Source organism: Physella acuta, unplaced genomic scaffold (assembly GCF_028476545.2).
Source record: "Physella acuta isolate Inbredline_101_S28 unplaced genomic scaffold, ASM2847654v3 ptg002101l, whole genome shotgun sequence".
Taxonomy (NCBI): domain Eukaryota; kingdom Metazoa; phylum Mollusca; class Gastropoda; family Physidae; genus Physella; species Physella acuta.
In genome coordinates, this window is record NW_026733602.1 from 22,107 (window position 1) to 94,195 (window position 72,089).

The window sequence follows — 72,089 nt, forward strand, 5'->3', positions numbered from 1 at the left end:
TACCCCCCTTGGTGTGTTTTATACAGTAACCAGACATGAACACCCATTACTTTGTTACCCCCCTTGGTGTGTTTTATACATCGTCACCAGACAGGAACATTGTAATGTAATATTTTAAATCTTGTGACAAATACATAACATGGTATCCAACAACGGGTTTTATGTAAAGCTCGGCTGTTGTTGATAGGTGTGGGGTAGTCGCGAAGTGTGCAACAACCATTTTTTTTACCTGTATTCGTCTTGATTAATCTGATTTACCATGCTGGTTTTGTTGCTGTTAACTGTGTTGGTACGTCCATCTTTACAAGGTAATTATTTATTTAAATTCTTATCAGACTTGACTTTTCATACAAACTTCGATGCTTTTTGATGATTTTTAGCATACCTCATGCAAAACTTCGACCCTTTTTGCTATTTGTTAGCATAACTCATTCAAAACTTCGACCCTTTTTGCTATTAAGTAAATTTGTTAGCGTAACTCATACAAAACTTCGATTCTTTTTGCTGATTTGTAACATAACTCATACACAACTGCGATGCATCTTGCTGATTTTTCAGCAGTTTTTATAAAGATGTGATGTTCGGTGATTAGGGTATTTTTGCACTACATAAAATAACAATATTAACTGTTGGCTACCAAAACAGACGGTGTGGTCGAGATTTAGAGCGCTCGATTACAAATACAACGCATTGAGTTCGATTCATGGATTCGAAACAAGGACTAAGGTCTAAGGGAGAATGCACAGTGCGTCTGGGTATCAAGGCAAAATAGAGTTATGAATGTATCAATTTATACATGCAGATATTGTAAAACATAATTTCAACTCTAAAAAATCTTTTTATTTTATTTTTATTAAAAAAAAAGCCTGGGAAAGTCTTATAAAAAACATTTATAGAAAATATATGTTCTTGTTTTGCCAGTGATAGCAGAGGAAGATTGCAAACCTGGTGAATTATTTCACTTTTACGACAACCAGTGTTATTATTTATATAAAGATTTTGTATACTGGAACTATGTAAAGGTAGCGAATCAAAACTTATGTGTTTTTTGTGTGTTTGTTTTTCTTTTCTTTTTAACTAGATATAAATAGGGAAGAATATGAAATAACTGTAATAGAAGCAGAACCAGCAATTAGGCGTCGTCCATAAATGACGTCACACTCGTAAGGGGGATGGAGGGTCCGTAATTTTGTGACGGTGTGTGATGAGGGGGATTCAGATGGTGTGAAGTCATACTTTTGCATTATAAAAAAAAACAATGTTAGAAAACGAATTTTAGCCGTTATTTCGCGTTTTAGAAATCTGTTTTAATAAATTGAAATAGGAATTGATTAAAATACTCTATGTTGACGGAGTTCAGACGAGATTTCGGAAAAAAATATACGTTTTAAGAAAAATTCAACAGCAACTTTGAGGGGGGGGGGGGGTTGTAGGCTGAGGTGTGACATACATTTTTTTTGGGGGGGGGGGGGGCTCTGGCTTTTAGTGATGATGTGTGACGGAGTTGAGGGGGGGGGGGGTAAATATCGTCAAAAAAGTGTGACGTCATTTATAGATGGCCTCTTTAGGCACCCTTATATAACAATTGTTATCGATTCAAAACACTTGCTGCCCTGTCCTTTCGCCGTAGTTACTAGGGTGCATTATCCTATCTTCTATCAGAATATGGAACAATTGATTGATTTTTACTTACAAAATCAATATATTACAGTTGTTGTTTATTTTCAAAAATATAGGTATTTGTTTATTTAACTGTATACTTGTATGTGTACATCACTGGTGTATTTAACTGGATATATAATTATATGTATATATAGGCCTATATATATATATATATATATATATATATATATATATATATAATCATACACACATGTATATGTGTGTATATTTATATTCGTATTATATATATATATATATATATATATATATATATATATATATATATATATAATCATACACACATGTATATGTGTGTGTGCATATAATATATATATATATATATATATAAATATATATATATATATATATATATATATATATATATATATATATATATATATATATATATATATATATATATATATATATATATATGTATGTATATAATACGAATATAAATATACATACATATTTCAGACTTTATGTAGCAATTTCAGCTTTGTCCCTGCTAGGGTGAGAACAGCTGAGGAAATCGCCCACTTCACAGAGGAATGCTGTAAGTTCGAGATTATCTTTGACTTTTTTCTTTTTCATAAATCACCGAGGGTTATTCTACACAAATAATTAACCACATTCATAAATAACTTTTTCCACTGAGCCCTTCATATACACCCTTCCATTCGGGCTCAATTGGATACCTGCGAAATGTATCACCTTTTTAGTCATTGAAATTTGATTTAAATAAACCGGGAGTGATTTGCCCTAAACTTTCTCGAATATTCTTATATAAAATAACAGGGGATGGGAACTCGGGTTATAGACATGATTTTTAATCCATTTTAAATACTTAAAGTTTTAAAAATAGAATAAAATCTCGTAGACAAATTAATTGCACACCAAGTGAACGCCAAATAAAAAAGCGCATAATAGTGCGCAATATTATTAGTACTTCTAAAATTTACATTAGTTTTTTGAGAAATCGAAAGTAGCGTAAATTACTACTTTCAGTCAACGGAAATTACTCAAAATTTAACAGAAGGTAGAGAATTAGATCTTTTACTTACATGTGAAATTTCATGTATCTATCTGAAATAGTACTCAAGTTATAGGCTTTTGAAAATTTCAAAGTAGGAAAAGTACCACTTCCGGCTATCGAAAATCGCTCAAAAGTTGATACGGATCTACGATTTTGATAAAATACTTATATATGAAATTTCATCAACCTAGCTGTAACGGTACTCAAGTAATCGTGTTTACACACACACACACACACACAGACATACGGACAAGATTGCAAAATTATGTTTTTCCGTATCAGTGAGGTATAAAACGTCGAGATTTGTAAAAATCTCGATTTTTTTTTTGCACGATTACAATACTTTCTCTATACTTCGTATATACGAGAAAGTAAAAACTACTGGATTTATTAGCAAAAGGGGAAATAAGTATATGTACTAGCCGACGGGCGTCAACTGTTGGCCACGCATGATTAGTTTCATGCTAGAGAATAACAAAGATCAAATAATGTTGTCCTTATTAGATCCCAAGATAATGGTTGAGTATATAAATATAAATAAATAATCAAATATTTTAATTAAATGTATAGTCGACTTCCTCATACAATAGACATACTAATTATTTTATAAATCAAGTATCGACGAATTATTACTTAATTTTAATACAATGCAAATGACCCCCTGCCTTAGATATTATAACATTAATAACTCTGTGAGAAGCAATCAAAGGCTTTGGAAGCTTTAGATAAGCTTAAGGCTGGGATGAAGTTTAATGAAGTTGCAGCACAGTACAGTGAAAGATAAAGCTAGACAAGGGGGAGACTTGGGTTGGATGACTAGAGGCAGCATGGTAGGACCTCTTCAAGATGCAGCATTTGCCCTTCCCAACAGTACCACAGACAAACCACACTATACAGATCCTCCAGTGAAAACAAAGTTTGGTTATCCATACTAATAGTTTCGCTGTCTCTCTATCTGACAAGAACGCTCTGTCTGACAAGAACGCTCTAGAGAAAACACAAGCAAATTAAAAACCTGCATAGTAATTCGAAAAACGAAGTATGACGCGGTCACATTTAGCACAGAGTAGAAAATAACCTCAAGCCGGAGAGTGCACACAGTAATATGACGTCATTGATTCTCGAGTAAACATTGAATACAAAGGCAATTTTGTCTAATCTAAGTGGTTTGCGTGAAGAGTTTCTTTCATACAATTCTTCGGGTAGGGGCGAAGCCCCACCCCCGCGTAAGAACGTCTGAGCCCCCACCCCCCCCTCCCCAACTCAAAAGAAATTTCTTCATCGATACTCTATATGTGTGGGGGGGGGGGTGGGGGGTGGGGGTGGTTTTAGTTTAGAGAAAAGAGACAGCACTATCAGCCTAGCGCCCGTTATATCCTTCCTCAACGGGCCATTTTTCTCGTCATATTATAATGGTCGAAGGAAAAAAATAGCAGAAATTGTTAAAATGTTGGTATTTTAAAAGTTGTAATTGTACATAATTATTTTCTCCAAATAATAAAATGTTAAAATAAAAAAAAATAACATTAATAAATACTTGTTTATAGATATTGCTAGTGTTTTTTCAGTCAGGTTACAAATTATGTTTATAGAAAATCAGTTATTATAAGTTGTTAGAAAAAGACATTTGAGTATTTGTGAGTTACAGTAATATTCACTGAAAGTGATGGATGATTAAAATTCTCTTAAAAAGTCAAAAAAAAAAATTTAAGTTCAAAATTTCTAAAAAGTAAACATTAAAACAGATTAGATTTTATATGTCTGAGGCAAAAATTGTAAAGTAAAAAAAGTTCCACTTCCGGTTATCAAAAATCGCTCAAAAATTGATACCGATCTACGATTTTGATATTATACTTATATATGAAATTTCATTAACCTAGCTGTAACGGTACTCAAGTTATCGTGTTTACAGACACACACAGACACACAGACACACAGACACACATACACACACACAGACATACGGACAAGATTGCAAAACTGTTTTTCCGACTCAGGGAGCCTAAAAACGGCGAATATTTTTTGTGCACGATCACAAGTCTTTCTCTATACTTCGTTTATACGAGAAAGTAAAAAAGAAATTAACAGATGGCTTTTAAGTACACGGGATGTTAGAGAGTCAAATAAATTTCCAGTCTTTAATAAAAAGCAATGGACTATAAAACGTGTAACATGAGCGCCCAAAGCATAAAGTAACAATTGGATTTTTTATACCTAAAATCGGGGAAAATGAAAAGGTATTCTACTGTATGGATACAATGGTGACGGTGTTAGTGATCAATTTGTGTAAAACAATATGTATGTGTGTGGGGGGTGGGGGGGGGGGGGGGGGTGAAGGAAGGGGGGGGGGGGTTAACTATGACAACTAGTAAAAAAAAAATTGATACGTTGACTGAGAACATGGGTGTAGTTAAATAACACGTCATTTCACACACACAAACACACACACATGACACAAAACACACACATATATAATATATACATATATGTCAGTGTCTGCATGTATGTATCTACGTACATCAATCTTTTTAGTTAACATGTTACAACTTATAGATGAATTCGGATACACAGTTTCTTTCAGGCATCGTTCCCCGTACGAAATAGAATTTATATACAAAACATTTACTTTTAGGGGTCATCCATAAATGACGTCATGCTTTTTTTTTACTATTTTACCCCCCCCCCTTTCCCTCCATCACACATCGTCACAAAAAGCCAGACCCCCCCCTTCCTAAAATGACGTCACACCTCAGCCTACAACCCCCCTCAAAATTGCAGTTAATTTTTTTTTAAACACCGATATGTTTTAAAAAATCTTGTCTGAACTCTGTCAAAATAGTGTATTCTAATCAATTCCTATTACAATTTATTAAAACAGTTTTCTAAAACGCGAAATAAGGTCTAAAATTCGTTTTCTAACCTTGCTTTTTTTATAATGCAAAAGTGTGACGTCGCACCATCTGAACCCCCCCCCCCCCTCCTCCTCATCACACAAAAAATTACGGACCCCCCCCCTCCCATCTACGAGTGTGACGTCATTTATGGACGACCCTTTACCAGTAACTTTAAGGATTTTTATAAACAAATTTATTCAAAAGCCGGGGAGATTTCTATTGGGGCCACGGACGAGGACGATGAAGGCGTATTCAAATGGATCGACACACTTCAGCCTATCAGTAGTGACATCGTTTCTTTGATCGCCAACATCGAGGAAAACAGCGCTTCCAAGAACTGTTTGATGGGTAGACAAGAATCCGTGATCATCATCAGCTGCTCAAGCTATGATACAATGTGCGGCTTATGCACTGAGAGAAGTATTCAAACTTGTATTTTTGTTTTATTTAAGATAATGTGTTCTTTTGTCATTCTTTAGTTTTGATGCGGCAAAAATTGATGTCGGATAAAACAGAATTAACGACTGTCGTTCTATTTGTGTTTTGCTCTGAGGTGCTACCAACAGCGTATACTTCATGTTAGACTTTTTTCTCGGGGGGGGGGGGGGGGGGGGGGGGACACTTGAAATTTTCGGGGGGGGGGGGGGCTGACTAAAATTTCCGGGGGGGGGATAAAAAGTATATATTTTCTATATAAATCATATTTCGTTCTGGGAGACTCCGTCCCCCCCCCCCCACCCCCATAGGACGCCTAACACCAGTGTTTCTTGAAGAGATGCCTGGATGAAACTCTGCCTGAAAGAAACTGTCTTTCACATTAATTCGCGTAAAACAGTCAGTCTTTCTCCCTTAGCTAAGACAGTCGCATTCATACAAACAGTCAAATATCATCACAGGATATTACCTCCCTCTAGGTTTTATTAATATAAGTAGGCCTATAGATTTACTCAGATTGCTACAGCGTCATTTTTAGCGCAAATTCCATACTTGACAATTGCGATTATTAACTCGTCAAGGATGGATGTGTGTCCGATGTGTGTCCGCAGCTTTAAGTCGTATCTCCTCCTCAACAAAGCAATATCGAGGACTAGTTCAAAAAGCAAATATGTTAAGCAAGTTCCGAGGATGATTGTGGGCCAAAAGAAATCCCGGAATTCCTTCCTGAATTTCCCGGAAAAGCCAAAAAACCTCGAAAAAATTCAGTTTTTGGCCCATATCTTGGCAGACCACTTAGCGACTTGAAACATTTACCAATCGATTCCTGTCATAATTTAGAACAACATGGCCGAAGAACGTTTTCAAAAATATCCTTTCGTTCGGTCACAAAAAATTAATTAAGGAAATTGCGCTTAAATTGTCACTAGACTTTTTATTAACTTGTTTTCTTATTTGAGGATTTATGTTTTACAAAGATTTTTATCAATAAAATACCTAAAGTTGCTTACATTTCCCTCCACTGTCATTAGACGACACATTGACGACAACAACGGCAGCATCAGATACTTCAAGTATCGTGAAAACTGAGACTACGCCTCCTGTGCCAACTACGACAAACGCAGCATCGATGAACGGTCAAAGTCTCATTTTTATAGTGGCTTACGTCTTTTGTTTTCAAATACAGGTTTAACAATAACATGTTTTTAATAAGATACTAAGTAAGTTTAGATCAGGGGTTCCCAACCTTTTTTTACTCTAGAGCACATTCTAAAGTATCGGTAGGGTGGTGGGCAACACCTATTTTAAATCGACAAACTCCTTCCAGAGGCGTAGCGACCCTTCCCGTCACCCGGGGACAAAACTTTCGATTTGCACCCCCCCTCTCAAACTTTCGATTTGCACCGCTCCCCTCAAATTGTCGATTTGCACACCCCCCTCAAACTTTCGATTTGCACCCCCCCCCCTCAAATTTTCGATTTGCACCCCCTCCCCCTCAAACTTTCGATTTCCATCCCCTTCAACCATTCAATAATGTTAATGAAAAAAATTCTGTCTCTGTCGAATAGTGAGAGGCGGGCACATACGAATCGTTCGGCGGGCGCCATGGCGCCCGCGGGCACGGTGTTGGGAACCCCTGGTTTAGATAATAGTTTGGTCCTGTGTGTTTAACAGAACACAGAAATAGGACATGTTATAACTCACAACCTACCATTCATATGATCGTGTACAATACGGCATGTTATAACTATAACTCTCCACCCCCACCCCCTTTCCATACAAAAATGTGATACTTCTTTTTTTTTAAATTAAATAAACTATACAATTAATACTGTAAAGTCTTTTTTGTGTAAGTGAATTTATGTCAAGTTGGCCAGACACCGTGTTATGTAACTACCCTTTAATAGATCTTATAGTTGGATTTTTAAAGTAATATTTTCAATTGGAACTGTAATTCTTAAAAGGCGACGTTCATTAGTTTTTCTTGTAAATTATATTATCTTTAAACCATATTGCAATTGTTGAATAAAACGATAAATTCATATTCAAAGACTGGGCAACTTCGTAAACCCTAACTTTCTTGTTGCAGTGTTTCTTTCAGACCTTTATTTCTACGGGGGGGGGGGGGGGGGGAGGGGGGGTGGCGGACACTGGTAAAAGTATATATATTCATATTAAAAATACTTTTTATTTGGTGGGGGGGGGGGGGGGTGGGGGGCAAGTAGCCGTGCTTTGGGGGTAAGGGGCGAAAGGGGGGGGGGCTGAAAGAAACACTGTATATAATACATCACAACTTAATAGCCAGCTCCAACTATTGGGGGTCATCCATAAATGACGTCACACTTTTTTACGATTTTTACCCCCCCCCCCCCTCCCCCTCCGTCACACTTAGTCACAAAAAGTCAGATTCCCCCCCCCCCCCCTTTAAAATGACTTCACACCTCAGCCTACAACCCGCCGCAAAATAGTTGAATTTTTCTTAAAACATCGATATTTTTCCAAAATCTTGTCTGAATGATGTCAATAAAGAGTGTTATAATGAAAACTATTTACGAAATAACAGCTAAAACTCGTTTTTAACACTGTTTTTTTTTTTATAATGCAAAAGTGTGACGTCATACCATTTAAACCCCCCCCCCTCCACTTCCTCCTCATTACACACCCTCACAAAATTACGAACCCTCCCCCCTACGAGTGTGACATTACTATAGCGTGTGTATTATCTCTACTGATCAAATGTAAAATGTTACTTATTTAATTTTCTTCATGTAACTATGTAACTTCTGTAATTTTAAAAACAAATTCATAATAAGTTTCACTTTAAGACAATAAAAATATTTTTATTTTTCAAAACTCAAAATATGTTTCTTTTTACTTTTAAATATTTGGGAAAAAAACATTATTCTTATACGCCTACTTCAAAAAAAAAAAAATTTAAGTATTTTTTTTTAAATAAAATAAAACCCCACATAACTGCATTGACCTGCAAAAATTATAAGAAATCAATAATTACTTAATAATTACGCTAAAATCGATATCCAATACAGGTTCAACTTTTGAATAGGCCCACTTGGGTAACAATTGGCACCTGGTGAGGTGGCTTATTTTACAGGCTAGGTGGTCGTTGTGTATGGTGGTTGTTATTGTTCACGTCTGATAGCGCTGTTTGGGGCAACACACACCGACACAATGGGCATACATGCCGACTGAATGGGCATACATGCCGACTGAATGGGCATACATGCCGACTGAATGGGCATATACCGACACAATGGGCATATGCCGATAGAATGGGCATATGCCGATAGAATGGGCATACATGCCGACACAATGGCCATACATGCTGACTGAATGGGCATATACCGACGCAATGGGCATATGCCGATAGAATGGGCATATGCCGATAGAATGGGCATACATGCCGACACAATGGGCATACATTTTTCGGGGAGCTTCCCCCCCCCTCCCCCCAACCGAAGAGATACCTGGAAGCTCAAGATTTGTTTTGCTTTTGTTAATTATAATATTCGTTTTAAAATATGTCACTAGTACGAACTTAAAATTTTATTTCTAGCTTACCGTACAGATTTGATGAATCGTGTTCTTAGTTACTTTGTATAACTAGCTTTTCAATACTGGATCTAAATCTGACTTTAGTTTTTATTTGGGATTTTGAAAGTGGCTCTTTTTTTTTTTTTGAGAGCTTAACTAGAGTAGGCCTATGTAGTCTTAATCATTGTTTAGATTGTTAATGTTTACTTATGAAGCGAAGATCTTTGTGCAAAACTTTGTGATCTGCTGATGTGTAGGCCTACTGGTGGAGAGACTTAAAGGTAAACAAAAAATGTAATGTTTCCTATTCGAATTTGGCTGTCCATGGGGTTTGTGAAGTAGAGTTCACGTGTATCTGTAACTAGGCATATGAAGGGATAGTGGGGTTAGCACTATACCCAACCGCCTTTACTTTCCTTAACGTGAGTCAGGTACCCATCAGGGAACTTAGGGACGGTCTACTTACTTGATTCGAACTCGCGACTTTCAGGTTAGAAGTCTAGTTAGAGAGTTAAAGTGGAAGGGGGGGGAGGGCATAGAACTTTAGGGTTAGTGTAGGGTAGGGGTGGTAGTGTGGTCTCCCGCTGTTACACACGTTGATCTAAAACGTGTAATCTACACTGTTTACACGTGTGTCGTCAAGTCCTTACACAGGCGTGTCACACACCACTCCATAGTGTTTGTGTGTAGGGTAGGGGTGGGAGGTTGGTCTCCCGCTGTCACACACGTTGATCTAAAACGTGTAATCTACACTGTTTACACGTGTGTCGTCAAGTCCTTACACAGGCGTGTCACACACCACTCCATAGTGTTTGTATGTAGGGTAGGGGTGGGAGGTTGGTCTCCCGCTGTTACACACGTTGATCTAAAACGTGTAATCTACACTGTTTACACGTGTGTCGTCAAGTCCTTACACAGGCGTGTCACACACCACTCCATAGTGTTTGTGTGTAGGGTAGGGGTGGGAGTGTGGTCTCCCGCTGTTACACACGTTGATCTAAAACGTGTAATCTGCACTGTTTACGCGTGTGGCGTCAAGTCCTTACACAGGCGTGTCACACACCACTCCATAGTGTCAACAAAAGGTGTTTGTCTTCTCGCCATAGAGGCCACACCACTTCACACGACACATCAATTCTTTGGCTTATGCTAATGACCATGGGGTCGTCCATAAATGACGTCCCACTTGTAGGGGGGAGGGGGGTCCGTAATTTTCGGACGGTGTGTGATGAGGGGGGGGGGGGGGGTCAGATTGTGCGACGTCACACTTTTGCATAAAAAAAAAGCAATGTTAGTAAACATTTTAGGCGTTATTTCGCGTTTTAGAAAATTGTTTTAACAAATTGTAATAGGAGTTGATTAAAATGCTCTATTTGGACAGAGTTCAGATTTCATTTTGGAAAAATATTAATGTTTAAAAAAAATTTAACTGCAATTTTGAGGGGGGTTGTAGGCTAGGTGTGACGTCAGTCATTTTAAGGGGAGGGTCTGGCTTTTTGTGGCGATGCGTGACCGAGGGGATGGGGGGATGTAAAAATCGTCAAAAAAGCGTGACCTCATTTATGGATGACCCCTATGTATAATTTCAGTCTTAGATTTTGGGGGGGGGGGGGGGGGGGGCGGGCGGGTGTTGTGCGAAATGTTCTGTTTAAAATTTAAGTATCATTTGCGGCAATGATTATATTCAAGTAAAGGTGTTTTTTTTCCAATTAGTAAATGTAAAAATCAGTTATACATATGATTCTACAATTACGCTAACATCTCTCTTGTACAATAGCTTTAATAATTATGCAAACACAAAACGATGTAGTAAACAGAGTAGTTTTAATATAATATTGTTCAAGTTTTATTTTAACATATTTTTCTTTCAAATCTGAACAATGATGTTGCCGTTTTTCACATTGTTAAAATTTCATCACAAATCTTATACTTTAAAGCTTTATACACCAAATATTGACATTACATTCTAATTATAGTAGCCACCATGATCAACAGCACACCGACACCCAACACATGTGTAGTCTGCTGTTTGCCCGCGTGCGAATAGAGCATCTCTTGGATAGGCGGGTTGCATATGTCGTTGATTACCTCCCCGTGCGACTTGGTGCATTGGCTATGCACCAAACTGCAGTGCAACTTCCGCTTTAGTCCGATGATCTGTGGGTTACATTTTTCGTGTTTTTTCGCTGCCCAGGCTTTGAGGTCGCACTCCATGTGATGTACGAGAACTCTGTAACATCAAAGTTACGTTTAGTGGTTTGTTGCAGTGGGGGTATTACTATAGGGGGGGAGTGTGGACGTTTTCCTAAAAGACACTTGCCCCAAGGCCCCATTCTGAAACTAACACTAGCGACAAATGCCCGAATGGAAACTTGTCCGAATGTCGTTTGCCCGAAGGCCGTCTTCCCGAAAGAACAGTTGTCCCAATGCGACAAACACCCGAATAGACACCTGCGAAACTGAGACAAAGCCCAAATGAACATTTGCCTGAACGGACACTTGCCCAAATGAACATTTGCCTGAACGGACACTTGCCCAATTGAACACTTGCTCATTCACAAAAGTGTTCATTCGGGAAAACGGCTATTGGGCAAACAACATTTGTGAATATTTTGTAAGAATTTGTAATAATAAGCTTTAAGCACACTGAAAATATGAAAAGTAAAACTTTCTGTAATCTCTTTCATCTGAAATATTACATGTGCATATTACCAACTTACAAACTAGCTGACCTATTTACATACGAAACTGTATTTTCATATGCTAATTATTGACAGCTTTAAGGAAATACAACAGTTAAAAGGATTTTCATGTTTAATGACCTAATGTTTACATGATCTACTTGTTTAAAGACCTACAATTTAAAAGACCTAGATATGAAATAACATACAAGTTCAAAGACCTACAGGTGAATTACCTACAACTTAAAAGACCTGCAGGAGAAATGGCCTATAACATAAATGACCGACGGGTGAAATGACCTATAACTTTAACGACCTACACATGAAATGACCTACAACTTAAAAGAGCTACGAATAAAATGACCTACAATTTAAAAGACCTACAGGTGAAATGACCTACAAGTCAAAAGACCTACAGATGAAATGACCTACACGTTAAAAGACCTACAGATGAAATGACCTACACGTTAAAAGACCTACAGGTGAAATGACCTACCCACAAACCTCCTCGAAGTACTTCTCACTTGTCCACTTGAGCTCCCTGGCCTTCTGGGAGGTCCGGATGACGCCGCGATGTTTGACCGAATGACAGATGCCCACCTCGTCTGTGTGGGACTCGAAACACTCCAAGCCTTTCAGGTACACTGAAAATAACGGACAGTCAATGGTCACTTGTTTTGTGAAATCTTTAATGTTAATTTTCAAGTTAAAATTAACGGTCGAAAGATTTTGGAAGATGTCTGTTGTTCTTTTGTTTTCCGCAATGCTAATTACCCTAATACCGTTTGTTCGAAAGACAATAGAATTATATGTGGCGCCTGCATAGCAGGAGACCACAGTCCAGTTCATCGACGAAGTTGGACTTTTTTATTCCACAAACATAAATTCAATTGAGAACGAATTAGAAAAAGAAGAAGAAAGCCTATACTAAAAACCGATCAATCGCAAAAAAAAAAAAAAAAAAAATTTAAAAACATTATTGTGGAGGTATCTCATAATCGGTTCCTTTAAGAGTTTACTTTCTAGACATTTCTTAAATCATCTTTTGTTTCTTGTTTTTAGCCAGGTGCTTGAGTCACACATCCCTGGAAGATGACCCCAAGACAGGCTTATAGGGTAGGCTCGAAGAATTTAAGACCGCAGTGATATCCTGGGCCATAGAAGACGTGGAGGCAGAGACAGGGCTATCAAGGGGGACTGCCACAAAAATTGCAGGAGACCGACAAAAGTGGAGGGAGCTTTCTGTGGCGGCCTCATGTGTCTTGGGCGCGTCGATTTCCGACTGTTTATTTAACCTTCCCCAGCCCCACAAGACACTAACCCCAGACCCCATATCAGAGCTTTCTAGTGGTGTTGATAGGTAAACGTATTTCGTCCATAGCCGTTCATTTCTAGGGAATTAATAGCGTTTTACATCAACGACGTAAACAGGGATAGTTCATGGCGAGGGTTTAGGGGTCGAAAATATTTCCCGATATACATATATACGTATATATATATATATATATATTTATTTATTTATTTATTTATTTATTTATTTATTTATTTATTTATTTATTTATTTATTTATTTATTTATTTATTTATTTATTTATTTATTTATTTATTTATTTATTTATTTATTTATTTATTTATTTATTTATTTATTTATTTATTTATTTATTTATTTATTTATTTATTTATTTATTTATTTATTTATTTATTTATTTATTTATTTATTTATTTATTTATTTATTTATTTATTTATTTATTTATTTATTTATTTATTTATTTATTTATTTATTTATTTATTTACTTATTTATTTATTTATTTATTTATTTATATATATATCGCGACGATTGCTGTTGGTTTAATGTGGTTTTAAACCAACATGAGAACGTTACTGCCAATGGCTGTAGCTTAATATTACACTACTTTCGTTTTGGAAATTCATTGGGGAGTACTCTCCTGATACCCACCTCCCTAGGCCGCTGTTTTACATATGTATTTTAAATACATCATATTTTTATATCATGTTAGCTTAGCACATCGTATTTATTAAAAAAAGACTCTTTATTGCTTCAGTACCTTCTTTATCCTGGCACAAAACGTCAAATCCTTTCTCCATTGTATCCAGGTCCAGTCCTATCGCGGTCAATACAAGTTTGGACTGGGGGCAAGCGTCGCGTTTCTGTTTCATACACTGGACAAGCTGATCCTTGTTTCTGATATATATATATATATATATATATATATATATATATATATATATATATATATATATATATATATATATATATATGTGTGTGTGTGTGTGTGTGTCTGTGTGTGTCTGTGTCTGTGTATGTTTTGGTGGGTGGGAGTGGGTGTGTGTATTTGTTTTGGTGTTGAAGTGGGTGAATGTGTGTGGCGTGTATCATTTGTATGTGTGTGTGTGTGTTCTGCGGGTTCGTTGGTGTTTTTTATCGCTTCAATTTTCAGAATTTCGTAGCTTCCATTTAACTTTACTACACGTTGAACATTCTCAAACTTTCCCTTAAAACTTGTGTGTGGGCTTAAAATCTATTTGTACCCCAAAACCCCACAAAATATATGAATAAAAAACGATACGATTTCTTGTTTCCATTACAATACATTCTGAAAATCAGAGGTTCCTTGAATAACATGACTTTTCAATAGTCTACCAGCATACTTTGACCAAACAACACACTAACCTATAATAGCACAACCCCTATTCCCTCCATCTCTCTGAGAAACCTACCCCCCCCCACACTCACCTCTAATAGCCCAACCTATCCCCTCCATCTTCCTGAGAACCACCCCCCCCCCCTTTAGGAAAACTCACTTGCAAAACGTATCCACCTCCCAGCTGTCGCTGCCTATGACAGGTCCACTGGACTTGGTGGGTAAAAATATGGCCGGGTCTAGATCGTATTTCCTGTAGCACTCCCTCATATCATCTAGCAGGCTAATCCTACACGCTGTGGACGTATTACAATCTCAATGGAATAAATGTTTTTATAAAAAAAAAGCTTTTCTTTTGTATATACCTGGATTTAAATTCAACTGAAATGTGACAATCGGCTTAAGAAAGCTTAGGAATAGAATATAATTTTTATTCAAACTAAACAATTTTTTTCTATTAAAGTGCGTGTAATGTTTACAAAGGAGATATTTATGTGCCCAGAAATTTGAAACGACTTGAAAGGAATTGGCATGAATGTACCAAACGAAAACAGTTATTCATTATCTCAATGAGCTACTATACTCCGGTAAATAAAAAAGGCTATCAATTGTAATCGTCAAGAGAGTTCGAGTTAGACGGCTAGGGTTATACGATTACTATAGTGTTTGTGTTACAGTTTCTGCTTTGGTTTCTGTTAGAGTTACTGTTAAAGTGTTTTTTTTTTGTTTTTTTTTTTTATTGTTTTTTTTTTTTTTGTTTTTTTTTTTTTTTTGCTAATTTTGTTACATTATTGTTACAGTTATGATTATATGATTTGGGCTAGTTAAGATTCAGTTTACGACAAGAAAATGAAAGTAAATCTATTAGTCTCTAGTCCTTTCTCTGCTTTTAGTTTCAACAGTAATAAACCCTATTAGGATAATATGAATAATTACAATAAACATTTATTTCTCACTCGTTGTTTTAATCCTGAGTTAAACGTACCTAGACAGCCTTATCTGTTTAATCCGCGTTAACCCCCAACCTCTTATGTCACAGAATGTCACAGAAAAAAAAAACATAAATGAACTGTCAAAATAATGCACATCACCATCTTCCACCTCCAATGTCATTGGGATAACAAATATTTCAACAAATTTAATTTTCTTTTAAATACAACAAAGTATTTTCTTCTTCACATTTTAAACTACCGCTCGCTCAAGCCAACGTAGTCTGACACCCAACCCATCGTAACAACCATTCAGCACTAGACCTAGTTAAAAGAACCTACGTTCAGCACTAGACCAAGTTAAAAGAACCTACGTTCAGCACTAGACCAAGTTAAAAGAACCTACGTTCAGCACTAGACCAAGTTAAAAGAACCTACGTTCAGCACTAGACCTAAATAAAAGAACCTACGTTCAGCACTAGACCTAGAAGAACCTACGTCCAGCACTAGACCTAGTTAAAAGAACCTACGTTCAGCAATAGACCTAGTTAAAACAACCTACGAACAGCACTAGACCTAGTTAAAAGAACCTACGTTCAGCACTAGACCTAATTAAAACAACCTACGTTCAGCACTAGACCTACTACGTTCAGCACTAGACCTAAATAAAAGAACCTACGTTCAGCACTAGACCTATTTAAAAGAACCTACGTTCAGCACTAGACCTAGTTAAAACAACCTACGTCAGCACTAGACCTAGTTAAAAGAACCTACGTTCAGCACTAAACCTAGTTAAAAGAACCTACGTCAGCACTAGACCTAGTTAAAAGAACCTACGTTCAGCACTAGACCCAGTTAAAAGAACCTACGTTCAGCACTACACCTAGTTAAAAGAACCTACGTTCAGCACTAGACCAAGTTAAAAAACCCACGTTCAGCACTAGACCTAGTTAAAAGTATCTACGTTCAGCACTAGACCTAGTTAAAAGAACCTACGTTCAGCACTAGACCTAGTTAAAAGAACCTACGTTCAGCACTAGACCTAGTTAAAAGAACCTACGTTCAGCACTAGACCTAGAAGAACCTACGTTCAGCACTAGACCTAGAAGAACCTACGTTCAGCACTAGACCTAGTTACAAGAACCTACTATCAGCACTAGACCTACTATGTTCAGCACTAGACCTAGAAGAACCTACGTCCAGCACTAAACTAGTTAAAAGAACCTACGTCCAGCACTAAACTAGTTAAAAGAACCTACGTTCAGCACTAGACCTAAAAGTACCTACGTTCAGCACTAGACCTAGTTAAAAGAACCTACGTTCAGCACTAGACCTAGTTACAAGAACCTACTATCAGCACTGGACCTACTACGTTCAGCACTAGACCTAGAAGAACCTACGTCCAGCCATAAACTAGTTAAAAGAACCTACGTCCAGCACTAAACTAGTTAAAAGAACCTACGTTCAGCACTAGACCTAGTTACAAGAACCTACTATCAGCACTAGACCTACTACGTTCAGCACTATACCTACAAGAACCTACGTTCATCACTAGACCTACTACGTTCAGCACTAGACCTACTACGTTCAGCACTAGACCTACTACGTTCAGCACTAGACCTACAAGAACCTACGTTCATCACTAGACCTACTACGTTCAGCACTAGACCTACAAGAACCTACGTTCAGCACTAGACCTACAAGAACCTACGTTCATCACTAGACCTACTACGTTCAGCACTAGACCTACTACGTTCAGCACTAGACCTACTACGTTCAGCACTAGACCTAGTTACAAGAACCTACGTTCAGCACTAGACCTACAACGTTCAGCACTAGACCTACAAGAACCTACGTTCATCACTAGACCTACTACGTTCAGCACTAGACCTAGTTACAAAAACCTACGTTCAGCACTAGACCTAGTTACAAGAACCTACGTTCAGCACTAGACCTACAACGTTCAGCACTAGACCTACAAGAACCTACGTTCATCACTAGACCTACTACGTTCAGCACTAGACCTAGTTACAAAAACCTACGTTCAGCACTAGACCTAGTTACAAGAACCTACGTTCAGCACTAGACCTACAACGTTCAGCACTAGACCTACAAGAACCTACGTTCATCACTAGACCTACTACGTTCAGCACTAGACCTAGAAGAACCTACGTTGAGCACAGAAGATGTCGTACTGCCCCAGGATGGCTTCCATCTGTTCTTTGATCAGGTACCGCTGGTCGTTGATCATCAGGTCCTGACTGGCCACAGCCTCGGGGTGAGCACTGTTCGCGCACGCCTTTGTGTTGATCAGACTCTTGGCGGCCTTGAACGTGCACTGCATGATGTCCGGGCGTGCGCTGATTTGAAACGGTTTAGAACAAAAAAAATTACTAGACATTTTACGTTTTTTATTAGTTTTTGTTTAGTATGATTGATTCGAAGCAGAGTTTTCGCCGTTGTGGGCAGGGGGCAGGGGGCACTTGACATTTTCGGAGGATGACTTACAATCCCCAAAGGGCAGACACTTGTTAAGGGGAATTTTGGGGCATTAAAACTAGTGTTTTGAACGTACACAAATTTTGAAAATTCATAATAAATTATTTTGAGGATATGCACTTAAAATTTTTAGCTGAGTGCCCCAAAACATGGAAGAAGATTATGAATTCATTATTTATTGGGCTTAAAATATAATATTTTATGAATGGGGGAAAACCTACGAAGGGGTTAATTTTTCAAGATAGCCGCCGTTGTCATAGTTACCAAGATTTTTCCACGAATTTTTTTTTTTTTTTTTTGGAAATGCATATGCGGATGTATCTTAATAAATATGTAAAGAAATAACTGTTTTCTAACGAGTATTAAAAAAGTTTTTTTTACCGGAGCCTTCCCCCTAAAAGCACATATTTTTGAGAATCAAGCTTTAGTTAACTGAAACTAATCTCGGTCCATGTAGCTATAAGTAAAGCGTGGTCGAGTGGTAGAGCTTCCGGCTGCTAACCCAAAAGTCTCGAGTTCGGTTTCCGGGCTGGAGTCTAAAGGACTCTGATGGGTACCTGGCCCAGATTAGAGAAACGACGATAGCTGGGCATTATGATGGCCACACTGTCCCCCTGTATGACGAGGTTATTAAAAGAGTAAAACTCTACTTTATCTGTCACATGTGTTTTGGCCAAAAATCGTAAAAGATAATGATGATGTAATTATGATGTCACCTTGATTAAAAATAACTTCCAATCGAATTTTTCTAAAAGATTCTGTCATAATCGGATATGCCCCCCCCCCCCACCCGTGGCAGATTCAGTCTCCATGGAAACCCAGCTTAACAGTTATAATGAAAAGCTACTAGTTTTCAAACCTTAACCTCTGAAATCCCCCCCCCCCCACCAAACCCACACACACACACACCCGCACCCATAGGTGTCATACCGTCACCATAGTAACCCAATTTGACAAATAATGTAAACAAAAATTATACTCACTTGCAAACCTTTTCCTTAAACTCGGACATGTTGACCCCCTCAATGATGGCCGGCTTCGTGACGTTGGCCTCACTGCTCAGGCTGGAGACGGCCATTAACAGGAAGTGGTTAAAGTCCACGTCATGCTTGGTCACGCACGAGTAGGCGCGCTCCAGAAGCTTCTGCTGACAGTCCATCCGGGCCGGGGCGGAGTCGTTGGTCGAGGGTTGGTCCGTGGTGAGCTCGGGGTCAACGGTGGGGAGGGTGGTCGAGTTGGTAGATGGTTGGACATCCTGGCTGGAGGGGTTGGATGTTGTGGTTGTGTCCTGGCCGAGTACAGCCCAACCAAGAGAGACAACCGTCAGATATAAGCAGACTGTGAGAGCAATACAAATGTTAGATAACCGTCAGATATAAGCAGACTGTGAGAGCAATACAAATGTTAGATAACCGTCAGATATAAGCAGACTGTGAGAGCAATACAAATGTTAGATAACCGTCAGATATAAGCAGACTGTGAACAAATCTTATATAACCGTCAGATATAAGCAGACTGTGAACAAATGTTAGATAACCGTCAGATATAAGCAGACTGTGAGAATAATACAAATGTTAGATAACCGTCAGATATAAGACTGTGAGAATAATACAAATGTTAGATAACCGTCAGATATAAGCAGACTGTGAGAATAATACAAATGTTAGATAACCCTCAGATATAAGCAGACTGTGAGAGCAATACAAATGTTAGATAACCGTCAGATATAAGCAGACTGTGAGAGCAATACAAATGTTAGATAACCGTCAGATATAAGCAGACTGTGAACAAATCTTATATAACCGTCAGATATAAGCAGACTGTGAACAAATGTTAGATAACCGTCAGATATAAGCAGACTGTGAGAATAATACAAATGTTAGATAACCGTCAGATATAAGACTGTGAGAATAATACAAATGTTAGATAACCGTCAGATATAAGCAGACTGTGAGAATAATACAAATGTTAGATAACCCTCAGATATAAGCAGACTGTGAGAACAATACAAATGTTAGATAACCGTCAGATATAAGCAGAATGTAAGAACAATACAAATGTTAGATAACCGTCAGTTATAAGCAGACTGTAAGAACAATACAAATGTTAGATAACCACATGTTAACTCTTGCTTCTGAATCCCATCAACCTGTAGTATCACATTACAGATCTCCCATTGACAATAGCATTAAGGGACATGCAATAAAAGTTAAGTCAGACCCTACACTTCTCCCCAATTAAAGATATCATATAAAGTTAGACGGATTGCCTCAAAAGATTTTCTTCTGATTCTCTGCAACTGAGTGCATCGCACACATAGTCTCATAGTATACTGTTTTCTTTTTATATTGAGGGGTGGGTAAGAACACATTTAAGGAAATCAGGACATTCTTGCCATGGGGAACTATCCCCTGATTTCTTTAAATGTCTGTTGCGAAACAAGTTGAGGACGGGGTGGACCATACATTGTATCTTGGATTTACGATTTGATACATACGACACAACATGATAGGATAGTTTTAACAGTGGCGTAGCCAGGATGGTCTCAAGGGAGGGGGTCCAATTTTTACCCGGGGACAAACTTTCGATTTGCACCCCCCCCCTCAAACTTTCGATTTGCACCCGCCTGATACTTTTTATATATATACCGGGTTATGACCCCCGCTAACCCCCCCCCCCCCCTGCCTACGCCACTGAGTTTTAATTTATGTTTTATTGCACTAAGCAGCACTAGCTAGATAGACACGGACGACAACTTTCACAACTTATACGAAGACTTGACTACATTCACAACCTAGCATAAAATGAAAGAAACTGTTCTCACTTATTTTCCCAAGCAACAAGATCCTCTCTATAAAATCATTCTAAAACACATACTCTTCCAGGGGAGACGATCTAACGAAGCCGAGCAGAACAATTCGAGACTTCTTTTCATTGTGTTAACCAACCTTCACTGCAGAGGCGTAGCGACCCTTCCCGGCGCCCGGGGACAAACTTTTCGATTTGCACTCCCCCTCAAGATTTCGATTTGCCCCCCCCCCCCTCAAGATTTCGATTTGCACCCCCCCCCCTCAAGATTTCGATTTGCACCCCACCCCTCAAACTTTCAATTTATTTTTCCAACCCATTTTGGCGCCCCCTAAGGTCGGCGCCCGGGGACATATGCCCCCCTCCCCTCGATACGCTACTGCTTCACTGTCCCACCCATCCTTACCCATTGCCACAAAAAGCCAAACAGACTAAACTGACCAGGATGATTTAGTAGCATGTAAACAGCAGATGATAAAATTAAAATATAGACAGTTTAGTTCAATCTCAACTGATATGATCGAAACAGACTAACAATAATTATTTTATATCAGGATAATTCTAAGAAAAACAGCAGACAAAACCGAATTTTATAAGGCACCTAATTAACATTTTAAATAAGCAGTTTGTGTAAAACTTTCATGGCATAGTCGCAATAAAAAAAAAATTCTTGTTTTCATCTCCCTTACAAAAAAAAATATCTGAAAACCAAGGGAGGTAAATAAAGTCTATATTAATAAAAAAAAAAGACGTAAAAGGTTGAAGACACTAATAGATACAAAGTTATGTCTTTATTTCGACAGAGGAACGTATTAATTTAAGTTTATTTTCTACTATTGAGCAAGTGTTAAATTTAGATTTAAAATCAACAAAATGTTTGTTAGATTTTTAAAATGAAACAGAAACATAATATGTAACATATTTTTATGCATTTAAAGCAATTCCAGAAATATATTTTTTTTAATTAAAGAATTATTAATAAATTTTGAATCTATATATGTAAAAAGCAATGTATGTGTGTGTGTGTGTCTGTGTGTCCTTTATGCATTACTACACCTCTCATCACATCGCCGTGAAACTTTGGGAAGTTGTTGAAAATAGTCCTGGGGAGGTTTCTGCGAAAAAAAAAATTTCAAATTCGCAGGGGTGGCGCCCCGGCGGGGCGCGATTTGTTTTTCTCAATATACCGTATATAAAAATAAAAGTCGATTTTGGTTTGGCATCGTTGATCCGATAGCCATGAGACTTTGGGGAGTTCATTATACTACTCTAGGAAAGGGTTCTGTAAAAAATCATTTTTAATTTCGCAAAGGCGGCGCCACGGGAGGGTCCGATTTTTCTCTATATACGGTATATAAAAATAATAAAAGTGAATTACAGTGACACCGTTCATCCGATAGGTATGAAACTTTGGGGAGTTCATTATACCACTCTAGGAAAGGGTTCTGTAAAAATATATTTTTTAATTTCGCAAGGGCGGCGCCAGGGGAGGGTCCGATTTTTCTCTATTTACGGTATACAAAAATTATAAAAGTGAATTGCAGTGACACTGTTCATCCGATAGGCATGAAACTTTAGTAAGTTGTTGACAATATTCTTGGGAAGGTTTCTGCAAAAAAAATATTTCAAATTCGCAGGGGTGGCGCCCCCGACAGGGCGCGATTTGCTTTTTTGTATATACGGTATATAAAAACAAAAGTCGATTTTAGTTTAGCATCGTTCATCCGATAGTCATGAGACTTTAGGGAGTTCATTATACCACTCTAGGGAAGGGTTCTGTAAAAAATTCATTTTTAATTTCGCAAGGGCGGCGCCACGGGAGGTCCGATTTTTCTCTATATACGGTATATAAAAATAATAAAAGTGAATTGCAGTGACACTGTTCATCCGATAGGCATGAAACTTTAGTAAGTTGTTGACAATATTCCTGGGGAGGTTTCTGCGAAAAAAAAAATATTTTAAATTCGCAGGGGTGGCGCCCCGACAGGGCGCGATTTGATTTTTTTTCTATATACGGTATATAAAAATGAAAGTCGATTTTAGTTTAGCATCGTTCATCTGATAGTCATGAGACTTTAGGGAGTTCATTATACCACTCTAGGGAAGGGTTCTGTAAAAAAAAATTAATTACGCAAGGGCGGCGCCACGGGAGGGTCAGATTTTTTTTTCTATTTACGGTATATAAAAATAATAAAAGTGAATTGCAGTGACACCGTTTATCCGATAGGCATGAAACTTTGGGGAGTTCATTATAAAACTCTAGGGAAGGGTTCTGTAAAAAATCATTTTTAATTTCGCAAGGGCGGCGCCACGGGAGGGTGCGATTTTTCTCTATATACGGTATATAAAAATAAAAGTCGATTTTGGTTTGACACCGTTATCCGATAGCCATGAGACTTTGGGGGAGTTGATAAGAACAATTCAGGGAAGGGTTCTGTAAAAAAAATCCTTTTTTTAATTTCGCAAGGGCGGCGCCACGGGAGGCTGCGATTTTTCTCTATATATGTTTTATAAAATTTCCGTTTCACACCGTTCATCCGTGTACCATGAAACTTTGGGGAGATGATTAGATCACTCAATGGTGGGGTTCTGCAAAAAATATTGTTTAATATTGCAAGGGCGGCGCCCCCGGGGGAGCAATTTTTTTTCTCTATACACGGTATATAAAAAATAAAACTCGGATGCGGTTTATCCGAGTGCCATGAAACTTTAGGGAGTAGATGAGAATACTCCTGAGAATATTTCTGCGAAAAAGAAAACTAAAGTTTCTTATGGGCGGCGCCATATAGGGTACAACTTTCGTCAATACACGGTTTGGCGCCCAGAGTTTTAGAGCGACTATGTTGGCACTTAGCATCCGTTAATCGAGCGTCCTGCATAGCGAGAAAGGGGTTCTACTATATTCAGTGGTAAAACTACAACAGGCTTCTAAAAATAACTTTGTGACGCGAGGAAATCCTTCTGTACAGTTTCGTCACCTTGCCAAAGATGAAAAAATAACTTTTTGAATATGAGGAGCCTACTGTAGAGTTTCCTCACTTTGCGAATGATGCAATAAGCATCTACTATTAGACAAGCCAGTCAGAAATTGAGATCTAGCGTCTAATAATAGACCATTAGTAACGCTAGCATATTGCATCAGTCACACTGATATTTAAAACACGTTAAATACTTTTTTTACGTGTTAAAGAAAACAATCCGGTTCATTTGTGTCGCTTTAGCGAATGACGAAATCTGCATCATTATTAACAGGATGCTATTTGGCACGATGGCGCCTGTTAGTTTTAAGGAGCCAGGTGTCGTACGCCGCGCCTATGCGGTAGTGTAATCGGGGGGTGGGGGCCCTGAGAGCGCCCCTGTGCGTCTCTGACACACGGGCGGTCACCGAAGTGTGTTCTAACATTATTTCGGTGAGTGATTAATGTACACTAAATGTTTACATGCGGTAGTGTATGTAAACGCGTATCCCGATATTTATGATTTAAGCGCAGGCATTGTTTACATTTAAATAACTCACTTTTAGAAAAGACGGTCACGCGTCTTAGAACATATGATTGGTAACGTGTTGCTGAAATCATTCTAATACATTTCGTCAAACTTACTTCTATCCCCGCGGCAACGCGCGGGGGACGGGTACGCTAGTCTACTATAAAAGGGACAGTCAGTTCCAATTGTAAAACTACTCCATTTTGGCTAAGATCAAAGTGTAGTATCTGTTATGGATCTACACGGATCTTAGTCATTTGGTTTGTCAGCCCTTTTTAGAGCTGGCTGCCGGGGTCGAGAGGCGGTCAGGTCAATCTACTACTCAACTCATCAAGCAATCAATTGCGAATCTTGCCAACGATCGCTGTGGGGTTGCGCCCACACATCCCTCGAAGTGCACATGCCCTCGAGATGGGTCACCCAGTACTTGTATTGGGTGGCTTCAAATGTACGAGTTGCTAATTTTTCAATTTTCTATTTTTCAGCTTGACGCCACCCACCTAGGAGAAGTCTTGGGTGGGAGGTTCCGTCACAAATACCAGCAAATTAAGTCAACATCTTTCAAAGAACTACTACGCCAAGCTTCCTCATCTACGATACACAATTATTTCGTTACCAAGAACTTCACGATTACTCTGACGACACCCACCTAGGAAAGGGGTCGGCAACCTTTTGAGACGGAAGAGTCAAAAGTTACAATCTACATAATTTCCTAAGTTTAAAGAGTCAATAACATTTGTATGTGCACTTCGGTAGTTGAAAGCATGGGGCCATTGCCGCGGTTCTGGTCACAGCAAGGTTGTGGGGCTGGGCCTAATGCCCAGCGGCTGTCAGCTGTCCATTTACGCTCTACTCCACATATTCTCATTGGTTTTTTTTTTAATTTTTTTAAAGTTGTTTTTGTTTTTATAGTATATTTTTTGAGTTTTGAAAATAAAATAATTATTATGGAGCTGGAGAGCCTCATATTGATATCAAAGGAGCCGCATGCTTTTTTTTTTTTTTTTTTTTTTTTTTTTTTAAGAGTGACTGAATCTCGTCATCATGGTTTTCGTGCCGTTCAATTTTGCTCAATGTCCCGGCAAGACTTTTTTACTTTCTCGTATATACGAAGTATAGAGAAAGTCTTGTAATCGTGCAAAAAAAAAATAGAGATTTTTACAAATCTCGACGTTTCACACCTCACTTATACGGAAAAACATAATTTTGCAATCTTGTCCGTATGTCTGTGTGTCTGTCTGTGTGTCTGTCTGTGCGTCTGTCTGTCTGTCCGTGTGTAAACAAGATAACTTGAGTACCGTTACAGCTAGGTTGATGAAATTTCATATATAAGTATTTAATCGAAATCGTAGATCCGTATCAACTTTTGAGCGATTTCCGATAACCGGAAGTGGTACTTTTCCTACTTTGAATTTTTCAAAAGACTATAACTTGAGTACTATTTCAGATAGATATGAAATTTCATATGTAAGCAAAAGATCTAATTCTCTACCTTCTATTAAATTTTGAGTCATTTCCGTTGACTCGAAGTAGTACTTTACGCTACTTCCGATTTCTCAAAAAACTAATGTAAATTTTAAAAGTACTAATAATATTGCGCACTATTATGCGCTTTTTTATTTGGCGTTCACTTGGTGTGCAATTAATTTGTCTACGACTACGAGATTTTATTCTATTTTTAAAACTTTAAGTATTTAAAATGGATTAAAAATCATGTCTATAGCCCGAGTTCCCATCCCCTGTTATTTTATATAAGAATATTCGAGAAAGTTTAGGGGAGATCACTCCCGGTTTATTTATATACAAATAACTCCAGCTAGCCTATCTGTTAAACAATTGTTAATATTATTTTTTTAAGAAGAAAACATCTTTAATGCCTACTTCACACTGGGTATGTTTAGTGAATCCAAATCTATATTTATTACAGTTTATAATAAGGACAAAGCAAAATAACAGTTAAATTATTAACTTATTTAATGCAATAGTGTTAATTGACATTTTCTTCACTTTCCCCCCATCCTCTCTGTCAAACACCATCACATAGATGCCAACCTCAAATGGTAGTTACGTCCCCTGTAGATCCCACCCCCACATGGTAGTTACGTCCCCTGTGAACACCCTTAGGTCGAGTGTATTTATAGACAAAAAAATGTGATGTTCTTAGCTTTGGACACATTAATACTTTGGTCAATGCGTCCCAATGTGCATATTAGTCTTGCTCCATTATTTATTCCTCTGCTCTAACAAAGGCATTTTGATTCTATCAAGGAGATATATGCAACGTGGCCTAGATTCATACTGTAGCCATGGCAACAGGGGAAGTTTACATTAGAAGCCGTATCGACCAGAAAATCAAAAAGTGTATTTCTTTAAATACAACTGTTTTAGAAACCTACATTTTAGATAACTACATTTTTTTCATATGTTCTAACATAACAATTAGAAAAATTATATCCAGCATTATTAAAATTCATTTCCCAAAAGAAATAATATAAAACGTTAAAACTATAAGTATATTTTTATTTCAGATCGGTTCACACAGAATAAAATAATGCCCACCTTTAGCTGGAGTATATCTTATCGTTCGCTTTCAGGTAGAGAAATTAAAACATGATGCCTCAGGTTAGGAAAAAATTAGCTGGGCTCGCCACTTTTAGGATTGGGTCAAAAACTTTTGTAAGATTTCGGTTGACCTGCTTCCCATGATTGGTCCTAAAATTAGAATAACTTCGCACACCACTGTGCTTAAGACTGTTAATTAAAAATTTTAAGACGTTTGATTTTTTTATTTTACTTAAGGCCATAGCGATAGTTAACTTTATTTCGATTATTTTTTTCGGTTTTTTTTTACAGTTGTATTTTTAACTTGGTCGGTAGGGAAGAGGTAATTCAATTATATTTCTAATTTTTGGACCGTCCCATGTTTTACAAAAGTAAACGGTAAACGAGGTGACTACGCGGAAAAGATGTTTCGTCAGAAAATACGACACTCAATAGTTCTGCGCATATGCAGTACCTAGCTGCGCTAGGGTTAGGGTTAAGGTTAGGGTTAGGGTTTGTAAACACACGCATGCGCAGTACCATCATTGTTTCTTCCAGGCATCTCTCCGCCCCCCTCCCCCCCCCCGAAGAAAGTCTACCGCCCCCTCGACCCCCCCCCCCCCCAAACCCCCCACCGAACGAAATGGAATTTAAATAGAAACCATACTTTTACCAGTGTCCGCCCCCCGGAAAATCTTGAGCGCCCCCCCCCCCCCCCGATAATATCAAGTGCGCCCCCCGCCCCCCCCCGATAAAAAGTCTGGAAGAAACACTGAGTACCATCGAAAACATCCGCGAATGAAGGCGTATCTTTTTCCGACTAGAATTGGCCAAAAGTAAACAGGCCTACCTGACTGGAGTAAATAGCGAGACATCAAAAGCATTGTGGGTCGACCTTTTGAACTTTAACCTGCTTCACAATATATCCACGTTCTTGGGAATACACCAAGGATCATAATATCCTACAATATTACATTAAAATATTACGATTAACTCTGTGAAGAGATTATCACTAAGTACATCTCATAATATCCTAGATTATTACATTAGAAAATATGTCAATGAGTACCAAACTTATCACTATACTAGGCCTACAGTTGGTAAAATCCTAGAATAAAACATCAATTTAGATAGAGTAGGCCTGATGATTATAGCTTCAAATATTAAATTATGAAACACGTTGATATAGAACAATTAGTCCATATGATAACAAGCTTCAATATTAGTAAATGTATCAAAAAGAAAGCATCAAACAAATCCATTTAGACTCGCTATCAACATTTTTTAAAAAAGGAACAACAAAACACGCGATAAATTATTATTGTAAACTAATACTTTTAAATAAGTCAGTAATTTTAAAATCTTTTACTCAAATCTCTTTCATATATTTATAACAGCGCATACTTATCATTAAAACTCTTTTATAGCTCAAGTTGTGTATATTTTACCACGAAATATAATCCAGTTACCACGACGGCATAACAATGAACTTGATGAGTCCAATTCCAATTTTTTTTTTTTAATTTAATTTAGGCTAAAAGTATTTACCACAACACTGAGATAATAAAATATTCATTTACCACTAACATAATTCAATGAATTAATACATTACCACAAAATAATAAACCATATAAACAAATTACCGCTCAGATAAATTATTTAGTTACCACTAACGTAATTCAATGAATTAATACATTACCACAAAAATAATTGACCATATAAACCAATTACTACTAACACAAACTAATTAATTACCAATAATAGAAATTAATTAATTACCACTCAGATTATCCTCGTGTGTTCTCCTCCACCTCTACGTGACCTACTCGCGTCAGGTGAAGAAAGAAAAAAACTTCTAGCACAGGTAAGTTCATCAGAATTAATTTTAATTAAAAACCCCAACTGCAGCTGAGGATTAGTTTGGTTTAGTGACCAGCCACTTCCTGATGGCTAAAGATGTTGGCTTCTCCTTCAGATTGTCAATTAGCGGAAAATTTAGTATAAAGAGGGTTTTTTTTATTAATTTTAATTAATTTCATAGAAGGACACTAGTCTAATTTTTTAATCGAAATTTTATTGAAAAACAAATATTTATTTGCAATAAAAATCAATTATATCTTCCTTGTGCCGATATTGATTATCCTTTTATAACTATGCCTAATAACCCTTTCTTAAAATAATAACAATTAAATATATTTTCAGCAACATCTAATGTTTCTGAAATACACCTGTTATTGATTTGGATATACCAGTGCATTTCATGCTTAAAACCGGTTTTTCTTCTTCAAGAATCAATTCAGGCATAATGTTTTACACAACAAAGTAACCCTATTTGCAACCCAAAATTCTTACTCTACCCCTAACACTATAAACTAGTCTTAATTTCAAAGTAAACTTTGCCATAAACCTAAAAACCCTAAACTAACCCTATACCTTCCTTACACCTAAACCCATACTCTAACCCTATCTCTAATTCTAGCACATAAAGTATGCGACACGCTGGGTGACTATATACATATGAACTGAAATCACCGGTTTAAAAACGAAACAACTCGCATTCCTTCTACTAATTAAATTCCCTCATCGCCTTAATCAGATCTTCACCTGATGATAGTATTCATTAAACCTTTGACTTGGCTCGACCATCAAGTTTGACAGTTTAACCCCCCAGAGGCGACGGCACGTCACTCACTCACTGTGTCCCATAGGTGTGTTGAAAGAAATACGCCGCCTTTAAAGTGTCAATAATGGAGTGGTAGGGAAAGTTTAAGTACAACTGAATAAGTTTGATTTTCTTCATGTGTGTGTTAAATTTAGATTATTTGTAGTAGATTGTTGTTATAGTCTAGGTTCTCATAATGTTTTAATTGGACAACGTAAATTGAATATTTGGACACAGATAGTTTAAAGATACAGGGCCTTTACAGGTGACTGAATTATTGATTGCAATAATCTTAACAGACAGATGGACAGATGGACAGACGGATCAAAGGATAGAAGGATATACGGACAGATGAACAGACGGACAGATGGACAGAAGGACTGACGGACACATGGACAGATGGACAAATTGTCAGATAGACAGATGAATGGATAGACAGATGGACACAAGGATAGATGGATAGACGGATAGACAGATGGACAGAGGAAAAGGTGGATAGATGGATGGATAGACAGATGGACAGAAGGACCGAAGGACAGATAGATGGACAGATAGACATATGGATGGATAGAAAGATGGATAGATGGACAGATGGATGGACGGATAGACGGATGGACAGAGGAACAGATGGATAGATGGATGGATAGACAGATGGACAGAAGGACCGAAGGGCAGATAGTCAGATGGACAGATGGACATATGGATGGATAGAAAGATAGACAAATTGACAGATGGACAGATGGATGGATAGACAGATGGACAGAGGAACATATGGACAGATGGATGGATAGAAAGATGGACAGATGGATGGATAGACAGATGGACAGAGAAATAGATAGACAGATGGATAGACAGACGGACAGGCTGATAGACGTACAGGCGGGCAGACGGACAGCCAATCTTTAAAAAATTAGATATGTTTTATACAATGCGATAAAATTTATATCACAAAGCGCAACAGAAGCTTATTTCTTATATATAAAAACATGTTTATTTGTATCCATGAAGTCTCGTCCGGTGCTCGTGTTTACAATTTTCTTCGTCATTTCGATGGTTGAGAAGGCAATATGACACGTGGTTTTTCCAATACTAAATATAAACATATAAACACGTGTTTCCGCTTGGCACCTGCAGTTTATTCAGCCATTTTGGATTTTATTTATTACAAAATGAAATAGAAACACCAATCTCAGCGTAGGACAAAAAGTTTAAGGGGTCATCCATAAATGACGTCACACTCGTAGGGGGGAGGGGGGTCCGTAATTTTGTAAGGATGTGTGATGAGGGGGAGGGGGGGGGGCGGGGTTCAGATGTTGCGACGTCACATTTTTGCATTATAAAAAAGCAATGTTAGAAAACGAATTTTAGACGTTATTTCGCGTTTTAGATAACTTTTTTAATAAATTGTAATAGTTTAGGCAAGATTTTGGAAAAATATCAATGTTTTTAAAAAATTCAACTGCAATGTTGAGAGGGTTGTAGGTTGAGGTGTGACGTCATTTTAGGGGGGTCTGGCTTTTTGTGACGACGTATGAAGGAGGGGAGGGGGGAGGTAAAAATCGTCCAAAAAAAAGAGTGACGTCATTTATGGATGACCCCTAAGAAACAAAAACATTCATTCCAAAATTTAAAACAAAACCTTATGCAACAGCCTACCGTTGGTAGTAAATGTTTCGTTACCCATAATAAAAATCGGAATATAAGAAATAATCCGTGCTTTACAAAGTAGGTTTGTTCTATGTAGCCTATGGTGTTGGGTATAGGGCTGGTAAGTAGGCCGCTAACCAGTTCTACAGCTCAATAAAACCTGCATGAGCCACAGAACTGGTTGGCGAGCTACTTACCAGCCCTATTCTATGGAGAGTAAGCAAACTAGTATATTTAATGAAGATACAGAAATAGTACATATGCCTTCTATATAACACAATGGAAATCTTTGATCCGCAAAAATGGAAAATGTACGAAAAATTATTACATGTAATTGTTTAAAAAAAAGGTGATTAATATTAAAAACAACTTCTTGTTTATCAAAAAGCACGATGCATATATATATATATATATATATATATATATATATATATATATATATATATATATATATATATATATATATATATATATATATATATATATATATATGTGTGTGTGTGTGTGTGTGTGTATATGTATATATGTAGATATATATATATATATATATATATATATATATATATATATATATATATATATATATATATATATATGTATATATATATATATATATATATATATATATATATATATATATATATATATATATATATATATATATATATATATATATATATAACGGTGATTATTCCAGTGCATTGGAAGAAACTCAAAAGTTAATATAAAAAAAAAATTGCCACCAATTTTTCTCAACAGAAAGTAACTGGTCTAGTTTCACATCACACAATATCTATTTATTTTTAAAGTAATCGGGGACATTTCTTGATTTTGTTTCTTATTTTTCAATACAAGTTCGTAAACTTGATGTTTGCAATCAAAACGAGGCTGAATAAAGCAGTCTGCCATGACATGCGCAGAAGATGTGCGCTGTTGTAGGGTTTCCTTTCGTCGTAGTAGAAGTTCATCTTGCTGCAGAGACTGCTGTAGAGGCTGGGAAAAGCCTGGAACAAAATAACACAAAAATATAAGGTTTAAAATTTAATAATTTTTTAAAGGGTTTTGATAATTAGAAGGGGTCGGCGTGGTTGAGTCGGTAAAGTTCATGGCTGATAAACCGAAAAGTCCCGAGGTTCGAACCTCCAAACAGATGAAGTTTGATAATTGGGGACTGCAACTCTTCTAAGAGAGACAACTCCAAAATCAAACAACTCCTGCCTTGTACTTTGTTCTTGGTTGGGCAAAGACTATGAAAACCTTAAACTCACCTGCATGCATTGTTTTACTCACCTGCATGCCCTAACTCACCTGCATACACTGTTTAACTCACCTGCATGCTCTAACTCACCTGCATGCAATAACTCACCTGCATGCACTAACTCACACTAACTCACCTGCATGCACTATTTAACTCGCCTGCATGCACTAACTCACCTGCATGCACTGTTTAACTCACCTGCATGCACTGTTTAACTCACCTGTATGCACTATTTAACTCACCTGCATGCACGAACTCACCTGCAAGCACTAACTCACCTGCATACACTGTTTAGGTATGAGCTCACACTCCAGTTCTGTCCTCATCCCCGTGACGACTCTGGCACAAGTCTGGTACTGGTGTCTGGCCCACGCGCCCATCTCACAGTCCACGTGCTCTAACCGGATGCTGGGGATGTGGGGGGGTGGAATGTGAACGTTAATCTGGTGATACACTTGGGTAATATGTAGGGCTATTCCCCGGGGGGTGGGGGTGTATGTTTCCTTTTACTCTTAGGTAACACGTATACCCGGGGTGGGGGCGTCTGCTTTTTTTTAACTCTCAGGTAACACGTATACTCGGGGGTGGGGAGTTTTTTGGGGCAGGGGTACGGTTCTAGTCCGAATCCGGGTTCCTCAGTAGATCGTCCCTGAGTCCACCCAGCTCTGATGGGTACCTAATTCACTTTAGCGAAAGTAAAGACGGCTGGGCATAGTGTTGACCACACTATCCCTTTTTATGCCGGGGTCATAGAAACACGTGAACTCTATTTCACTTGCCCGATGGACCGTCAGGTTCGAAAAGGGGACTTAACATTTACTTTGTATTTTTGACGTCCATACCTTGTTTGTTTCGATACCAACATTACTGAGGACTACAACTTATTTTGTTTCTATTTTGATAGTTTCTATTTTCCCTCCGTGGTTTAAAAACATGAACTTACTTGCAGAACTGAATGAGAGAGATCTGGTCTGCCGTGGGCTGAGGTGCCACCATCATCAGGGCCTGCATGTTGCTGTCCAGGGTCTGGAAGCACATTCGGACTTCCGGTATCGGGTTCCGGAAACAGTGGATACCGGAAAGATACACTAGAGAATATCATAAGCGTGTGGAGTGTGAGAAGTTATTAATGTAAAGACTGGCGAATGGTGTGAAAGGGAGACAAGCGCCACAGTTTAAAACATTCAGGGGCTTGAATTGAATTAATGAACGTTTCAATATGCATCTGTGGGATAGCTTGTTCGACTTTAAAACAAAAAAACTTTTTTCAGCTCGTTTTTTTCTGCGTAGGGTCGTCTAAAGTAATGTGGTATGAGCATGTACCCACCTTCCACATTTGGTTAACAGCAGATTTTCTTCCAGGAATCTCTTCGCCCCCCCCCCCCCCTCCTAAAAATATCAACTGCCCCTCCCCTCGAAGAAAAAAGTCTGAAAGAAACACTGTTTAAAAGTGACCATGGAAGTAGATAAAATCTACTTCATCTGACATTCTAGGTATCTAGCTTTTTATCTGCATGCTAAGTTGCTACCTTGACCTCCAACTCACAACTACCGTCACCAACTAGCCTTTTGAAAATGTGATCTGTAAGTTTTTTGTTATAATACCACACTTCCTTCAAGGATAAACATTTCCTACCTCCTTTGTTTCGACACAGGATGTCAGCGCCGAGTTCAAACGCCCCGAGTTCGATTCCCATCTCCGCCAGCACGCGAGAAGCGTCAGGACAAGCCAGCGCCTTCTGCCGGATGCACTGTGCCAGGGAGTCCCGGTTTCTGCGAGAGGAAGCGGAAATAGATAACACACTAGGCAAGCACATGTCGGCCAATATAGGGCAGGTAAGTAGGTCACCAACCATTTCTACGGCTCAATAAAACCTCCCTTAGCCATAGTACTGGTTGGTGACCTACTTACCAGCCCTATAACAGCCCTAGATATTTTTTTTCTATTTTTAATTTAATTAAGTCTATTTATTAATTTTTTTATTTATTTTAAGTTTATATTTACTTTTGTTTGTTGTGGGTTTTTTTCAAACACAAATAAGTCATAATGCAAAAAAAAATATTGCTTCAGAGATGGTAAAGAACATCCAAACTGGCTAAAGCACTCACAGACAGAACTGGTTAACCTGGTCGGCGTTCTCGCCTATGGCCGTGGTCCTGGCCAGTGCTAGATCAGACAGCTGACTCGGGCTGAGGTTGACGTAGTTGTAGCACTGACGTATGTCTTTCTCTAGCGTCGCCCGGCAGGCTGTAGGGGGTTAAAGCAGAGGGATATTTATTTGAACAAATTTGTGGACTGTAGGGGGTTAACGCATAGAGAGGCGTAAATAGATTGGCAGGCTGTAGGGGGTTAAAGCAGAGAGGTACTTAATTAAATAGATCGGCAGGCTGTAGGGGGTTAAAGCAGAGAAATACCTAATTAAATAGATCGGCAGGCTGTAGGGGGTTAAAGCAGAGAGGTACTTAATTAAATAGATCGGCAGGCTGTAGGGGGTTAAAGCAGAGAAATACCTAATTAAATAGATCGGCAGGCTGTAGGGGGTTAAAGCAGAGAAATACTTAATTAAATAGATCGGCAGGCTGTAGGGGGTTAAAGCAGCGAGGTACTTAATTAAATAGATCGGCAGGCTGTAGGGGGTTAAAGCAGCGATGTACTTAATTAAATAGATCGGCAGGCTGTAGGGGGTTAAAGCAGAGGGATTCTTAACTGAACAAATATGTGGGCTATAGGGGGTTAAAGCAGAGAGATACTTAACTGAACAAATATGTGGGCTATAGGGGGTTAAAGCATAGTTACTTAATTGAACATATTTGCAGACTGTATTGGGTTAAACAATACAAAAGATTGCCAGACTATAGAGGGTTAAATAATATTTACTTATTTAGAGAACATAGAGGCAAGCGTTAAAGGCTTACACAATAGAAGTGCATATTATTATTAACATTAAAGTTCTTGTGCAGAGCGTGTGTAGGTGTGGGGGCACATTCTTAAGGAATTTGTATTTAAAGAGATTCAGACTGTGAAGGAGGGATTAGTCACTTTATGTTATTGATGTTGTATATAATGCAGGCAAATGACTAACTAACAGGTAAATGACTAATCAATAGTTCAATGACTAACAAGTAAATGACTAAACAGGTAAATACTCATCAATATGTAAATGACTATTTACAAGTAAAAAAACTAATCTACAAGTAAATGACTAAACAGATAAATGACTAATCAACGAGTAAATGACTAAAGCCGAGGTAAAAAAAAAAGACTCACGGTAAGAACAGGAATCATAGAAGGCACCAAAGAGCGCCTGGCTCTGGGACAGGATGGTCTGTCTCTCGACCTGTGTGGCACACAGTGTGCTGTTGTACAGCCGCTGTGTGATGGCTTGACCACACACGTCCACCTGGGGTCGAACTCTGAAACAGTTTAAAATACACGTAATTACATGCGTACACCTGGGGTCGAACTCTGAAACAGTTTAAAATACACGTAATTACATGCGTACACCTGGGGTCGAACTCTGAAACAGGTTAAAATACAAGTAATTACATGCGTACACCTGGGGTCGAACTCTGAAACAGGTTAAAATACAAGTAATTACATGCGTACACCTGGGGTCGAACTCTGAAACAGGTTAAAATACAAGTAATTACATGCGTACACCTGGGGTCGAACTCTGAAACAGGTTAAAATACAAGTAATTACATGCGTACACCTGGGGTCGAACTCTGAAACAGGTTAAAATACAAGTAATTACATGCGTACACCTGGGGTCGAACTCTGAAACAGGTTAAAATACAAGTAATTACATGCGTACACCTGGGGTCGAACTCTGAAACAGGTTAAAATACAAGTAATTACATGCGTACACCTGGGGTCGAACTCTGAAACAGTTTAAAATACACGTAATTACATGCGTACACCTGGGGTCGAACTCTGAAACAGGTTAAAATACAAGTAATTACATGCGTACACCTGGGGTCGAACTCTGAAACAGGTTAAAATACACGTAATTACATGCGTACACCTGGGGTCGAACTCTGAAACAGTTTAAAATACACGTAATTACATGCGTACACCTGGGGTCGAACTCTGAAACAGTTTAAAATACACGTAATTACATGCGTACACCTGGGGTCGAACTCTGAAACAGTTTAAAATACAAGTAATTACATGCGTACACCTGGGGTCGAACTCTGAAACAGTTTAAAATACACGTAATTACATGCGTACACCTGGGGTCGAACTCTGAAACAGTTTAAAATACAAGTAATTACATGCGTACACCTGGGGTCGAACTCTGAAACAGTTTAAAATACACGTAATTACATGCGTACACCTGGGGTCGAACTCTGAAACAGGTTAAAATACACGTAATTACATGCGTACACCTGGGGTCGAACTCTGAAACAGGTTAAAATACAAGTAATTACATGCGTACACCTGGGGTCGAACTCTGAAACAGGTTAAAATACAAGTAATTACATGCGTACACCTGGGGTCGAACTCTGAAACAGTTTAAAATACACGTAATTACATGCGTACACCTGGGGTCGAACTCTGAAACAGTTTAAAATACAAGTAATTACATGCGTACACCTGGGGTCGAACTCTGAAACAGTTTAAAATACAAGTAATTACATGCGTACACCTGGGGTCGAACTCTGAAACACATGTCAACATGCACTTAATTACATGTGTACACCTGGGGTCGAACTCTGAAACACATGTCAACATGCACTTAATTACATGTGTACACCTGGGGTCGAACTCTGAAACACATGTCAACAAGCACTTAATTACATGCGTACACCCGGGGTCGAACTCTGAAACACATGTCAACATGCACTTGTGACACGCATACATACAAAGCACACCAAATCTATTATATATATATATATATATATATTTGAATTATGAACTATGGAACAATGCAGTGTATATACTAATATCGCACTAATCTCGGTGCATTCGTTAAACATGGGACTTACTTTCAAATAATGTGAAAAGAAGGTTCGTTCACAGTGTGCTTAAAGAGTAAAATATTACATTCCAACTTGGAATGCTCTAAAATAATATATTCCAAATATACATTAACAGTAAAAATATTGCATTCTTAACATGGCTCTTATAATAAAATAGTTCATTCTTAATGCTCTTTAAAACCGTAGAACATTACTTTACTAATTCGTTAGCTCTTACAGTAAAATATTACAATTCTAAATTTGTGTTCTTTTTAACAAGTATGACATTCCTACCTAGACGAATGTGCACTTAAAATAAAAGCATGACATTCCTACTTACATTAATGTTCCCTTACAATAAAACATGACATCCCAACTTACACCAGTGCTTTTATTACACAAGTATGACATTCCCATTCCGACAAATGTTCCCTTACAATAAAACATTACATTCCTACTTACGCCAATGCTTTTATTACATAAGTATGACATTCATGCTTACACCAATGCTCCCTTACAACAAAACTATGACATCCGTACTTATACCAATGTGCACACAATAAAACTATGACATTCCTACTTACACCAATGTACCCTTACAACAAAACTATGACATTCCTACTTACACCAACGTTCCCTTACAACAAAACTATGACATCCGTACTTACACCAGTGTTCATTAAAAATAAAAACATGACATCCCTACTTACACCAATGTTCCCTTACAACAAAACTATGACATCCCTTTCAATAAAACTATGACATCCCTACTTACACACACGCCCGAGCCTTGAATGTAGCCAGCCCCTCCACGGGGGCGTTACCCTCCGTGCCATTACTGGCCAGGTACCTGAGGTTGTTGATGTTCAGGCTGGAGTTCTGGGCACAGGCCGTCGCAGACCGGAGCCAGGTTTGCTGGCATTGGCTGCCAATCAGCTGACCACTGGTCAGTTGGACCAGCACCACGACCAAGGTCAAGGCCAGAACTAAAAATAAACATTTTAAAAAATTAATGAAAGCACTGCGTCATAATTGTATTTTCATTTTATTTTCAAGATAAGAGCAATTAAGTTTGTTTTCTTAGGCATTTAAGAATTTTTTAATGTGTATTGAATTTATTGGCGGCATGGTAGAGGGATAGATCTTACTAGCGCTAGTTTAAAAGCTTCGGGATTGAAACCCCAAACGCTAAGACCGATCAGTATCGACAACAGCTCTTACTAAAATCCATCCTTATGGTTGTCCGACCATAACCCCCTGGAGATAAACCCCTCCATATAAACCCCTTGGACATAAACCTCCCAACATAAACCCCCTTGGACATACCCCTGCCCCCCGAACAATAACCCCTGAACAAAAAAAACGTCCAATATGGGTGTTATCGTCCCAATATTTGTAAATTCATTATTGTGCCCGCCCTAATAAACTCTACTTCACAAGGGTCTTTCGGCTCAAAAGGATAAGCCTACTATACTTAAATGGATGTTTTGAGCCCTTGCCATATTCCCTATTTTTAAACTAGAAAAATATCAACGATTGTCTTGCAATCCATACAAATATCAGTGTTGATATTTTCTATCGAATAAATTATGGCGTGTAAACACAGTCATCCTAGCGATGTGTTGCGGATGATTTCTCTTCTTTCTCCTCTGAATTTATGTGTTCATTTTTACTAGTACATATTTCTAGAGAGCTGACAACTTTCGGATAATGTAGTCCGAACGTTTGATTCGAGTCAGCCCTCAAATAATTATTGAGGAAAGTATCAGCGGCATTACGTTGTAAAATGGGAGCGGAGTGGCCAAGTGGTAGAGTACACGACTGCTAACCCGAAAGTCTATAGACTCTTTAGTCCTCCTAGATGTGAATCTATTCTGGGTCGTTAGAACGTGAACATTTACTGTTTTGACCTCACAATCTATTTATTTTTACATCACATTTTCAATGATGTTATAAAATAACTAACACACTATCAAGACTTAATCATTACATCACTATTAAAGAAAATCTCCATTTACTAAAACAATACTTCTAAGTCTAAACCTAAATAGAATGGGGTAAATTCATAACAAAATAAAAACGGGAAAAATTTGACGAAACTGTTCTACTCACGTTTACATAGATGTTTGTCCATTTTTTGTACTATATCTGGCCTGCACTAGATTCCTTTTGGCAAAGATGGAGTCTGTATCAATTTATCTTTATATACTGGGTGTGAGAGGCGGTGGCTTCGTGGCTCATCTTGCGTCTTAATTAATTACTGTAAACACGCTTTTTTTATTTTTTGGTGTATCAGGATTGTGATTTAATGTTAATTAATTTCTATTGAATATAACATACATTTTTAAACTTAAAATTACTCACTATTATTTTCCTGTGTATCTTGAAAAGAATTTGAAAACAAATGTTGAGTTAATTCAACAGTCCTATTTAAAAATTTAAATTGGGGTTAAATATATTAAATGCGAGCCGATATTTTTTTTTTCAGTTTTACCGTAGTTCGATGAGTTACGTAGATGGTCCGCGCCGATAAAATGTGTGTGAGTGGGATTGACGTCTGCTTCACTGGGGGTCATCAATCGTCGGGGATTCTCGTTCATGTTCGCATTTTTGTGTGTGTCATTATACACATTCATACATACATACATACATGCATGAACACCTAACCACATACACACACATGCAAGCACATACACATGTACACAAATCTAGCCTAGGGTCTTGCCTTTGTGTCTGGCTCATGCATTGCATATTAGCTGTCACAGTTCGAGCATCCTCACTTTAGCAACATACCATCCCACACTTCAATCAACCCACTATACTCCTTCACTCCACCCCGCTACCAACATACCAACCACCCCTCACTCAACCCACTATACTCATTCACCCCCCCCCCCACTTACCAACTCCTTTACCCACCTACACCAACATACCAAACACCCCTCGATCAAACCACTACCCCATACTCCACCCTTCAATCTACCAACTTACCAGCCTACCCCTCCACCTCTCCACTACTCTACCAACATACTAGCTACCTCCCTTTCCCCTACCCAACATACCATTCCTCTACACCAGCCCTATTCAAATCCATATCCAACTTCCCCCCCCCCCCCACCCCACACACACATACACACATGCATTTTCTACCAGAAAATACGCTGCGTTCATAACAAATCGCTTCCAAAACAAATATTTCGACATCTTTTAACTAGTCAAACCCTCCAACTAAAATTAAACATAAAGGATATATATATATATATATATATATATATATATATATATATATATATATATATATATATATATATATATATATATATATATATATATATATATATATATATATATATATATATATATATATATATATATAATTAATTTTAAATTTGACCCCAACAGTAACCTTTGACCTCAAATGAAGCCTCATATTATTTCCTGACCATAAACATTAATCTTTAATCTAAAACTAACTCTAACTAAGATACATGATCCCTACTGTCAAAAAAAAATCATCAACAAAACTAAATTAATGATAAAATTAACGTCACGTGATACACCTATCGATACGATAGATGGGGCTATCACGTGATCGATACCCCTGTCAGCAGATCTGGCTGTTGACGAACTGGCCAAGATGACGTCATCAATCACACGTCGTGTACCAGACGGTTCGACCACACAACCATTTCAGTGAAGTGATTTTTTTTTTCATTAAACGTTATAGACTTCAACACATTTTTAAACACCTTCCCAAACTTTAATGGTATGATAGGTATTGCTTAGTCAAACTGTCCAAAAAATGTAGTGGTGTGATCGGTATTGCTTAGTTAAAATGTACGTATATAAACCTTCCTAAAATTGTCGGTAGCGTGATACATATTGATTAGTTTGATGCTGATAGGTGATGTTATTTACACTTTGAACTGTTAGAAACACTTGGATTTTACGGGTGAAAAATCTGTTGGGAAGAAAATCTTAAATCTTAAACTTTCCGTTTTGAAGTTTTGTAACTATCTTTGAAGGAATAAATTAAAATTTTCAAAGCTAGAATCTTTGAAGCTAATATCTTTGAATAAATTGAACTTTTGAGGCTAGCATTTTTAAGGGAGTAATCTAGAACTTTTCAAGCTTGGATCTTTGAAGGAATGTGTATAATTTTTTTAAGCTAGGATATTTGAAGGAATATATTAAAATCTTTAAAGCTATAATCTTTTAAGGATTAAATTAGAATCTTTAAAAGTGAGATCTCAGAAGAAATAAATGTATAACAGAATGTTAGGCTCTTTGGAGAAATATATTCGTGTTTTTTGCTGATACAAAAGAGGCACACTGAAAAAAAACTAAGATCTTTGAAGGAAAAATCTAGGTTCTTTGAAACATAAAATTTGGCAATGTAAAGAACAAATTAGACTCCCGTCACAACGTACAATAAAGATTGAATTTGAAAAAAAGTTTGAAAGTATCAAATCAAAACATCATTTTCATTTTCAGCACTTCTATCAGAACAATGATTGTAAAACTTGCGAATGTTTGTAATTAAAGTGTACGACAATGTGGGTACTGTCAGAACTATACCAGAAAACTAAAGACTCGTTTGAACAAAACATTACTTTACAATATATGTAAACGAAGTTTTTAGCATTTTTTTTTAAAATAAAAAGCTGTTTTTTTATAAAAATGTAGTATTTAATGGAGATTATTTTGCGATACGTTAGCAGAATAAATTTAATTTTCTTTTTTATCTATCAACCTACAATAAACCAAGTGCATTTCAAAATGAAACTAATTTAAACCACTGGTTTATGATTTAGGCCACTTTAATAGTTCGACCCTAATCCCCTGCTAAACCCCTCCCCCCTCCCTGAGCCTAAAAAATCCCTTATCACTGAATACATTAACATTAATCTTGTTGACCCCCCCCCCCCTCCCCCATCACCCAATTTATGATGGATCACCTTACGCCTGACAGGGGCACGTCAGTACGCAGTTACCTGCTTGTCGCGCTTGAAAGGGGAGGCAATGGTCACGGATTCAATTCAATTTTTCAAATCAGTTGTTAAATCATGGATTAACTCCCCTTGTAGTGAAGCTGAGTGGACTATAAATAACGTACCAGCAACGCTTGTTTCAGATCATTTTTGGCAAGAAATTAAACTTGCAACTGGTTACTTTATCTATAAGCTAATTATTACAAAATTTTAGGAACTTAAGTCACTTTTAACTCGCTTTATAAAAATGTATCTTAAACATTCAGTATTCAAACAAGAGATAAAATGTTTTTAAAAACATATAACAAAAATCATCAGTTGATTATAAATGTATTTTTATTAAATTAACAATTCATAATTTACAAACATCACTTTTTATTCACAACAAATGTACCGAAAGCATAAAATCTAATTTTTAAAGTTAATAAATATAACACAGCATGTTTGCTAAGACGAGTTGGTTTTGTTTTATTGTCTGGACGGATGTTATTTAGCATTGTCAAAAAATACATTTCAGTCATTATTATATAATATATGTAACTGTATCACCAATAATTGATACTCTCTAATAATCAAACAAAAATCTTTTTTCAAGTCATTATTACATTTCTGAGAGTAAGGGAGATAACTCGAACATCAATGATTGTATGTCTGGTGTGGATTTTATTCGGTTATTGTTCTTGTTATAAAACTAATCGCAGAAGGCTACCATCTCACCTTGTTTTAAAATTACTTTCCTTAAGGTAGACAGAGTTTCTTCCAGCCCCCCCCCCCCCCCCCCGAAAAAAGTCTACCGCCCCCCCCCCCCCGGAAAATTTCAAGTGCCCCCCACCCCCCGTAGAAAAAAGTCTGGAAGAAACACTGAAGGTAGAGTACCCATCTAAGATAAGTAGACTCAGCTAAGTCATACGGACTTAAGCCTGTGAGTCGAACTCGAGTCTTTAGGGGCAGCATTTGTGAGTTCTACCGTCCGACTTCTCACTCCCGTAGCTCTTCTCATAATACATAATTTTAAAATGTACATAACTCACAGGCGGCAGGGCATATTGCTGACCACACCATCCCTTCATATTCCGAGGTCACAGAAACAGGTGAACTCTACTTCACTTGCCCCATAGGCCGTCATGTTCGTGAAGGGAACTTTAACTCACTGGCAGGAGGAGGCAGAAAGGATGGGAAGGAAATGGGATCCACTGAAATAAGTGGCAGGAGACCGTGGAATGTATTGACAGAGCGCTATGTTAAGGACGGAACGAAAAGGATAAAATGATGTTGGCTGTGATAAACTTAAAGGTAAAACATCAAACATGTTTCCCCAACTTGGCTCTATTTCAGTCTATCACATCGTGGGGTTAGATTATAATAAAACCAGAACAGTTCTGAAATCCTATCATGGTTTACTTAGGCATCAGCATTAGATTGTTGAACTATGTTACACAGTGATTATTTTTTAAATCTTACAAACGATGATCCCTAAATTGAATATTTTTAACAACAATTATTTTCAGTAACAAGAAATAACTTCCGACCTCAACATATATATATATATATATATATATATATATATATATATATATATATATATATATATATATATATATATATATATATATATATATATATATATATATATATATATATATATATATATAATTAATTTATAATTTTATCACCATTAAACATACTCTGCTTTTTATTGTTCTGGTCTAGTTATTAGTTTATAACTAGTAGCTTCATGTTTCTGTTCACTTTTCTCTTTTCTTGTTTTATCTCAGACAAACTACAGTGCTGGACTAGAAAACTTTCACGAGTTTTCTGTTTCAGTTCCAGAATCGCAGAGGTTTATATTTGTTTTGAATGGGTTGAAATATTGGTCATGATGTTTTAGTGGGAAATATTTCCTAGTATATGACAAACTGTCACTTAATTCTCATAACCACAAATGGCAAATAGCCATTTATGAAAATAGCCACATATTATGAATACCCACATAAGACAATTACCAACATTATTATATTTCCAGTACATTTGTCCAGAAATGGGTTTTTAAATAGTTGAATTTTTTTTTTTAAATTCGATTGTAAATTGTTAGTAACAATATATATTTTCTTGGTAGGCATTTTAGTATCCATTGGCTTATTTTGAATGAAATATCCTCATTTAAGATTGACTTTTCTTCTTCTTCGTTTTCAGTTTGTCTTCGAAGTTGATGCTTGTCTTCAACATTATTTTAGCATGAGTTTGGAAATGTCTTTTTTTTTCTTGATTCCTGGTAATTTTTTCATTTGTCTGTAGGTGGCTGTATTTTTTATACCATCGTCAACACACAAATATATTTCATAGTTTTTACCAGTGGGGAAACGCCCATTTCTTTTGCTTGGGATACCGTGAATCGTCTCCGAACGAATCGTAAATCGGCACATCCACTTCCGCCCGTACGCTTCGATTTGATTGGACGGTTTGAACTATGAATGGAGATGTCCTTGGCTTCGCGGATATCTTCTTAATCTCCTCTTCCGTCTTCATCGTGTTGTTGTTGTTGATGTTGGTGTTGTTGTTGATGATGTTGCCTTCGATTTTCCTGATGGCGTACCTGTCCCCGTGGTCGTCAGGAGCGGTCAAGGCCAGCTGTTTCTTCTGCTGGTCAATGGGCTCCACCACAAACTTGCCGTCCTTTAAACATCGTGGATTCACTAGGACGTGGACCTAAAGAAAGAACAAAAAAATTGTTTAAGCATGCAAGTATTTGTGAAGATCTATCAAAATAAATCGCATTAGTATTATCTGATAAGAGAGTGTAGGCTTCCTGAACTATACTTAAAAAAACAGATACATACACATACACACAAATATATATATATATATATATATATATATATATATATATATATATATATATATATATATATATATATATATATATATATATATATATATATATGCATGTATACATATATGTCTATATATACATACATATATATATATATATATATATATATATATATATATATATATATATATATATATGCATGTATACATATATGTCTATATATACATACATACATATATATATATATATATATATATATATATATATATATATATATATATATATATATATATATATATATATATATGTATATATATATATATATATATATATATATATATATATATATATATATATATATATGTCAGTATATTACACTATTACGAGTTACGCTATTAGGTAAAGCTAGCAATGTATACTGAGATCGTTGTAGTGAGTCTGACAAGCTACCTGATGAAGCAACAATTTATGCTAACCTGAGTTGCGTTGAGAGGTGAGCAACAGCACGTGACTGAGGCACTAGCCGTGCACATGATGATCTCCAGAACCCCGAGGAAACAGATGAACAGAGTCACTAGCCATTGGAGGCGACAGCTGTCTATAGAGTGGCGCTACAAGACAGTATTATGTATATGTATTTATGTGTGTGTATATATATATATATATATATATATATATATATATATATATATATATATATATATATATATATATATATACAAATATATATACATACATACATATATAGACGCATATATATATATACATGTGTATTATATATACAAATATAAATATGTATATACATATATACATATATATATATATATATATATATATATATATATATATATATATATATATATATATATATATATATATATATATATATATATATATATATATATATATATGGTAAATTTGATAATTCGAAAGGTACACCCAATACGACAAACATTAGATAAAAAAGATATTTAAAATACATAAAACTAACCGTATATGAAATGTATCCATTGATAAACATACAAACGGGACCGAATACAGCACTGCACAAGATATTGATTACCAGGAAAGCTATTTTCTGTACATATTGGAAACAGTTCACCGTTAGAAAATGTCTACATTGTGTATATGATAATACTATTACTAAATCATATGCATGAGTAAGTTAAGTTTTAACCTTCCATAGCGGAAGTTAAATTCTTTATAATAAATGGATGGTGGTAGTAGCATAAATATAAAAGTAAATTTTACTTTCTAATAGTATATTATTATAGTATTATTTAAAACGAATAAAGATTTATTTGTAAATATTTTAAATGCTTTTAGCATTAACTTTTATTATCTTTTCCTTTCCGTGAAAAAAAGGAAGATGACAACTGTAATTTAGTTAATGTTTTAATAACCTGTAGTGTGGACTCGTGCACAGGTTCCGAACTCAAGACTTTCTGCTTATAAGTCGTGAGCTCTATCATTCGACCACGCCGGTCCTTTTTTTTAAAAGTAAAGTTACCTTTTTAAACCTTGCGGTCTATAGGGCCAGTGAAGTAGAGTTCACTTATTTCTGTGACCTAGGCATATGAAGAGATGGTGTGGTCAGCACTATGCCCAGCCGCCTTTACTTTCCCTAACAGGAGTTAGGTACCCATCAGAGTTGGGTGGACTCAGGGACGGTCTACTGACTTGAACCCGGATTCGAACTCGAGACATACGGGTTACCGTTAAACCACTCCGTCCCCTGTCCCTTATGTACCAGTGTGTTTATCTTTACATGAAGTAACGAGACAAGCTGGCCATAGCGTACTCACCAACAGTTGTAACGAGTGAGCCCTCTGTCTTGTTATGCACGTGCCTAAGGCTCCCGCTATCGCAAACTGAAAGTAAAGAGAAGTTGAGTACTTACGGATGTTTTATCTGTTTTACATATTTTATACTCTATATCAAAGAGTAAAGAATCGTTCGTATTTTTATATTTTAATACCCTCAAACCAAACAGCCAAGTTAAGCTTGTAAAACATCATTGAGTCGACTCGGCCCTAATCTGTACCTTACTTAAATCATGGATTTATCATTTACTGATAGACTTAAAAAACATAGACATAAAAAGACTATTGGATCATTACACCTTCAAAATCAAAAGTTTATGAACAGCGCAACTATTTATTGTTTTACCGAAGTGATTTGCAGCAAAGGAAACAAAACAAACACATTTTATGTATTAGTCTCCACCCCAGTCATCTGTGTTATTTTTTTCTAATTTGTTTATTCAATTAGTCGGCGTGGTCGATCCCGCAAGGCTCATTGTTGCTAAACCGAAAAGTCCCGAGTTCGAACCCCAGAGATGAGTATAGCAACACATCAAGGAGATAAAGTTCCTAAAAGTCCAACTTCTGCTGCTTTATAGTTTGTTCTAGGTTGGACAAAGGCAAATCCACAAAGAAAAACAGTCTGAAATGGGAGACAACTGGCCATTTGGTGTATAACATGTTGACACGCAATAGTTAATGTTGGAGGATCGTCCATCCAACAATACAATTAAGAGCGAAGAAGGAATTGTATTTAAGTTCGTTTCTTTTTTTTCTGCTTTGCATTTTCTGTTAGTCTGGTCCATGAAGGTGTACTTTTCCAAAATGTGTATGAGTCAAATTATTTCCCAGCAGTGCCCTATTAATAAAGGCTCTAACAGTATCAATCATGAACCAAAACAACTAAGGTCATGCATGATGGGGGACGGAGTGGTCTAGCGGTAGAGAGCTGGACTTCTAACCCGTAAGTCTCGAGTACGAATCCGGGTTCAAGTCAGTAGACCATCCCTGAGTCCACCCAACTTTGATGGGTACCTAACTCACGTTAGGGAAAGTGAGGCGGCTGGGCATAGTGCTGACCACACTATCTCTTTTTATGCCCTATAGACCGTCAGGTTTGAAAAGGGAACTTTACTAATGCATGATGTGCCACTGCCTACAAGTTTGTTAATCTAGTGATAACGCTGGTAACGATATATCTACCCCAAAGCTTAACCTTAAAGCCAAAGCAACATTAGCAATAACCCTATAAACTAAGGGGTTTTCCCATTGGTGACATTAAAAACAAATGAAACTTTAATCAGCCCCTCGCGTGACCACAAGTAGTTTAGGTCTTTGAAAACATATTGAAGCTAATCTATATGAAAAGTTTTAGACTTGACAAACAGATAAAAACCAATTTTAATAGTATAAAAAAAAGAATTTGAACAGCGTTGACTTACTTATATCTACACTAGTTACCCATATCCTCAAATCTAAATAACACCAAAAACCTTGTTTGGGTCCTTGTGGCACCACAGAGCCGTGTGTCTAGGGCTAATAGTCGCATGACGGCGCCCACCCCTCCCCATGCCTGACCACAACCGGATGCCTCCATCTAGGTGGCTCACCTTGGTCACGAACACAAGGCCGTTGAAGTCCATCTAGGAACACTTAAACCTTGGCCGGTGACCTTTACTGGAAGGTCATACGCCCAGTGATGCCGTGTTAGTATTAGTTGTTTGATTTTGGAGTTGTCTATTCTAGATGGGTTGCTGTCCCCAGCTATCGAGCTCATCTGATCGGGTATTCGAACTCGGGACTTTTCAGCTACCCTTATCCACAGCACTTAGCTAAACATTTAAAATAACCTAGTTCTCTTCAGTCTTAGGGGATGAGTTTAAGTATTAGATTGACTTTAACTTACAATCGTGGACCAATTCACTAAAAAAACAAAATAAACGATGCACGCTTCAATAGCTCTGATTAGCCGTATCCACAGCACTTAGCTTAACATTTTAAAAAAAACTAATTATCTTCAGTCATAGGGGATAAGTTTCAGTATCAGTTCCACTTTAATTTACAATCGAGGACCAATTCACCAAAAAATAAATTATGCCCACTTCAATAGTCCTGATTAGCCATATCCACAGCACGTAGCTAAACATTTAAAATAACCTAATTCTCTTCAGTCATAGGGGATAAGTTTCAGTATCAGTTCCACTTTAATTTACAATCGAGGACCAATTCACCAAAAAATAAATTATGCCCACTTCAATAGTCCTGATTAGCCATATCCACAGCACGTAGCTAAACATTTAAAATAACCTAATTCTCTTCAGTCATAGGGGATAAGTTTCAGTATCAGTTCCACTTTAATTTACAATCGAGGACCAATTCACCAAAAAATAAATTATGCCCACTTCAATAGTCCTGATTAGCCATATCCACAGCACGTAGCTAAACATTTAAAATAACCTAATTCTCTTCAATCATAGGGCATGTGTTTAAGTATTAGATCACTTTAACTTAAAATCGAGGACCAATTCATACAAAAAATAATGCACACTTCAGTTGCTCTGACTTAGCCATAACCACAGCATTGCGCTAAATATGTAACATAACCGTAACGCTTAATTAATTATTAATTAGTATTACTGGCTGTGTGAATGCATGAGGCCCTCATTGACCTACTGACCACAACCAATCAACTCACAACAAACTCAACAGCACCGACTCACCCAAATCCCACACCACAGTGGTGACGACACGAGCGTCAGCGACACGACGGCTTCGTACTTCGAACCGTAGCTCGTGACGTCACTGTCGTATGACGTCATGGTCAGGATGATATCCGCCATCCCCAGGGCGAAGACGATGATCCCCGTGTTAATCTGCAGGGCGCCCATGATCCGCATCCCTCCATAAGGGAACGAGTCGGGTCGATTCGTCGTTATCCTCTGAAGTTCCAGAAACGAGCTTGACATTTTGGTTTCGAGGCTATATTTGTTAGTTTTCGTGGATGTTAGTTATTTTGTTGCTTTTTTTATAATCTCTCCAACTAGAAGTTACACAAAGATATTTGTTAGTTGTCGTGTAGGTTAGTTTCTTTTATTGCGTATTTTATAATCTCTCCAACAAGAAGTTACACAAAGATATTTTTTTTTCCTTTTTTTTTTGTTAGTGTCTTGTATGTTTTATTCTATTTGTTGCTTTTTTTTATAATCTCTCCAACAAGAAGTTACACAAAGATAATTTTATTTTATTTATCCTTTTTTTTTTAAATTTAGTATATCAAAGCCTTGAGTTTAATTGTAATATTGTTTTTTTAACACATGGGCTTATTCTAATTATTAAAAATGTCTTTATTTAAATTCATGTATTATTAATCCACAAGAACTCACAAAATAAAAAATTTTCGAAGATCCAACGGGCATAGAACAAATCACTTTTTTTTCTAAAAAGCTAGAATATTAACTAGCTAATGTTTCAAATGAGTAGAAAGGTAACTCCAACTTAAAGTCTGTCAGAGCTAAAGAACAATGTCACGATTTTTCTTGATGTCTAGACTCTCCAGGGACAAGTGTCGCCCTGACGCTAAAAGCCAGGGGGCGGAACTTCTGCTTGCCACAAAGGGCGGGATTATCTCCCCTCATAAGACATGTCCGAATATGCTGTATTTAGAAATTGCGAACATTAAAAAATGACTTGAATTTATTTATTTATCGAATTTTTTATTCGTAACGTTCTCTGTTATATCTGTAAAAAGAAAAAAAAAGGAAATAAAAATGTACACAATTTTTAAGTAAAATAAAATTCAAGGTTTTAACTACATTTTAAGAAATAAACATCACATAGCGATTTAATTCATTCCTTGCCAAATAAAAACATTAAAATAATTTTTAAAATTAAACTTTTTTTCTACTTTATGTTTATATACCAAAGGTTAAATAATTTAAGGTATAATATTTATATATAATGATGGATCAGAAAGATTGTGTTTTAACGCACAGAAAGTTTGTTTTCTTAATTAATAATTCACCGCTTAATTAGCCTTGCATTGATAACGTAGGTAAAAAAAATATTCATGTAACAATTTTCAGACAATTAAAAACTTTAAATTATACTCAACTCAATCTCAACAAAGGGATCCAATGATTTTTTTTTTTAAAACATGGCACTTTGAAATTATTCACACAAACTTAGAAATATGGAAATCAAACAAACTAAACAAAGTATCACCTTCCCATTTCGACGGACCGTACACAGTTTAGTAAGTGGACTGAGTAAAAAAAAAAACCGTCATATAAAATAAATAATAAAGTTCCCTTTCAAACCTTGACGGTCTATGGGACCAGTGAAGTAGTGTTCACCTATGCCCATTAATGTTCTACTGTCGTCTCTAGGCCACACGTCCCCCATATAATAAGGTCACCATTTGATGCAAGCTCTACTTGTTATCAAAGCAAATCCAAAATACTAGCACAATTATTAGCATCCTTGTACTGCGTAAAATATAGTTTTAATTTCAAATTCTTCTATTTATTATCTGAATTTTAGTTGTTGTTCTTTTTTTTTTTAAAGTTTTATTAGTATTATTTTTGCTTGTTTACAAGCTGGATTGTACATTCAATTGTTTACATTTTAGGAACGTCATGTATGTCCTACAACTTAACAGTACATCTGCCTATTAGCTTAAAAAAAGTTTTCTAAAAATGTTTCAAGTAGACAAAGGAGGCGTGAAAAATAGTTGTAATTTCGAATTCTTCTTCTTTCAAGATTGGATTGTGATGGTTACTAATTCCAGTAATTTCTTCATTCTGTAAATTCAAGAGGGACAACTTAAGGAATTGTACTAAAAAGTCTTTTAAAATACAAAATAATTCAATTTTAATTACACAGTAATGAAAATCATATGCTTTAGTTATATAAAAAAGTGAATAAATAGGTTTAAACGATTTTCTGTTATTTCTTTATAATTTATGAGTTTTCATATAATTGATTTTAATCTAATCTTAATAGAAAACTACTAGCTTTATTAAATATACATTTAGTAAAGATGTGAGATTGATCATTCGGAAAATACTCAGGAAAAGATGGTCATTTGAACGATGTTATTCTATAGTCTCATTTTAATCAACATAACATTCGGGTTGCTTAATATTTGTGTAATTTTAATTTTCTGTGATCTCAAATTTATCTCAGCTCTACTTAAAAACCCAAACCCCCCTCAGCCCACCACGCCGATGGGGAAAAAATCCCTTGAATCATCATTCAATTACACATTTGCATTTTCAGGTATTTAAAAATAAAATTGTAATTAGACGTTTTGTATTAGATCTATGTAGGTCTATAACTAAATTATCTTAAATGAATGAAAATAGGCTACGAGTAAGAAACAGTAAATCCGTATCAGTCCTCGCAAGCTGATTGTAACACTAAAGCGAACATGCAAGGCAAACGGACGCTGTAAATCACATGTCTGAGACGAAAAAGAAATGACTCGTACAATCACAATGACCTTAAATTGACCTATGGCGACAGCAACGTGTTTAGCATCCCCTATTTTAGTCTAGTTCGTATGCTATTTTACTTTCTCCATTGAATTACTATTTATACAATTTATGTTCGTGTCTTTGAAACTGTATAAAACTACAAAATAAATTATTATTACTATTTTAAATGTTTGAAATGTATTTTTTTTAAAGCTGCTGGAAGACTGCTATAAATATAGATGTTTGAAAATGAAGCTTATTCGATTTGATGAGTCTCATTGTACTCAAAATATCATTGCCATTTCCCCATACTCTTCCTAACTCTCCACAGGACATTAAATCACAATTTGATTAATTTTTTAAAAAATTTCAGCTTCTAAAAATCTGAAATAAAACGTTTTGAATTATGAATAAATATACCATTTTCAATGGGGATATAAAAAAATAGTCATTAGCAGAAAGAAAAAAAAGATTTTGCAAATACATATTTTTTTACTAAAGTTTTACATAGAGAAGAGAAACAATTTGTAACAATTTACATCAATACATCAACACGGAATAAATAGTGAAGGCATCACTATATAATAGTGTCGACACAAACGCCAACTTGTGAATAATTTATTTAGTCTAACCCTATATACATACGTTGGTTGTTTTTTTTCCAGAATTTGACAGTTACGTTTTTTCTTTAAAAGATTCCAAGTTTGATTTGATACACATGTTTGCCTTTAAATTGTGTAGCAAATGATTTAAAATCTGATTAAAACAGCTTAAATATAAACACTAGTTTCTTTATTCTTGTAAGGATGTTGAACACAAAATATTTTTTTACCAGAACGGTTTAACCTTTAAAAATTATACTCTGAACAAGTATTGTAAAAAGAAGTGTCCGATTTTTTTTTTTTTAAATCAAGATTTTTGTCTTCTTAACTCAATAGAAAGCGACATTTTTTTTTTCATCAAAGTTCGATATTTTTTAAAAAACAAAAATGTTTTCCTTTGTAACTCGATAGAAAGCTCGATTTTCTTTATATGTATCAAGAATTTTTTCATTTTAAATTCGAAGGAAATTTCGGTTTATTTTTTTTTTATTTAAATAATTATTTTCCCTTCAAAATAGAAAGTTCGAGAACGTCTGTTTTGTCGCAAAACAAAAGAAACTCAACTCTCAGATTAGAAAATTTTAAAATAATAATTTTACCCTATTTTATTATTCACATCCCTGTTTTCTTGGAAATTAACTTTCTATTGATGACTTTATTTCCTGCAGATGGCCCCCGTCTCTTCTCGCCCAAAATGAATGAAATCGTCAACCAATTGATAAGACCAGTCTTATGAAACAAACTGCACGTTCGCTACAGGAAATAGCAAATACTAGTCAACTCTCCCGGCGTTGATTTATCTTCTACGGGGAGGTAACTAGCCAACTTCCACACCTAGGGCGTGTGAGGTGTGGGCCCAGTTCGTACCCTGGTCGTTTTATTTTTTTTATGCATGAGTTATGTAAAAACAGGAGGGGCGAATCCTTTTAGAATCGGGTTTCAAAACATAAACAAGGTTTATCTGACTGAACTAACTGCCTCTGTAGTTTACTGCATGAGTGTGTATGTGTTGATCTAGTCACGTTTTTCTAAGGCATGTAACTATAAGCACGCGTGTTTATTTTTAGTTTTAGATTTATGATGGTTGAATCATGTATTGAAACATGCTGGTATATTTTAAAACATCCTTGTACGGTAAATTTCCACTACCATAATACGCAGATAAATTAAATCAATTCATAACAAACAGCAAAGGTAACTCACCAACTTAGGTAACCCTCCTCTACAATGTAAGTAACAAATCACCTCCCTTGTGGGTAAGGTAACTCTCCATTACACCTTAGGTAACTCTTCCTTTCACCTTAGATAACTCTCCAATGCAATGGGGTGAAACTACGATGCCGCCAGACCCCGCTATGCGGCGGGAGGGGGGGGAGGGGCGCAGGCCGTTTAATGGGCCCAAAATCCGACCCAAAAAAAAGAATGCATTTTTAAAATAAATTTTTATATTTGTCGAACAACTCAATAGTGATTTTGTATTAAAAAAAAATAAAAAAAAAAAAATAAAAAAACGCCTTCTATAGCAGTGATTGTTTTACAGTAACTAACACTTACTGTTGCGTAGAAAAAATATTTTCTTTAAATCTACATGAGCTGTAGTGTGAAAGATAGGCAAAAGTTCACACTACTTCCATGACTTATTGCCCTTCTTAAAATAGTCTAATCGGGGTCCCCATAAAGCTCCTTCAAACAGTTTTGTACTAAGTAAATTAAAAAGCAATTGCTCCTCCAAATTATATATAGCCCCACAATTTCTTTTCTTCTTTTTTTTTTGGGGGGGGGGGGGGTGGGGCTTCTAGTTCCGCCACTGAATTATCCCTTACATCCAATGTAAATCTCCCCAGCAGGTTAGGTAACTCTCGAGTACACCCAAAATACATCTTCCCTACATTTAGAGTACTCTCCCCTACAACCTAAGTACCTCAATTACACCACAAACTACCCCTCGTTTAATAACAATCCACGTCCTACCTTTCAATACAAACATATTTATACTAGCGATAAAAAATATTTTAATACTTCCTATTAGTCAGCTAATTCCTAAACCACCTAATAGGCCTACCCCCACACTCAACAAATTACCACACACGTTTTTCAACACCATTTTTATGCGCCGAAATGTCTATATATTTAATGCTAATTATCAAAGAAACCCGATCCACGTTCCTGTGGCATTTTGCATAAACCATTGTCACCTAATATGCCTGTAATCCCTCTATCAGGCTAATTCGTGTCTCAGTATTTACTCGTATTTAAGTAGCTGGTCTTAAGACAAAGTACGTATGGTGTTAATCCTTAACCAATTTGTTTAGGATTAGTTTGAAGTGGGGGTATAGTTCTCTGAAGAATAATTTAGTAGATAGGAAATGGTTTTTTTTTTTTTTTTTAGTTTCGTACTTTAAAAAATTTGGGCCAACTTGGAGTGTGTTTTGTGTATGATGTTGCTAGTGACAGTTTAATCTCGAGCTGGGTGGGGGGTGGGAGGGGGGTGGGGGTCACGTGGTACGACACCACAGGGGGTAGACTGGGGTTTGTCATGTTTGGACAGGGCTGGCAGCTGTCATAGTATTTGTGTGTGTCTGTGTGGGTGTGTGGGTGTGTATGTGTGGGTGGGTGTGCGTCTCTGTTTGTGTTTCTGTCTGTGTACTTGTGTGCGTGTGGTTATGTTGTGTCTATGTCAGTGTGGGTGTGTGTATGTGTGGGTGGGTGTGAGTCTGTGTTTCTGTCTGTGTGCTTGTGTGCATGTGTTTGTGTTTGTGTGTGTCTGTGTGTTTCTTTGCGCGTGTGTGTCTGTCTGTTCGTGTCTGCGTTTGTGTGTTTTGCTAAACACAAAAATATTTTTTTTACATCTAACGTAACTCCTACACCAGTGGTTCTTAACTTTTTATGAAAGTCTAGAACCCCACCAGTTATATTTGCGCATTCACCGAACCCTTCTTAATAGCTCTGACAAAATCGGATCGTTAATTATATGAGTCTGGTGTGTGTGTCTTTACCGCCGCCTAACCCTTGAGACTTACTCAAAGAACCCCTGGGGTTCGAGCGAACCCAGGTTAAGAATCACTGGTCAACGTATTCTTAGCTCTGAGAAACGGGAAGAAATTCCATTGTGGGAACAACAGCCTTGAACAATGCAGACCATTAGTTTGAACATGGTTTCCAATATGGCGGATGTTTGCATAGGGACTGAACTGTGACGTCAATTGTAAAAACCCGAATAGGGTTCCTTGCAAATGATGGCACGTGGGACGTAGAATATCCCTCCCTCCCTTCAACCCCACCGCCTATCAGAATAGCTGAAGTAAATTGAGAAATCCCAAACAAATAAGAGATTAAGTTTTCCTTTGGAACCTGACGGTCCATGGGGCAAATGAAGTAGAGTTGACAAGATTTTGTCACGCTCTGCCACCTTTACTTTCCCTAACGTCAGGACTCAGGGACGTCCTACTGACTCAATAACGAACCTCAGATATATATATATATATATATATATATATATATATATATATATATATATATATATATAGAGAGAGAGAGAGAGAGAGAGAGAGAGAGAGAGAGATAGAGAGAGAGAGAGAGAGAGAGATATATATATATATAGATATAGATATATATTATGTGTATAAATATGTATATATATATATATACATATTTATATACATAATATATATATATAAATATGTATATATATATATATATATATATATATATATATATATATATATATATATATATATATATACACCCCTGATTAATATTCCACTTACGATACCCCAACCAGACGAATACCCACTACAACATCAGACACCCATTCTTGAGTCACTTGTAGGATGACTCCCATAGCCCTCCCGCTGTTCTAATCAACAGTGCTCTCCCTTGAACAAAACACCGCTATCGACGGTCGTAAATTAAGACTGAGCCTACTCTCGATGGTCGTAAATTGTGCCTGCAGACGACCATAAATTATGGACTTCCCACCTGACGATCAGTATTAAGTCCTGACGATGTCCTTATAGCGCGTTAGATCTACCGGTGTTAAATTTTTCTTTTAAGTTCATTGGCGAGGTAATCGGTTTATAATAGATTTGTGTCAACAGGGGTATATTTTTTTCAATAAAGTGGTCGCTGGAGTAGTTAATAAATTATAAGGCAAGTCAATTTAGGATTAAAAGCAAGGTCCTTGATAAACTTAAGTCGTAAATTTCTAACAGAGGGCCTTGATTGATCGGGTCGTTGGGTGCAAGGGTATACGGCTAGACACGTTTCTTTTTTAAAAAGGTGACATTTATTTCAAAGACTACCGCAAACAGGCTATTTGTATACACAGTATTGGGAGGTATTGTTTTTTTTTTTTTATAAGTGTTCGAAAATGGACTATTCCAGAAATGTGTATGTTAGGTTGTTAGTAATATTGTAAAATCAGGTTTAAATTATTGCTAGAAATTAGCTTTAGGGCTATGGTAGGATTTTAGTTTTTTGATAGACATAAGGTTTAGGTTGAAAATAACTAAAAATATACTAGTTTATTTTTTTTAAAGAAATAACCTAACGCCCCCATTTCAGAAGATTCCATTCTTAACCAGACACTGGTATGGGATATAGCCTACTGACAAAAAAATTATAATCGTATCCACATGCGTGATCTGTTAAAGAAAGAATAACACCAAATTATTATGATGAGGGGAGTGGTGTCTATAAATAATGCCACATATTGAATCTGGGATAATTTGATACTTAATGACCCGAGGGTGTTACAAAATTTGTCGAAGGGAGGGGATGGGGTTTAGGGTTTAGCCATTACGTGATATCGTTTAACGAAATGGAATGTTGGAACCTTGAGTCACGGGGAGGTTTGGCTTAATGTGACATGGTGTGACGCAGAGCGGATCTAAGTGTGACGTGTTGTGACGGGGGTGGGTCTAGCTAAGTGTGACTGGGGTGGGTCTAGATAAGTGTGATAAGTGTGACGGGGGTGGGTCTAGCTAAGTGTGACTGGGGTGGGTCTAGATAAGTGTGATAAGTGTGACGGGGGTGGGTCTAGCTAAGTGTAACGGGGGTGGGTCCAGCTAAGTGTGACGTGTTGTGACGGAGGTGGGTCTAGCTAAGTGTGACGAGGGTGGGTCTAGCTAAGTGTAACGGGGGTGGGTCTAGCTAAGTGGGACGGGGGTGGGTCCAGCTAAGTGTGACGTGTTGTGACGGAGGTGGGTCTAGCTAAGTGTGACGGGGGTGGGTTCAGCTAAGTGTGACGTGTTAGACGGAGGTGGGTCTAGCTAAGTGTGACGGGGGTGGGTCTAGTTTAGTGTGACGCGTTATGAAAAGGGTGGGTCTAGCTAACTGTGACGGGGTGGGTCTAGCTAAGTGTGACGCGTTGTGACAGGGGGGGTCTATCTAAGTGTGACGTGTTGTGACGGGGTGGGTCTAGCTAAGTGTGACGTGTTGTGATGGGGTGGGTCCAGCTAAGTGTGACGTGTTGTGACGGAGGTGGGTCTAGCTAAGTGTGACGAGGGTGGGTCTAGCTAAGTGTAACGGGGGTTGGTCTAGCTAAGTGGGACGGGGGTGGGTCTAGCTAAGTGTGACGTGTTGTGATGGGGTGGGTCCAGCTAAGTGTGACGTGTTGTGACGGAGGTGGGTCTAGCTAAGTGTGACGAGGGTGGGTCTAGCTAAGTGTAACGGGGGTTGGTCTAGCTAAGTGGGACGGGGGTGGGTCCAGCTAAGTGTGACGTGTTGTGACGGAGGTGGGTCTAGCTAAGTGTGACGGGGGTGGGTTCAGCTAAGTGTGACGTGTTAGACGGAGGTGGGTCTAGCTAAGTGTGACGGGGGTGGGTCTAGTTTAGTGTGACGCGTTATGAAAAGGGTGGGTCTAGCTAACTGTGACAGGGGTGGGTCTAGCTAAGTGTGACGCGTTGTGACAGGGGGGGTCTATCTAAGTGTGACGTGTTGTGACGGGGTGGGTCTAGCTAAGTGTGACGTGTTGTGACAGGGGTGGGTCTAACAAAGTGTGACGTGTTGTGACAGGTAGGTTCAGGTTTGGTGACAAATTGTGACTGGGGGTGGGACTGACTTCCTGTGACAGGGGAGAGTTTTGTTTATAGTGTGACACGAAGTGACAAGGGTAGAGTCTAGTGTGACAGGTTGTGACACAAAATGAAAAGGGTAAAGTCTAACTTAGTGTGACAGATTGTGACAGAGTATTTAGCTGTGACGACCGACAACTCCTCTGTATAGTATAACATCACGTCACGGAACCACCTGTTATGGACTCCGTCTAACAATTTCTAAAACTTGTTTACAGACCGCCTATTCCCAACACCAATCTATCATACAACTATAAATAGCTGTCCCCGCGCCGTACCGAATGTGTCAGCCGTGCGTCTCGGAGTTTACGAAACGTTCCGGTCGTTGGATGATAAAATTCCTCTACATCAAGCGTCAGGGGCCTCGAGTCTGACATAGTGTTTACAAGGTAGAAAGGGGCGCAACGCAGCGGGGGAAACGGGTTGATTAAAATCTCATTTGTTGCATGCTATGGCGAGGTTTTACAATAAATTGTGTGTCATTTTTTGGGTAGATTAAAGTGCCGCCAGCAGGCGAGGTTTTACGGTAAATTGTGTGTCACTTTAGGGTGGATTAAAGCAGAGTTTCTTCCAGGCATCTCTTCGGGGGCTCCCCCCCCCCCCCGATCGACATGGAATGTATATAGAAAACATATACTTTTACCAGTATCCGCCGCCCCCCCCCCCCCCCGGAAAATGTTGACCGCCCTCCCTCCCCAAAAATATAATGTGCCCCCCCCCCCTCCGGAGAAAAACGTCTGGAAGAAACACTGGATTAAAGTGTCGCCAATGTATTACAGTAAATTTTGTGGCACTAGGGTAGATTAAAGTGCCGCTAACAGGCGAGGTTTTACAGCAAAAAAAATGTTTACTTTGATTAGCTTAAAATACAAATTTTTTTTCAGATCTTTTCCACCGTGTGATAAAGGGTGAGTCGCGCTTAACTTTCCGGATAGGCAGACACTAGTAAAAGTATATATTTTTTATAAAAATGATATTTTTTTTTTCATTTTATCCGGAGGGGGCGGTGGACATGTGGACATACCCCGTAAGAGCTGGGGTTGCAGTGCCCCCGTTGTTATTTCTTAAAGTGATCTAATAATTTATGTTACTCCAATATTCTATTTAAGTGTTATTAATAACCTATGTTGCCTCTAAGTTGGATTAAAGTGCCACTCATAACAAGCTATTTAATAAACTATACACGTTAATGGAGATATATTTTCGATGCTAGAAAAAGCGACCCACGCTTTTAAAATATACAATAAGTTTTTAAATAAAGAGAAAATAACTATTCTCTGAATTTTAGTTGTTCTTTTATTTAAGTTTTATTATCATTATTTTTGCTTGTTTAGAAGCTGGATTGTACATTCAATCGTTTACATTTTAGAAATGTGATTTATGTCCTTCAACGTAATTGTACACCTGCCTATTAGCTTAAAAAAAAGTTTTCTAAAAAAAAAGTAGACAAAGGAGGCGTAAAAAATAGTTGGAATTTCGAATTCTTCTTTTTTTCAAGATTAGATACTGATGGTTACTAATTCCCGTAATTTCTACCTTCTGTAAATTCAAGAGGGACAACTTAAGGAACTGTACTAAAAAGTCTTTTAAAATACAAAATAATTCAATTTTAATTACATTGTAAAGAAAAATTATTTATTTTGTTATATAAAAATGTGTATAAACAGTTTTTAACGATTCTTTGTATTTTGTCATAACTTATGAGTTAAAATATAATTGATTTTAATCTAATCTTAATAGAAAACTACAAGCTTTATTAAAAATACATATAGTACAACTGTGAGAATTATATTACTACTATTAATTAGTAATTTCCATTGACAATGACTAGCTGGTTCCGCAGGTCAGGAGTCATTGAAATTATTGTATTTCAACTATTTTAAAAAAAAAAAAAAAAAAAAAAAAAAAAAAAACATATTGTTCCAAATTTTTGATGCCAGAAAGCATATTTTTCAACCAAAATTATTTAGCATTTGTGTAACAAGTACAAAATTAATTCCGGTTTTATTAAGGCTAGAAATAGTCAAAGAAATAATTACTAGTGATATAATATTAATTTAGCAAACCCTTTTATTGTTAATTTTGATTAGTAGAGTCAGGGTGTTGTGGTGATTAAGAATGTTATATTATTTAATATAAATACAATACTACGTTATACACCATAGATCACTATTGTTTATTTTTATCATGGAAAACAATTGTTCTAACTTTTATTGTTTTATTCTCCCTGGCCATTCCGGTTGACTTCAAGGAGAGGTTGAGGGCAGTTATTGAAAATATTTGAGTTATCAAAATAATTTTAAACGACTTTTGAACGGTATATAATCCATACAAAAATATATAAATGGGTGTAATCAATGGCTCCCAAACGGCTTTAATTTTCACAAATGTAACTAAAATTGTATCGCTTGCATTATTTTTTAAACGATTTTTTTAAATTTGTTTGATTACATAGATGTTCATGCCTATTGGCCGTTGGCGATAGAAACAGAGTTGCCCCTTACATATGTGTATCCGGCATTCTTAAACAAATGCTTACGACACATACTTAAAATAAGATGGCCAGACAAAATATCAAATAAAGACCTGTGGCGATCTTTAAAGCAACAGCCAGTAGAGACAGCTGTCAAGGCCCGAAAATGGGGATGGATCGGACACACATTATGAAAGGAAAAAGAAAACATCGCAAGGCATGCTTTAGACTGGAATCCCCAGGGAAAAAGGAGGGTGGGCCGGCCAAGGAAGACATGGAGAAGAACGGTTGAAGAAGAGGCGAAAGCAGCTGGGCACACATGGGCACAGATAAAGGGGGCAGCCCAAAACCGAGTCCGATGGAGATGTGTGGTTGCAGCCCTTTGCTCCCCAGGGGCCACAAAGGAATGATGATGATGATATGTGCATCCAATCAAAGGTGGTTGGTCGTTTTTCAAACAACTGTACCCGTATATCCAATCGAAGGGGGTTTATCGATTTTCAAGCAGTTGTACCCGTAGCGTCATAATCGCTTCATTTTATGAGAAGAAGACAGTTTATGCATACAATTTTAATGAAGAAAAAAAATCGCTTTTTGTAACAAGCTAATATGTTTACAACATCAGAAGTTGGACTTCCAGAATATAGAAAAACATGTCTAACATATTTTGACTTAGTTTTGCACTTTAACAAAGTTAACCCAAATAATTGTTAAGGTTTCAACGGCCTTCAATATTGTGAATCAGGCGAAAATTCAAGGTAAACAGATTGGCATAATTCTGTCAATAGATTCCTGAGTTTAAATAAACGAATTTAAAAAATCCAAAACAACAAGAATAACCCACGTGACGTTTATAGCCAACCACGTAAAGCATGAACACGTGACATTTACGACCAATCGTGTAAACAAGCGGAATAAATTAGTTCTCAACAAGCTGAGACCAAGTTTAGAAATGGGGGAACAATGGTCCCTGGCCGATGTAGACTGAACTACGGTGAAGGACGACTGACAATTGTGCGTACATGTGCACCGATGGCTGCACACAACCTGCCGATAAGTGCGACGATAAACGTCTGGATAGGATAGTCTTGAAGACGTGATTTTAAAATAATGAACACTTGTGCTTGAATGCATGCTACGTGGGTGGGGGAAGTGTGGGGGGGGGGGGGAGGAACGTCTACAAAGAATATGCATAAATTTGGCTGCTTTTTTAAATCATGTTTGGTTTTAATAGCATTTTTTTATTATTAGTTGTTTTTATTTTTTTCGGAAAGCTATTTTCTGTAATAGGTCTATTTGTTTCGTCTGTTTTTGAAAATATTATTTTAAAAATGAAAAACATTCAATTAAATAAACGTATTAAAAATAAAAGTAACACCGAATCCAGTCTTATGAAAAAAATTTAAGGTTAGGCGTGGTTGGGCTGGTAACTCTTATGATTGCTAAACCGAAAAACCACCAGGTTCGAACCCACGGTCAGATGTGGTTCGACAGCTGAGGACAGCAACGCATCTAGGAGAGACAACACCAACATCAAATATGTGTTGCTAACACGGCATCACTGGGCGTATGACCTTCCAGTAAAGGTCACCGGTCAGGGTGCAAGAGTTCCTAGATGGACTTCACCGGCCACGTGTTCGTGACCTAGCCAAACCTGCTGTGGTCAGATATGGAGGGGGGGGGGGAGGGGGCCGCCGTGCGACACTTAGCCCTAGACACACTACTCTGTTGTGCCCCAACGACCCTATCCAGGGCTCAGGGATTTTTAAAATTATTTATGAAATATTTAAATCATTTTACCGAGTCCGCTGGTGCATACACTATACAACCAAATAGCCGAGTACTCCTCTCCAAGCCATGAACAGTAGAGTGAACGCCCCTGTAACAAATTATTCAGCCACCCTTTCATGCCCAGACGATGGTTAGATAATACATTTTCGTTAACTGGTCTCAGGGATGTCCGCCTGCTTTGAGCTATGTTTGACCTTCAGAGCTGAGTGGACTCAAGGACGGCCTACGGTACGAACTCGAGACTTCCGGGATTGCAGTCGTCCGTTCTACCATCCTACCAAACCGTTCCCATATCATGTTAATATTGAGACCAAAACATATTGCAAAATATTAATCTTAGTAAGCATATTTTATTTTTTATATTTACGTTAACAGCGGGTTGGATATTCTTTTCGGATAAATTAAAGTAAAACTGTTTCTCATAATTTTGTTGGAAAATTCCACAAAAATGGAATCTTCTGTAAAACGCAGTTTTAAGCTACGAAATAAACATTACTTCATAGTATCAATTGTTGGACAGTTTGGACTAGCGGTAAAGTCTAGACTGCTAACCTCGAAAGTGTCGTGTTCGAATCCAGGTTCAGATCAGAAAAACGTCCCTGAGTCCAACCAGCTTTAATGGGTACCAGTAGCGTAGCGAGGGGGGGGGGGGCGGGGGGGACGGGACATATGTCCCCGGGCGCCGAGCTTAGGGGGCGCCAAAATGGGTTGGAAAAATAAATTGAAAGATTGAGGGGGGTGCAAATCGAAAGTTTGAGGGGGGGGTGCAAATCGAAATCTCGAGGGGGGTGCAAATCGAAAAGTTTGTCCCCGGGCACCGGGTAGGGTCGCTACGCCTCTGATGGGTACCTAACTCATGTTAGGTAAAGTAAAGGCGGCTGGGCATAGTACTGACACCACTATCCTTTTATATGCCGAGGTCATAAAAACAAGTGAACTCTACTTCACTTGCCCCATGAACCGTCAGGTTCGAAAAAGAAACTCTAACGCTAACCCTAAAATAACCCAAGGTCTTGTCGTAGCCCTAAACCTAACTCAAAATCTAAAACTAACCAGAAATTTAAAATCTTAATAATAACCTACCACCTACTTTATTTGGTAGAGCCAATGGTCGGACAATGCCAAAAAAAATTATCTACAAAATGTAATAACATCGGTTACCTTAATACCGGTACAGTCTTTCTATTTCCTAGTTGTGCATGATCAGTAACCTAACCAAAAATGTTTGTATGTTGACGTGTCTATCCCACTTCCTGTCAGAAGACAGAGAACCCGAGTATGTGGACAATAGTCAACACTTGAACACATTTCTTGGAGCGGAGGTTCTTTGTGATAAGGTCCCCGACTTCATGGAAACCACAGTCGCAGGCGTCTTATCAGTCGTCACGGCAAGGGTGTCTGGTGTGTGGGGGACATGTTGTGTGGGGGACATGTTGTGTGGGGGACCTGATGTGTGTGGGACCTGGTGTGTGTGGGACCTGTTGTGTGTGGGGGACCTGTTGTGTGTGGGACCTGGTGTGTGAGGGACCTGGTGTGTGGGGGACCTGATGTGTGTGGGACCTGTTGTGTGTGGGACCTGTTGTGTGTGGGACCTGCTGTGTGTGGGACCTGTTGTGTGTGGGACCTGTTGTGTGGGGGACCTGTTGTGTGGGGGACCTGATGTGTGTGGGACCTGTTGTGTGTGGGACCTGCTGTGTGTGGGACCTGCTGTGTGTGGGACCTGCTGTGTGTGGGACCTGCTGTGTGTGGGACCTGCTGTATGTGGGACCTGATGTGTGGGGGACCTGATGTGTGTGGGACCTACTGTGTGTGGCCTTTGCTGCACAAAATCAAAGTATCGTTTTTTTTTACATACGAGTCGTAAATATTAATAGTAGGGGCCCTTTGCTGCTACTGTTAATTTTATTTAAATGGCGTAGTTAATTTGGTGATTAGTTATGATGGCAAATGAAGTAGAGTTCATATGTTTCAATGACGTCGGCATACAGGCGAATAATGTGGTTAGCACTCTGCTGAGTTTCCCTAACGTGAGTAAGAAGTTTTGCGCTCTACTGTTATGCCACGTTTTCCCCCATTTCGAATAGATACCTATAAGAAAACATGCCTGTTGTTGTTTTATTTATTTATTTGCCTAGGCATTTTGTTTCCTAAAAATAATACTTTAATTAAGGTTAACAAAAAGTTAATCCCCTAAATGTTCGTACTACTTATATCGGCTCATCTAAAAAAAATGTTAACTGTCTAAATCAAACTTTTTTATAATATCTAGATCTAGATCTTGTAGTTTGTTTGTTCTTTTAAATTTCGCGAATTCGCGAACGGTAAAAATTCAGCTACCGCAGGTAACAAGTGGTGCCGCCTGCGCTTTCTGCTGTTGTTTTTTTTTTAAACAATTATCTTCAACTGGGAGCAAATGGTCGATTTTAGTGTTGATTTTGTAGATTTTGTAGGTCCATAAGCTCTCTATTGTAGAGTTAGGATTTTGTATTATGTGTAGGTCCATAAGCTCTCTATTGTAGAGTTAGGATTTTGTATTATGTGTAGGTCCATAAGCTCTCTATTGTAGAGTTAGGATTTTGTATTATGTGTAGGCCCATAAGCTCTCTATTGTAGAGTTAGGATTTTGTATTATGTGTAGGCCCATAAGCTCTCTATTGTAGAGTTAGGATTTTGTATTATGTGTAGGTCCATAAGCTTTCTATTGTAGAGTTAGGATTTTGTATTATGTGTAGGCCCATAAGCTCTCTATTGTAGAGTTAGGATTTTGTATTATGTGTAGGCCCATTAGCTCTCTATTGTAGAGTTAGGATTTTGTATTATGTGTAGGTCCATAAGCTCTCTATTGTAGAGTTAGGATTTTGTATTATGTGTAGGTCCATAAGCTCTCTATTGTAGAGTTAGGATTTTGTATTATGTGTAGGCCCATAAGCTCTCTATTGTAGAGTTAGGATTTTGTATTATGTGTAGGCCCATAAGCTCTCTATTGTAGAGTTAGGATTTTGTATTATGTGTAGGCCCATAAGCTCTCTATTGTAGAGTTAGGATTTTGTATTATGTGTAGGCCCATAAGCTCTCTATTGTAGAGTTAGGATTTTGTATTATGTGTAGGCCCATAAGCTCTCTATTGTAGAGTTAGGATTTTGTATTATGTGTAGGCCCATAAACTCTCTAGTGTAGATTTAGGATTTTGTATTATGTGTAGGTCCATAAACTCTCTATTGTATGTAGAATTTTGATTTTTAACTGTTGCATAATTGTAAAAATTCTTACCTAACCTAAAGACTTGCCCACGAAAGTAATTCAGCCTTACTAATATTGTACATATGTTAACTAGTCTTACACAAAGATATTTATTTTAGCTAGCTTTATTCTCTTAATCCCATCTCTAGCCTGAGTTCTGATCTAATCCTTGATTCTGTCACTAAGACTAAGGAGTATGGTGTCACCCCTATTCTTGATGGGATCGCCATGTGCTCAGTGTTTCTTCCAGACTTTTTTTTCTCCGGGGGTGCACTTGAAATTTTCGAAAGGGGGGAGGGGGGCGGACAACAATTTCCGGGGGGGGGGGGGGGCGGACACTGTCAAAAGTATATATTTCCTATATAAATTCTATTTCGTTCGGGGGGCGGTAGACTTTCTTCGGGGAGGGCGGTGCCCCCCCCCCCCCCGAAGAGATGCCTGGGAGAAACTCTGCATGTGCTTAATTGTGTATATAACGACAATAAGCAATTTTTAAAAAAAATTATTTTAAAAAAAAGCTTTTCTAATTAAAATAGTTATTTTGTTTTGGTCTCACCCCTTCAATGATATCACCCGATACGGTCCGCATCCCACGCCCCTACACAAGAGGGTAGTTAAGAGGGTGGGATTGTAGGAGTATTGAGTAGATTTCACATACACACCTACTTCCTTAATCATCAATAGCTACACATTAATAGGCCCAACCTCTTCGTTCCAGTGGCGTAGGCAGGGGGGTTAGGGGGGGGGTCATAACCCCCCCCCCATAGACCCCTCGGTATATATATATAAAGTATGAGGGGGTGCTAATCGAAAGTTTGAGGGGGGGGGGGTGCAAATCGAAAGTTTGAGGGGGGGGTGCAAATCGAAAGTTTGAGGGGTGGTGCAAATCGAAAGTTTGAGGGGGATTGTCCCCGGGTAAAAATTGGAAACCCCCCCCCCCCTTGAGACGATCCTGGCTACGCCACTGATTCGTTCTAATAAATTCGAGAATGACTAAAATAATGTAAATGTCTACTCCTTATAAGTAATCTCAACTGTATGGTAAATCATGGTACGCCCAATGTTAATAAACACCATTAACGATCTTCCACAAACTTTTCTCGGAAGTGACTACAACGCTACAGCAAACCAATCTGACCAATCGGATAGCGCGTGTTCATTCCCCATTGGTCACAACAATCTACGCACCTTGTTTACAAAAACTTCACAGTAAACTCTCCTTGTGTGGAGGGAATAAAATTAGCCGGGTTTTAACGTGCGCGGTCTAAACACCGCCTGCAGTTTTTTGGTACAGGCGGCCATGTTGGTGTATGTCACGTGATGTTGCACAGAGTGGCGTGGCGGGTGTTTGGTTTGTGTTATTTCCGTTGAATGAGTGTGTTGGAGTGGGGTAGGTGGGCAGGGCTGGAGTCCGGAAGGGGAGTGGGGGTGCGGAATTATATTAGGTGCTGATTGATAGGCGGCTGCTTTTTATTAACACTGCCAAAATGGTAATATTTCCAACTTTGCCAAGAATTTTTTTTTTAAATATTTAGAAAACAAATTCTCTGATAATTTTTTTGTATTGTGTATAGTTGGGGGCCACAGATACCTATTTGTACGGCTGTATAGACCAATGTTTCTTCCAGGCATTTCTTCGGGGAAGAAAGTCTACCGCCCCCCCACCCCACCCCCCTTCCGAACGAAATGGAATTTATATAGAAAATATATACTTTTAACTGTGTTAGCCCCCCCCCCCCCCCGGAAATTTTAGTGCCCCGCCCCCTCCCGAACGAAATGGAATTTATAGGAAATTTTAGTGCCCCCCCTCCCCCCGCCGGAGAAAAAGGTCTGGTAGAAACAAGAAACACTGGTATAGACCAAGAACTGTAATTAAATCTTTAAATCTGTATTGCTGATGACTGGGTTAAAAGATTACATCGTAAAATGGGGTGAGACAAGGTTGAGGTATTACATGTTATGCAAAGCCCATGTGGGCCAGTGTTTGAAAACTTTAATATTTACTTTTATTTGTGTTAATCTTGGAATTTAAAAATATATTGTCACCAGATATTAGACCACCCGTACTGAAAGAGAAAGGGGGGGGGGGGGGGTAATTAACAGGTATGTTATTCTAACTTGACACCGGAAGAGTCCCCGGTGTAACGTCAGATTTACACCGAGCTAGGCATGACATGACGTGAATGGGGTTGTATGCCGATGCTAATTGGTTAATCATGATATGCATTACAATACATTTCATTTTTTTGTATCTTTATATTTCTAATTCTGTAATGTGTGTACGTGTCCTTCATACGACATGTTGACATTGCAATCCTTATAAACTCTAAATTCCGTTATTGATTATTTTTTTAGTTTGTTGTGTTGATTCATTCAAAGTCCTGATATTTTGTTTTGTTTTTTCTTCTCTTCATTTCGCTATTTCAATGCCGTTGAATGTCTTTTATTGACATAAACTAATACGTTTCTTGATGTTAATTTACCACCAATTCAAACACAAGTGCTTGGAAATGTCGGTTTATATCACATGTTAATGTTTAAATAATGTTTTAAAATGGGATTGTGTGGTGGAGGGGTAGATCACTCGAATCATCACACGGTTGGGGGGGGTAGACTTTCTTCGGGGGAGGGACGACGACAACCCCTCTCTCTTTCCTCCCTCCCCCCCCCCCCCCCAAAAAAAAAGATGTCTGGAACAAACTCTGTGAGTCTTCAGTTCAGTGCCCGATTGCAAATTTAATTTGGAACGCTTGACGTCCTTAGTTATACTTGGGGCGGCGTGGTATAGCGGTAGAACACGTGCTGTCTAGGTTGAATGTCACGAGTTCGGATCCGTAAGACGTCCCTGGAGTAAACAGCCCCTCGAGTCAGAACCAGGGGGTGGATAGAGTGGCTGGGAAAGCAAAAGTCTGGGTAAAATCCCACGGGTCTAGTGGCTTGGGGTGAGAGAAATGTGGTAACCCACGGGTCTAGCGTCTGGGGGTGAGAGAAATGTGGTAACCCACGGGACTAGCGGCTGGGGGTGAGAGAAATGTGGTAACCCACGGGTCTAGTGGCTAGGATGAGAGAAATGTGGTAACCCACGGGTCTAGTGGCTGGTAACATGGGTGAGAGAAATGTGGTAACCCACGTGTCTAGCTGGTAACATGGGTGAGAGAAATGTAGATATCCTTGAGTCTCACTCCTGTTCGGGCATAGTGCTGACCCCCATTGACCACAGAAACAGGTGAACTCTACTTCCCTTGCCCCATGGATCGTCTGGTTAAGGAATGAAATACACCTGAGTTTGGTTAAAATTTCAGTTTAGTTTAAGGACTATGAAAACAAGAAGAGAGATATGGCAACACATATAGTATGGTGTCTTGTACCTAAGCCAACAGTTTTAGAACTAGGAAAACTAACCGGTTTATTTACCAGAAGAAAGCTGTAAGATCAATAATATGGTTCTTTTGTCTAATCCAACAGTAATGTAAGCTAGCCATTTAATATGAAAATAGACTAATGGCTGATTAACCAATTAACCTAATTGTCAACTGTCCATGACATACCAGTTAAGACACCCACACAAAAAAAAAGATGCAGTACTGTAAGTTAAATCGCGTTGTATTTTAAAGTTTCATTTTTTCCCGTAAACCTTGAAAATCACTGCATTCTATAATACATCGATAAATCAATATCAGCTTTTAAATGGAACAATTTTTTTATTAAAACAATTAATCGCACCCTGACTGTCGGTTTTCAAAGTGAAGAGTTTTTTGCCAAAAAATAACAATAAATCCCCTGAGTTACGAAAAAAACAAAACAGCATACCGGAAATAGTTTCACCTTGGGGGTCTATTATTTTTTACTGCTAGTCATTTTAGACGTCATTTCTCCGCGGAGCGCTGTCTTTTAGATGTTTAACATTCCTCAGACCACCCCCTGTTACTTCGCGGAGCGGAACTCGAATTTCACTGTGGATCTAAAATATGATAAATGAGAAATGTCATTGAAAATCAATAAACCAATTAGATTAAAAGACACACAATCGTCGTGTCAATAGATAATCCTTGTTTGTCTATTTTCACTCCCTAAAATGAGAGAAGGGACTACCGGTACTTGTTCTGTTCAATGAACAGGATCTAGTTCATCGAGCTCCACACGAAGATAGCACAGCATTTGTTTTTCTTTTTTCACCTCTTAGCAAATGCTGACTACTTTAAATTTCGTCGCATTTTCGAGTGGTCTGTTTCTATCGTGTGTGTGCATGTGTGTTTGGGTGGCTGGGGTGGGGGGGGCTACAGAAAATTACCCAGAGGCGTAGCGACCCTTACCGGCGCCCGGGGACAAACTTTTCGATTTGCACCCCCCACTCAAGATTTCGATTTGCACCCCCCTCAAACATTCGATTTGCACCCCCCCCCCCCCCCTCAAACTTTCGATTTGCACCCCCCCCCCCCCTCAAGATTTCGATTTGCACCCCCCACCCTCAAACTTTCGATTTGCACCCCCCCTCAACCTTTCAATTTATTCTTCCAACCCATTTTGGTGCCCCTAAGGTCGGCGCCCGGGAACATATGTCCCCCCGCCCCCCCCCCCCTCGCTACGCTACTGAAATTACCCTCCTCCCCACCTTTAAGCCAGGTTTACGCCTACGCCACTTATTATATTTTAACATGTGATGATATGTTCTTACATTTTACGTGTTGCTGTGCCTATGATCTTTAAAGTTATCTTTTAGTACTTTTTATCTTGTCCTCCTTCGTTCTCGATTGTATTGTTGGAAGGGATTTCCAAACCAAAACTATTAAGTACTCCGTGTATAAGGTTTCTATGAGACATTTAGCTCAGTAGGTGGAATTTGAAATTTTCGGATAGGGAAATGATTAATGTGTATTATAGATTCATTTTTGTACTATTTAGTCTGAATATTCTATATGTTAGGACGATCCTACCAATAGGTCAACCATGATTATTCTATAATGGGGTCATCCATAAATGACGTCACGCTTTTTTTGACAATTTTTACCCCCCCCCCCCTCCCCTCCGTCACACATCGTCACAAAAAGCCAGACCACCCCACCCCCGCACCCTAAAATGACGTCACACCTCAGCCT

The 72,089-nt window shown here is 37.7% G+C and overlaps 4 protein-coding genes across 4 annotated transcripts; 1 reads left to right on the top strand and 3 right to left on the bottom strand.

The window, feature by feature from the left end:
* Positions 1–259: 259 nt before the first annotated feature.
* On the top strand, positions 260–7,219 carry LOC131932168 (uncharacterized). Its single transcript, XM_059289034.1, has 5 exons — positions 260–308; positions 922–1,022; positions 2,140–2,218; positions 5,797–6,012; positions 7,059–7,219. Exons 1-5 carry the CDS (start codon positions 260–262, stop codon positions 7,217–7,219), a joined length of 606 nt encoding a protein of 201 aa, XP_059145017.1.
* A 4,184-nt stretch (positions 7,220–11,403) lies between these two features.
* LOC131932170 (uncharacterized) lies at positions 11,404–20,678 on the bottom strand. The gene is made up of 9 exons (XM_059289036.1): positions 20,578–20,678; positions 20,089–20,211; positions 19,812–19,906; positions 19,336–19,690; positions 18,026–18,213; positions 15,085–15,220; positions 14,328–14,464; positions 12,757–12,904; positions 11,404–11,809 (listed from the first exon to the last, which is right to left on the bottom strand). Exons 1-9 carry the CDS (start codon positions 20,676–20,678, stop codon positions 11,539–11,541), a joined length of 1,554 nt encoding a protein of 517 aa, XP_059145019.1. The 3' UTR covers positions 11,404–11,538.
* Positions 20,679–32,243: 11,565 nt separating this feature from the next.
* Positions 32,244–39,940, bottom strand: LOC131932169 (uncharacterized). Its single transcript, XM_059289035.1, has 8 exons — positions 39,829–39,940; positions 38,492–38,702; positions 36,023–36,168; positions 34,864–35,002; positions 34,391–34,527; positions 33,698–33,842; positions 33,033–33,162; positions 32,244–32,500 (listed from the first exon to the last, which is right to left on the bottom strand). The coding sequence occupies exons 1-8, from the start codon at positions 39,848–39,850 to the stop codon at positions 32,342–32,344; spliced, it is 1,089 nt and encodes a 362-aa protein (XP_059145018.1). The 5' UTR covers positions 39,851–39,940; the 3' UTR covers positions 32,244–32,341.
* A 5,086-nt stretch (positions 39,941–45,026) lies between these two features.
* On the bottom strand, positions 45,027–50,446 carry LOC131932166 (uncharacterized). Its single transcript, XM_059289033.1, has 5 exons — positions 50,060–50,446; positions 47,343–47,408; positions 46,529–46,615; positions 46,014–46,148; positions 45,027–45,413 (listed from the first exon to the last, which is right to left on the bottom strand). Exons 1-5 carry the CDS (start codon positions 50,303–50,305, stop codon positions 45,054–45,056), a joined length of 894 nt encoding a protein of 297 aa, XP_059145016.1. The 5' UTR covers positions 50,306–50,446; the 3' UTR covers positions 45,027–45,053.
* Between the last annotated feature and the right edge of the window lie 21,643 nt (positions 50,447–72,089).

Excerpts from the sequence above, each read along its gene's own strand:
- LOC131932166 (XM_059289033.1), bottom strand. The coding sequence starts at position 50,305 with ATGTCAAGCTCGTTTCTGGAACTTCAGAGGATAACGACGAATCGACCC. Across the intron at positions 47,409-50,059 it reads CACTGTGGTGTGGGATTTGG|TTTGCGATAGCGGGAGCCTT; the intron begins GTGAGTCGGTGC and ends CTTTACTTTCAG. Across the intron at positions 45,414-46,013 it reads CACCTCTCAACGCAACTCAG|GTCCACGTCCTAGTGAATCC; the intron begins GTTAGCATAAAT and ends TTCTTTCTTTAG.
- LOC131932170 (XM_059289036.1), bottom strand. The coding sequence starts at position 20,678 with ATGAGACTATGTGTGCGATGCACTCAGTTGCAGAGAATCAGAAGAAAA. Across the intron at positions 14,465-15,084 it reads GAGGTGGATACGTTTTGCAA|AAACAAGGATCAGCTTGTCC; the intron begins GTGAGTTTTCCT and ends TATATATATCAG. Across the intron at positions 12,905-14,327 it reads TTTGTGCCAGGATAAAGAAG|TGTACCTGAAAGGCTTGGAG; the intron begins GTACTGAAGCAA and ends CGTTATTTTCAG.
- LOC131932168 (XM_059289034.1), top strand. The coding sequence starts at position 260 with ATGCTGGTTTTGTTGCTGTTAACTGTGTTGGTACGTCCATCTTTACAA. Across the intron at positions 1,023-2,139 it reads TATACTGGAACTATGTAAAG|ACTTTATGTAGCAATTTCAG; the intron begins GTAGCGAATCAA and ends TACATATTTCAG. Across the intron at positions 2,219-5,796 it reads CCACTTCACAGAGGAATGCT|CCGGGGAGATTTCTATTGGG; the intron begins GTAAGTTCGAGA and ends TTTATTCAAAAG.
- LOC131932169 (XM_059289035.1), bottom strand. The coding sequence starts at position 39,850 with ATGGACAAACATCTATGTAAAC. Across the intron at positions 35,003-36,022 it reads CTATGATTCCTGTTCTTACC|CCTGCCGGGCGACGCTAGAG; the intron begins GTGAGTCTTTTT and ends AACCCCCTACAG. Across the intron at positions 32,501-33,032 it reads TACCTAAACAGTGTATGCAG|GCTTTTCCCAGCCTCTACAG; the intron begins GTGAGTTAGTGC and ends ATTTTGTTCCAG.